Source organism: Pseudophryne corroboree, chromosome 8 (genome assembly GCF_028390025.1).
Source record: "Pseudophryne corroboree isolate aPseCor3 chromosome 8, aPseCor3.hap2, whole genome shotgun sequence".
Taxonomy (NCBI): domain Eukaryota; kingdom Metazoa; phylum Chordata; class Amphibia; order Anura; family Myobatrachidae; genus Pseudophryne; species Pseudophryne corroboree.
This window is the reverse complement of record NC_086451.1, coordinates 80279398-80336239: the sequence shown is the minus strand read 5'-3', so window position 1 is coordinate 80336239 and position 56842 is coordinate 80279398. Positions and strand designations below refer to the sequence as shown.

At 46.0% G+C, this 56842-nt stretch overlaps 1 protein-coding gene across 1 annotated transcript; it reads left to right on the top strand.

Moving 5' to 3' along the window:
* The first annotated feature begins 23112 nt into the window (after positions 1-23112).
* Positions 23113-53369, top strand: LOC134949755 (bile salt-activated lipase-like). The gene is made up of 11 exons (XM_063938499.1): positions 23113-23175; positions 27630-27783; positions 30403-30525; positions 41107-41304; positions 42708-42838; positions 44698-44805; positions 47337-47454; positions 48161-48347; positions 50916-51119; positions 52688-52885; positions 53153-53369. Exons 1-11 carry the CDS (start codon positions 23113-23115, stop codon positions 53325-53327), a joined length of 1659 nt encoding a protein of 552 aa, XP_063794569.1. The 3' UTR covers positions 53328-53369.
* The last annotated feature ends 3473 nt before the right edge of the window (positions 53370-56842 follow it).

Here is a 56842-nt window from a genome sequence, read left to right as displayed (position 1 = left end):
CCTAACAGAGCCAGAAGATAGAAGGTGGTGAGTACAGCGCCGGCGTCCCGGTTAACGGGTCGCCGGCGGGTATGGTGGCACAAGGGTGGGAGCGCTGCTCTGACAGGCTGCGCTCCAGGAAGGCTCATCAACACTTAGTGTAGGCGCATGGAGGGGAGTCCTGGGCCAGCGCGGTCACCCTAAACTGGTCACAGATGCTAGCAGGGGCTAATCCCGCTGTTAGCATTGAAACCTCTGGCCAGTATAATCAAATTTGTGCGGGAAGTCGCACGCCATTACAGGGGGAGGGGCTTCTCCTCAGAGTGTATCCAGCATTCACCAGCGCCGATTTCCTCCCTGCAGACATACAAGAAGACGCTGACAGGGAGTGCTGACCCTCCAGATAACTCCAGTTACTACGGTACCAGGGTGTTATAGACAGGGGGGGGAGTGCATTGTTGGTAATTATCAACCTATTAAGGTTGGTTACTCAGCGCTGGGCTTTTATCATAAAAACTGCTCACAAGGGCGCTGTGTGGCTGGCTCCTTAGACTCTGTGACTCTCTGAAGGTACTCTGGGGGAAACTGTATCTGACATTTTCGTGTGTGTGTATATCCCACATTACCATGTCTAAGGACTCTGTGTCCTGTGCTGCAGAGTGTTTATCTTCTCCTGAGGAGTCTATTCCATGTACTCAGGACTGCAATATACTGTCTCAACCTTCTGAATCCGAACCCCCATGGGTGGATTCTTTAAGGGGAATGATATCCCAGATTTCTACAAGGATGTCACATACTGAGAAAGAGACGCAGTTTTTCAGGAAATCTGTGGAGGGGTTACAATATTTGGCCCCCACTACTTCATCAAAAACCCCACCTACATACCCACAAAAGCGTACACTTGCCAAGATAATGCAAGCTGACACTGATACCGACTGATACTGATTGAAGCCATTAGGGATGTTTTACACATTTCTGAGAACGTACCTGAACAGGTGGCGGAATCTTATTTTACAGAAAGTAAGAAATCCTTGCTTACCTTTCTGGCTTCCAAGGAGTTAAACTCTTTGTTTGAAAAATCCTTGGAAAACCCAGAGAAAAAATTCCAGATCCCAAAAAGGGTTCTCATTGCTTTTCCTTTTCCTGAAGAGGATAGGAAAAAGTGGGAAATCCCACCTATAGTTGACGCATCTGTATCTAGGTTGTCAAAAAAGGTGGTTTTATCTGTTCCTGGTTCAACCGCTTTAAAAGAATCGGCTGACTGTAAGATTGAGATTACACTGAAATCACTATACACAGCTAATGGCGTCACTTTACGGCCCACTATTGCTTGTTCGTGGATTTCTAAAGCCATAGTAAAGTGGTCAGGCACATTGCTAGAGGACTTGGATACTATTGATAGAAGTGACATTGATTTGTTCTTACGTCACTTACAGGATTCTGCAGGGTTCATGGTGGAGGCCATGAAAGACCTTGGCATGCTGAATGCAAGGGCTACTCCTCTGGCGGTCTCGGCACGCAGAGGACTCTGGCTACTCCAATGGACTGCAGATGCGGAATCCAAGAGAAGTGTGGAGAACCTACCCTTCACAGGTCAGGCTTTGTTTGGGGATGCATGGATCTCCACGGCAACTGCGGGTAAGTCAACCTTTCTTCCCTCAGCAGCACCAACGGCTAGGAAATCTTATCCTTCGCCTACACTGCAGTCCTTTCGGACCGCAAAATTTAAGAAATCCAAACCCCCTTCTACCTTCTTTAGAGGAGGTCGGGGAAAGTCCAGAAAACCTGCACCATCAGGTTCCCAGGAACAGAAACCAGGTTCTGCTTCCTCAAAATCTTCAGCATGACGGTGGACCCCCCAGCCTGGAGGTCGGGCAGGTGGGAACGAGACTAAAAGCTTTCAGTCACGTTTGGGGCGTCATCATGCCTAGACCCCTGGGTAAAGGATATTGTGTCCCAGGGATACAGACTGGAGTTTCAAGAACTCCCACCTCATAGATTCTTCAAATCAGGCTTACCGGTTTCGCTGACAGACAGCGCTATTCTACAGGAAGCCATTCAAAAATTGGTTCAAACAAATGTCATTGTTCCCGTTCCACTCCACCTACAACACAAGGGTTATTACTTAAACCTGTTTGTGGTACCGAAGCCGGACGGTTCGGTAAGGCCAATATTAAACCTAAAGTAATTGAACCCCTACTTGAGGGAATTCAAATTCAAGATGGAGTCTCTGAGAGCGGTGATGTCAGGTCTGGAGGAGGGGGAATTCCTGGTATCCCTGGATATCAAGGATGCATACCTTCACATTCCGATCTGGCCGCCTCACTAGGCTTATCTCAGATTTGCGCTGCTGTATTGTCACTATCAGTTCCAGGCACTGCCTATTGGCCTCTCCACAGCACTGAGAGTGTTCACCAAGGTCATGGCAGAGATGATGCTACTCCGCAGGCAAGAAGTGAACATAATTCCATATCTGGACGATCTGCTGATAAAGGCATCTTCAAGGGAGAGGTTGTTGCAGAGTATTGCTCTCTCAACTCTACTCCAGGATCATGGGTGGATCCTGAACCTTCCAAAGTCACGTTTGGAGCCGACAAGGAGGCTGCCCTTCCTAGGGTTGATACTTGACACGGAAGTGCAGAAGGTGTTTCTGCCGGTTTCTGCAAGGTCCTTCCAACTGGATCTCCTAGACAAATGGTCAGGATCACATCTTCACATGCACCAGCGGATACGCCTGTCGCCGAAAGCCAGAATTTCACTCCTCTGGTGGCTGCAAACTTCTCACCTACTCGAGGGCCGCAGATTCGGGATTCAAAATTGGATCCTTGTACCCACGGATGCAAGTCTCAGAGGTTGGGGAGCTGTCACCCAAGGGGAAAGCTTCCAAGGAAAGTAGTCAAGTCTGGAATCCATCCTTCCGATAAACATTCTGGAACTACGGGCCATATACAACGGCCTTCTACAAGCGGCTCATCTTCTGCAAGATCAGGCCATTCAGGTTCAGTTGGACAATGTAACGGCAGTGTCCTACATAAACTGACAGGGCAGAATGAAGAGCAGAGCGGCAATGCCAGAGGTAACCAGAATCCTCCTCTGGGCAGAAAGGCACGCGGTGGCGCTGTCAGCAATTTCCATTTGCGTACTTCCTCAGCAGACACGATCTCCATCCAGGAGAATGGGGCCTCCACCCGGAGGTATTCGCAGAGGTAACAAGCCGATGGGGTGTACCTCAGATAGACATGATAGCCTCTCGCCTCAACAAGAAGCTTCAGAGGTACTGTTCCAGGTCAAGGGACCCGCAAGCAGTGGCGGTGGACGCCCTGGTAACTCAGTGGGTGTTCCAGCCAGTGTATTTGTTCCCTCCACTTCCACTCATCCCAAGGATTCTCAAACTAATAAAAAGAACAAGAGTTCAGGTGATCCTCCTTGCTCCGGACTGGCCAAGAAGGGCTTGGAATTACTGCTGGAGGATTCGAGGCCTCTTCCTCTTCGCGAGGACCTTCTCCAACAGGGGCCATTCGCCTATCAAGACTTACCGCGACTACGTTTGACAGCATGGAGGTTGAACGCCAGATCTTAGCTCGGAAAGGCATTCTGAAAAAGATAATTCCTACCCTGATACAGGTTAGGAAGGGAGTAACGTAAAAACGTTACCATCGGATTTGGAAAAAGTATGTGTCTTGGTGTGAATCTAAGAAGTTTCCTACGGTGAAGTTTCAACTTGGACGGTTTCACCTCTTTCTGCAAGCAGGTGTGGATGTTGGCTTACGCTTGGGCTCCATCAACGTCCAGATTTCGGCCTTGTCCATTTTCTTTCAGAAACAATTGGTGGCTCTTCCTGAGGTTCAGACGTTCTTGAAAGGGGTTCTGCATATTCAACCACCCTTTGTGCCTCCTACGGCACCTTGGGATCTTAATGTGGTGCTGCAGTTCCTGCAATCGGATTGGTTCGAGCCTTTACAGGACGTGAAGTTTTTTACTTGGAAGGCGGTCACTCTGTTGGCATTGGCGTCTGCTCGACGTGTGTCGGAATTGGGGGCATTGTCATGCAAGAAGCTCTACTTGATTTTCCATGAGGATAGAGCTGAGCTCGTAACGCGTCGGCTTTTCATATCAACCAACCTATTGTGGTGTCAGTGGCTACTGACTCCTCAATTACCTCAAAGTCCTTGGATGTTGTAAGGGCTTTGAAAATCTATGTGATGAGAACTGCTCGTCACAAGAAGTCGAATGATCTGTTTGTCCTTTATGATCCCAACAAGGTTGGGTGTTCTGCTTCTAAGCAGACATTTTCTCGCAGGATTAGGTTCACTATCCAGCACGCTCATTCTACGGCAGGCTTGCCGTGTCCAAAATCTGTTAAGGCACACTCTACTCATAAAGTGGGTTCTTCCTGGGCAGCCGTCCGGGGTGTCTCGGCTTTACCGCTTTGCCGAGCAGCTACTTGGTCAGGGTCGAACACGTTTGCTAAGTTCTACAAGTTCGATACTTTGGCCTCTGAGGACCTAAAGTTTGGTCAGTCTGTTCTGCAGGAATCTCCGCACTCTCCCTCCCGTACTGGGAGTTTTGGTCCATCCCCATGGTACTAATGTGGACCCCAGCATCCTCTAGGATGTAAGAGAAAATAGGATTTTAATTACCTACCAGTAAATCCTTTTCTCGTAGTCTGTAGAGGATGCTGGGCGCCCGCCCAGTGCTTCATATTCCTGCATTGTTACTTGGTTCAGTTTGTTAGTTAAGCCATTGCTGAATCGTTGGTTAGCTTGGCTTTCCTTTTGTTGTACGTGTGAGCTGGTGTGAGTCTCACCACTATCTGTGTATTACCTTCTCTTGAAGTATATCCGTCTCATCGAGCAATGTTTCTAGACTGAGTCTGGTAGGAGGGGCATAGAGTGAGGAGCCAGCCCACACTATTAATCTCTTAAAGTGCCCATGGCTCCTAGTGGACCCATCCTACACCCATGGTACTAATGTGGACCCCAGCATCTTCTACGGACTACGAGAAAAGTATTTACTGGTAGGTATTTAAAATCCTATTTTTGTACATTTTGTAAGTTAAAAATAAAGTACAGTTCTTGTAGAATTTATATAATAAAAATTGTTTTACATTTTACAGATTAGTCTTTTATAGACTTTATTTTACCTCTTTATATTCTAACCCAGGTGTTCTCAAACACTGTCCTGAAGACACACCAACAGTCCAGGTTTTAGGTATATCCATGGCTCAGCACAGATGGTTAAATCAAATTGATTAAGGTACTAATTAAGCCACCTGTGGCCAAGCATAGATAAACTTAAAACCTTGACCGTTGAGGTGCCTTGAGGTCCGCATTTGAGAACCTCTGTTCTCGTTAATAAAAAAAAAAAAAAGGTAAGTGTTAAATCATTTTGGTTTTTTTAAAAGAGGATTCCTCCAGCACGGCTCTTCTTTTATATCTCGGAACCCAGTCTCTAGTTAGATTCCAACTTCATTAGAATTCCACAGTCAGCGACACCTGGAGATTACAGCTCTCCAGAATCATGTCAGACCTGAATGTAGGACGTATTCTGCTTATAGAGGAAAGTAGAAAACTGTTACTAATTTCTATGAATGACAGTGGGACTTACAGCACATATATGCACATAGGGCATAATTCATGTTTGTACACTCTTGCCTAGGCAGATGTGATTTTTTTATTTTAGGCTGTGGAACTGCTAATGTTAGCAAGTGAAATGAAAAGAGACGCCCATCGGATCCATCGCAATTCATTAATACAGACGAGGAACATTGAGGTTAAGGGTTAGTCTATGGCGACACAGCAGTAGCAACGCAGGTACCAGGTGTTTGCACGTATGAACTTGCAGCCGTCAGTAGATACACACCCTGAAAACGGCCATGACACGCCTGCGTTATCAGAATCCGCTTTATTGGCCAGGTATACTTGCGTATACTAGAAATTTGTCTTTGGTTTGCTATACAACAGCCAAGTAGGTAACAGATAAGCAGGTGGGGGGGGGGGGGCAAGTAAAGTCACACAGATAGGTATACCGTAGGGACACAAGTTAGTTACATGTACATCTAGTCAGTCAATGTTCAGGAGTTCAGCAGGCGGACCGCTTGGTGAAAGAAACTTTTGAGGCTTCTGGTGGACCTGGCGAGGACAGCCCTGTAACGCCTGCCTGAAGGAAGCAAGTTAAACATGCTGAGGCCGGGGTGTAGCTGGTCTTTTACTATCTTCATTGCCCGCTTTTTAGCTCTGGACAGGTACAGGTCCTGGACTGAGGGAAGGTCGGCCCCGATGATCTTCTCTGCGGTTCTGACCACCTTTTGGAGCCTGCATCTGTCCCTCGCGCTGGCGGAGCTGTACCATACGAGTATCGAGGAGCACAGTACCGTGTAGTAGAAGAGGAGCAGAAGCTTCTGTGGGATGTTGAACTTCCTTAGTTGCCTAAGGAAGAACAACCTCTGCTGCGCTTTCCCAACAGTGGCGTCAGCGTTGGACCCCCATTTAAGGTCCCGGGAGATTGTGGTCCCTAGAAACTTGAAGGAGTCCACTAGCGATACTACACTGTCAGCAATCGTTAGCGGAGGTGCTCTAGATGACTTCTTCCTGAAGTCCACCATCATCTCGACAGTTTTGAGGGGGTTGAGCTCAAGGTTGTTGTGGATGCACCACTGGGCCAGCCGGTCTACTTCCCGTCTATAGGCCGATTCGTCCCCGTCCTTGATGAGGCCGATGACGGTGGTGTCATCGGCGAATTTGATGATCTTTACTGATTGCGCCTCTGAGGTACAGTCATTTGTGTACAGGGAGAAGAGCAGGGGTGAGAGGACACAGCCCTGAGGGGCCCCTGTACTAATGGACCGCGCTTGAGCGGTGAATTCCCCCGCTTTTACCACCTGTGTCCTGTCTGTCAGGAAGTCTACTATCCAGGAACAGGTAGCTTCTGGGACCCCTAGGCAAAGTAATTTGGGGTGGAGGATGCTGGGGACGATTGTATTGAAGGCCGAGCTGAAATCGACAAACAGGACCCTCGCGTAGGTACCGGGTATGTCTAAGTGCTGTAGAATGTAGTGTAGGCCCAGGTTGACTGCATCCTCAACACACCAATTCGATCGATAGGCGAACTGCAGGGGGTCCAGTTGGGGGCCAGTCACAGTTTTCAGGTGATTCAAAACCAGACGCTCGAACGTTTTCATGACCACAGACGTCAGTGCTATCGGCCTGTAGTCGTTCAGGTTCGTGATAGAGGGTTTCTTGGGGACCGGGACGATAGTAGACCTTTTGAGGCAGGAAGGAACTTTCTGTAGCTCCAGCGATTTGTTGAAGATCTTGGTGAATATGGGCGCGAGCTGACCCGCACATGCTCTTAGAGCAGATGGTGACACTCCGTCAGGACCCAGAGCTTTCCTGGGTTTGGCCCTTTTGAACAATGCCTCCACCTCTTCTTGGGCGACTTGCAGTGCCTGGGGTTGGCCTTCGGTGTTCGGGGCATCGTAGAGGTGATTGTTTGGGTTGCAGGGGACTTCTTTTGCGAACCTGCAATAAAAGTGGTTCAGTTCGTCTGCTAGGTCTTGGTGCATGGTGGTGGACTTTCCAACCACTCCCCGTTATCACCTCCAAATGGTCACTTCCTGTCAATCACGTCTCCATGAAATCCTCACTGCAGATTGCAGCGGCACCTTGACACATGCGCATTGCGATTGCAGCACATGCACAGTCTGCTGATAATCGCTCCAATGTGTGAACATCGCCCATTGCGTACAAACTTGAATTAAGCCCATAGTATAGTACGATCTATGTAACACAGTAGTCTGTTCAGATCTGATGTCTGTTTCCTAAGCTGCTCTGTGTTATCATCTGATTGTCTTCTATGCATTACAGTATAATTGCACAAACAGCATCATATTAAATAAGCAGCGGAAGAAAGAAAACAATTAATCAATGTTAGCTTTTTCAGTATAATGGATGATTCATTGGTAACACATAAAGTGGATAGCAAACAACAAGAAATAAATGTATTTTGAAATACAAACCGCAAGAAAATGCAGCAATTGCGTACGGTGTAATAGAACAAAGGCAAGTTGTTATTTCAAACGTATTTTCTCTTTTGTTAACACACTCCACCGTATTGAGGGGATACAGTCAATATACTGGCTGTCAGGATCCCGGCATTCGGGAGACTGGCGCTGGAATCCCGACAGCCGGTAAAATACCGATGGCCGGAATCCCGACAAACGCTCGGTATGTCCACACCACCAACCAACCAATCGAGAATAGTACCTGTGGCAAGCGAAGCGAGCCACCAGGCCTGAAGCGTGGCGAGCGTCTCTATACAGCGAGCGCGGTATAGCGACAGCCGTAGTCCCGTCTGCCGGGATATCATATGTATCCCATTTTGGATGTATGTTCCATATATCCACAGCCAGAGGGCGCTGGACACATATAGTATTTTTGCACGTAATGTCTCCGAGCTACAGTATTTCTAAATATAAAACCCTATGATTTTTTTCTCCTCTACTCTACTCCTGTTTTGTTGTGGCCGATGATGTTATGTATCTGTTTTTAGGTTTTTCTTTGTTCACAAGCACTGGAAAATGCCCCTGGGTAGATTTCCTTTTTTTTTTTTTCATTTTATTTCCGTCTCCAAATTAGTTTCCCAACTTCCAAAAATAACACAAAGAACAAAGATCCATCATGTGTCATTCAACGCCTCAACGTAGAGCAGATGCACAGTGTAACAACAATGTATGCTGTATAGAAGAATGTTTATCTCTGCGCTATGAATATAAAAAAAAAAGCAGCCCATTAAATAAGAACAATTATATAAGTGAGTATAGGCGCTAAAATAAGACAATACAAATATAAACATTTTGTTTCAGCTGTAAAAATAAAGTTGTTTGTAGTCAGCAAATGTTTACAACCCTTTTTCAGGTATGTGTTGGAGGAGCCGCTATGAGATAAATGTAAAGAGTAGTCCAGTGCACACTGTCCGTATCTTACCCTATCTCAGATGTTTTTATGTTGCCAGGTGGTGTGCCTAACCGCGATAGTGACGTCACCGCAAGTCCCGCATGTAGGGGGATATCCAATTATCCCCGGTAAAACATCGGGTCCGAAAAACGGACGTTTTTCTGACTTTTTTCCGATGTTTCACAGATTTATTTATTTATTTTTACAGGCCATCCAGATTGATCGCCTATGAAAAAAAAAAAAAAAAAAACCCGTTCTCCCGAAAACACACAGGTTCAGTGAAACCTGTGTATTTTGGTGTGAAACAGGACTGTTTTCGTCCGAAAACGGGGGTGTTTCCTGAGGTTTCTGCTTCGCCTGCCGGAGGCAGGTGAAACAAAATCCCAGATAACCTGCGGCACGCGCCAGCTTATCTGTGCTAATTAGCTAGCCCCCGGCGGGACAACTATCCCCGGTAAATTACCGTGGTTAATTGGATATCCCCCGTAGACTCCGTGCAGTAGCTCTGGTAAAAAAAATGGCAGCTGACAGCGCAGCCAGGAGTCAACCTGGTCCGAGCATCCTCAATACATCAGGAGGCGGCTTCACATGCTAGGCGGCCCCTAGCATGTGCAGAGATGAACGCAGATCTGGCTGCATATGCAGCCATCTGCGTTCATCTCTGAATTAACCCCTTAATCTCCTGTTCATTTGCGAGTCCTTCGTTTTGAACTGGTCAGGAATGGGATAGTATTGGCTCTGCCACATCATTGGAATGGTCGCAAACTGAGTGTCACTTAGTGGAAAGAGCAGGGTCTACCAGCAGCACAGAGTATATGAGAAGAGGAGTGATGTTTTAGTGAGGACAGGGCTGCATGTGACAGGGGCAGTGACATGATGTGAAGAGGGGAATGGAGGCAACAGTAATCCACAGACAGAGTTATATAGTGGAAGGAGCAGGGCCCCCCAACAGAACAGAGTATATTAGGAGGTGAGTTATGTGTTAGTGAGGACAGGGCTGCATGTGGCAGGCAGTGATATGAGGAAGGGAATGGAGGCAGCAAAAGCTGCATACTTTAAACAATATGAGTAAACACTTAACTCCATCAGCTGCTGACATGAGGAGACGTGCCTGTGGCTCTCTCCTGGAGTCCAGCTTTCCATCCACCCCCAGGAGTGAGGCCCCCACATTGCACCAATCGCCATTCCCTGCACCCGGCTGCACTGATTAGGGCTACCACTCCATGCACCTAGCCGGACTGATCAGGGCCTGCCACCACACATAGCTGCAACCTGGTGAAGCCCCGCACCGACCACGTTGCAGCACCGCTCCTCTGGTTCCTAACTCTCTGGCATCGTGCAGCCTCCAGGACCACCTCCTGCTTGCTACTCTGTGCTGCACATGGGATTGAGTCTATTTTCCCTTCGTGGATATGACCGGGATGTGGCATCAGATGAGGGCGGAATTTCTTTTCTGCCCTTACAGCATGTTATTGTTTTCTCATACGTCCTAGAGGATGCTGGGGTCCACTTCAGTACCATGGGGGGTATAGATGGTTCCGCAGGAGCCATAGGCACTCTAAGACTTTTCAAAGGGTGTGAACTGGTTCCTCCCTCTGCCCCTCCTCCAGACCTCAGTTTTAGAAGTGTGCCCAGGTAGACTGGATGCACTCAAGGGGAGCTCTACTGAGTTTCTCTGAAAAGACTTATGTTAGGTTTTTTATTTTCAGGGAGGACTGCTGGCAACAGTCTCCCTGCTTCGTGGGACTGAGGGGGCAGAAGTAGGAACCAACTTCCTGAATAGTTTCATGGCTCTGCTTCTGGCTGACAGGACACCATTAGCCCCTGAAGGGTACTGAACGCTAACTGTGCTTAGATGCTCACTCCCACAGCACGCCGTCACCCCCCTTGCAGAGCCAGAAGTCAGAAGACAGGTGAGTGTTAGAAGAGAGATCTTCAATCAAGGTGACGGCTAAAGGTACCTCGCGGCTGGCGGGAGCGCAGCGCGCCATACTGCCCACACAACACAGGCACTGCAGGGCGCTGGGGGGGAAGCGCCCTGGGCAGCATGAAACCTTATAAAACTGGAAGAAAAGGCATAAGATGCCGAGGCACAGCCCTACCCCCGCCAGTATAAATATAGTTATCAGAATCTCTGAGGAGAAACGCGCCATTGCGGGGGCGGAGCTTCCTCGTCAGCCAGCACACTGCTCAGCGCCATTTTCTCTCTCTCCTCAGGCTGCAGAGACAACGCTGGTCCTCCACTACTGAATACAAGTATCAGGGTGCAAAAGAGGGGGGCCACGGTGAAATTGGTGCTTTATATTGTGTATTTACATTATAAAAAAGCGCTGCATGTCAGTGGGCATTTTATGTTTCACAGGCATTGTGTTACTGGCGCTGGGTTTGTGAACTGGCTGCTCCTATCTGTGTCCTTCTGACAGATTTTACTGTGGGTCTGTCCCCTATAAGTCCCGGAGTGTCTGTGGTGTGTTTGTGCACTTGTGTGACATGTGTGAGGCAGGGAGTTCTTCCCCTGAGGGAGCCATTTTAGGGACACAGAGTTGTAATGTGGTGGTGCTGCCGGCACACCACGAGCTTGAATGGGTGAAAGAAATACGTGATAGTGTGAATCATATCAGTAGGAGATTAGATAAGTCTGAGTCTCATGCAGAAAGCTGGAGAAAATCAGTGGAAGATGTGATTTTTCAGGGTTCTGTTTTCCCATCCGCAGGCGACCCCTCTGGGTCACACACGAGACTGTTTGCAAACATTGTACATACTGATACCGACACGGACTCTGATTCCTGTGTCGACGATAGTGATTCCAGGGTGATATATCCCAAATTGGCCAAAAGCGTAGAATATATGATTGTTGCTATAAAGGAGGTCTTAGAAGTTACGGAAGCCCCTACTGTACCTCAGGAGAAGGCTTATTTCTATAAGGAAAAGAAATGTAAGGTAACTTTCCCTCCTTCCCACGAGCTAAATACTCTTTTTGAGGGAGTTTGGGTGAATCCTGAAAAGAAATTTCATATTCCCAAAAGGATTCAGATTGCTTATCCTTTCCCATTAGAGGACAGGAAAAGATGGGAGTCACCCTCGGTGTTAGATAGTGCACTGTCAAGGTTAACAAAAAAGGTGATTCTCCCTGCACCTGGGACGGCTTCACTAAAGTTGGAGACTACGTTAAAATCTATTTATGTGGCCAATGGTACATTGCTCAGGCCCACCATTGCTTGCGCATGGGTGAGTAGGGCTATCGAAAAATGGTCAGATAACCTGTCATCGGAAATTGACACGGTTGATAGAGACGAGATACTCCTAACGTTAGGTCATATCAAAGACGCTGCCGCATACATGCTGGAAGCTATGAAGGATATTGGACTATTGGGTTCAAAAGCCGCTACCATGGCAGTATCGGCTCGGAGGGCGTTGTGGATTCGCCAGTGGAATGCTAATGCAGATTCCAAAAGAAATATGGAGGCTCTCCCATATAAAGGTGAGGCCTTGTTTGGTGATGGGCTGGATGCGTTAGTCTCGGCGGCTACCGCAGGTAAGTCGACTTTCTTGCCTTATGCTCCTGAACCGGCGAAAAAGACACATCACTCTCACATGCAGTCCTTTCAGCCCAACAAATACAAAAAGGCCATAGGTTCCCCCTTCTTTGCAGGTAGGGGAAAAGGAAAGAAATCTGCAGTGTCTCCCGGATCGCAGGAGCAGAAGTCCACCCCTGCTTCTGCCAAATCCGCAGCATGACGCTGGGGCTCCCTTGCGGGAGTCCGCTCGGGTGGGAGCACATCTGAATCTTTTCGGTCAAATCTGGATTCAATCTGGCCTGGACCCATGGGTCTTACAAATAGTGTCCCATGGGTACAAACTGGAGTTTCAAGACGTCCCCTGATGCCGATTTTTCAAATCGACCTTGCCAGCTTCTCTTCCAGAAAGAGAGGCAGTAACAACGGCAATTCAAAAATTATGTCAGGATCAGGTCATTGTCCTGGTACCCTTGTCACAGCAAGGAGAAGGTTTTTATTCAAGCCTCTTCGTAGTTCCGAAGCCGGATGGCTCGGTCAGACCGATTTTTAAACCTGAAAAATCTGAATCTCTACCTGAAAAGGTTCAAGTTCAAGATGGAATCCCTGAGGGCAGTGATTTCCAGTCTGGAGGAGGGGACTTCATGGTGTCAGTAGACATAAAGGATGCTTACTTGCATGTTCCCATTTATCCTCCTCACCAAGCTTATCTGAGATTTGCAGTACTGGATTGCCATTACCAGTTCCAGACGTTGCCGTTCGGACTCTCCACGGCACCGAGGTCATTCACCAAGGTGATGGCGGAGATGATGGTCCTCCTTCATCAAAAAGGAGTCAACATAATTCCTTATCTGGACGATCTCCTGATAAAAGCGAGATCCAAGGAACAGTTGGTGCAGAGCATCACACTCTCCCTGTCAATACTCCAACAACACGGTTGGATCATGAATTTTCCAAAGTCGCAGTTGGAACCGACGACAAGATTGTCCTTTTTAGGGATGATTCTGGACACAGAAGTACGGAGAGTATTTCTTCCAGTGGAAAAGGCTCTGGAAATCCAGAAAATGGTCAAACAAATATTGAAACCAACAAGCGTGTCGATCCATCCATGCATTCGGTTGTTGGGGAAAATGGTAGCGGCCTACGAGGCCATACAGTTTGGCCGATTTCATGCCAGAGTATTCCAGTGGGACCTGTTGGACAAGTGGTCCGGATCCCACCTACACATGCACCAGAAAATAATCCTGTCCCCCAAAGCCAGGATTTCGCTCCTGTGGTGGCTACACAGTTCTCGCCTACTAGAGGGACGCAGGTTTGGGATTCACGACTGGGTCCTAATAACCACGGATGCAAGTCTCCGAGGCTGGGGAGCTGTCACACAGGGGCAAAGCTTCCAATGAAAATGGTCAAGTCAGGAAGCCTGCCTTCACATAAACATTCTGGAATTGAGAGCCATTTACAGCGGCCTTCTACAAGCGGTACATCTTCAAGATCATCCCGTGCAGATTCAGTCGGACAATGTAACAGCAGTCGCGTACATAAACAGGCAAGGCGGAACGAAAAGCAGAGCGGCAATGGCAGAGGTGACAAGGATTCTCCTCTGGGCAGAAAGACATGTAAGAGCTCTGTCAGCAATTTTCATTCTGGGAGTGGACAACTGGGAAGCAGACTTCCTCAGCAGACACAATCTCCATCCAGGAGAGTGGGGCCCCCACCAAGAAGTCTTCGCAGAGGTGACAAGTCTTTGGGGAGTTCCTCAAGTAGACATGATGGCATCTCGTCTAAACAAGAAACTTCAGAGATATTGTTAAAGGTCGAGAGACCCTCAAGCAATAGCGGTGGATGCACTGGTGACCCAGTGGGTGTTTCGGTTGGTATATGTTTTCCTTCCACTTCCACTGATTCCAAAAGTTCTCAAAATAATAAGAAGAACAAGATTTTGCGCAATCTTCATTGCCCCAGACTGGCTAAGGAGGGCTTGGTATCCAGATCTTCAGGAGTTGCTCATAGAAGATCCTCAGCCTCTTCCTCCTCGAGAGGACCTACTACAGCAGGGGCCGTGTGTGTATCAATACTTACCGCGGCTACGTTTGACGGCATGGCTGTTGAGTGCCGGATCCTAGCCCGGAAGGATATACCCAAGGAAGTCATCCCCACTCTTATTCAGGCCAGGAAAGGAGTAACGTCTAAACATTACCACTGTATTTGAAGAAAATATGTGTCTTGGTGGGAATCCAAGAAGGCTCCTACGGAAGAGTTTCAGTTGAGACGTTTTCTCCATTTTCTGCAGGCTGGTGTGGATGCAGGCCTTAGATTGGGGTCAATCAAGGTCCAGATTTTGGCCTTATCAGTTTTCTTTCAAAAACAATTGGCCTCCTTTCCAGAAGTTCAGACATTTTTGAAAGGGGTTCTGCACATCCAGCCTCCATTTGTGCCTCCAGTGGCACCATGGGACCTTAATGTGGTGTTGCAGTTCCTTCAATCAGATTGGTTTGACCTCTGCAGGAGATAGAATTTAAGTTTCTCACTTGGAAAGTGGTGATGCTTTTGGCCTTGGCATCCGCAAGGCGGGTGTCTGAGTTGGGGGCCTTGTCTCACAAGAGCCCTTACCTGATCTTCCATGAAGATAGGGCAGAGTTAAGAACTCTTCAACAATTTCTTCCTAAGGTGGTTTCGTCCTTCCACATAAACCAACCTATTGTGGTGCCAGTAGCTACTGACACTTTCACTGAGTCAAAGTCTCTAGATGTGGTTTGAGCTTTGAAGATTTATGTCGTAAGAACAGCTCGGTTACGGAAAACAGAGGCTCGGTTTGTCCTGTATGCTCTCAGCAAGATTGGGTGTCCTGCTTCTAAGCAGACTATTGCGCGCTGGATCTGAGCGACAATTCAGCACGCTCATTCTACGGCAGGCTTGCCGGTACCGAAGTCGGTGAAGGCCCATTCTACTAGGAAAGTGGGCTCATCCTGGGTGGCTGCCCGGGGCGTCTTGGCTTTACAACTTTGCCGAGCAGCTACTTGGTCAGGGTCAAACACATTTGCAAAATTTTATAAGTTTGACACTTTGGCTGATGAGGACCTCAAGTTTGGTCAATCTGTGCTGCAGGGTCATCAGCACTCTCCCGCCCGTACTGGAGCTTTGGTATAACCCCATGGTACTGAAGTGGACCCCAGCATCCTCTAGGACGTATGCGAAAATAGGATTTTAATACCTACCGGTAAATCCTTTTCTCCTAGTCTGTAGAGGAAGCTGGGCACCCGACCCAGTGCGTACTTTTCCTGCAGTTTGTTCATTATAGTTACACAAGTTGTGTTACATTTGTTTTCAGCATGTTGTTGCAAATGGCTCATGCCTGTTGGCTTGTATTATGTTGAATGCCATGTTGTGCGGCATGGTTGCGGTGTGAGCTGGTATGAATCTCACCATTAGTATAACAGTAAGTCCTTTCCTCGAAATGTCTGTCTCCCTGGGCACAGTTCCTATAACTGACGTCTGGAGGAGGGGCACAGAGGGAGGAGCCAGTTCACACCCTTTGAAAAGTCTTAGAGTGCCCATGGCTCCTGCGGAACCATCTATACCCCCCATGGTACTGAAGTGGACCCCAGTATCCTCTATGGACTAGGCAAAAAGGATTTACCGGTAGGTATTAAAATCCTGTTTTCTTCAGTCTCCGTTTGTGATAGAACATTTTGTTTTATTTATGCTGAATTTGTACCCTTACTGGCTCGCTTTGCTCGCTACTATTCGGTTCCTGTTTCTCGCTTCGCTCGCAGCGGGTTACTATTCCAAATAGTTAGTGACACTGACCTAGTGCATTATGGGAAAGGTCCTCTCTACTAAGGGAATCTAGACACTATCCTCTATGTGGTGCCCCTCCATGCGGAGCTATCTTGGTGTGTACCCCTTCATCTGCTACCACACCCTGTTACCTGGCTGTGCACCAGGTGCCACCATTCCAACTGCTCCTTTCAGCCTGGGACCTGGCGGCGCTCCTGTACCCAGCCTTTCCGCCTCCAAATAAGCCCAGGCTCCAGCAATGCAGCAGCACAGTGCACTCCCTGGTCAAGTCCCAGTTCAGCCTGCTGCTGTCTGCTCAGATCGCCGACAAGGGTTCATCGCCAGCAGGAGAGGAAAATGCATTGGGACCTCGCCTCCACGTGCATCAGCCACCGGTCCCCCTGCACCTGGAGGAAGGGAATCCGCATAGTTCACACACACACATACACTGCCTGCAGCCTCCCCACGGGCCATTCCACCTACTCTATCACTGGCTGTCCCCTCCAGCTTTCGGCCGAGGGCAACAGCAATTACATCTGTCATATTGGCACCACCATCACTCTCGACCTGGACCAGACATTTCTGCCCTGGACTGCTGCCAACACCCTCAGCCATGAAGTTGACTTAACCCCAGAGTCTACCTGGCCACCAAAATGTCTCACCCACTCTTCCTGCAACAGGAGCCTCCACTGACACCCTGGACCACCCTCGGCACTGGTAAATTGTGAACTTTCTACATAGGACGTACTTTCAGCCGGCCTCCATCATGCCAGGCCACCATGCCCTAGCCTTCTGTGTCACTGCTCTCTCCATCAGTCAGCATGGGGTTCCACCACGGATTGTGCCCAAACTGCATCACTTTGCTGTACTGTTCCCTGCTTTTGCCATGTACTTATGCCCCACTGTATACTATGCCCTTGTGCTATACCTCCACTAAAGTGCATTCTCTGTGTAGGATGTAGCCCGATGTACTTCATGTAGATCTGTTCATACAGGGTTTATCATATCGTCACACACGTGTCAGTTTTCCCCTTGAATACTTTGTGTTCCTTGTATGGCTTATTTCCCACAGTATAACCTTCATAATGCGCCCAACATGGCTGCCTCACCTGGTATGCCCGTGCATGGGGTGAATAATACATGGATCTGACGGTTATGGTGAATCCTTACTCCAAGTGTTAGGACGCTGCAACCGCCTATTGTGTGTCATCTCTTCTAAGAGTAACCTATTACACCCAGGGGATAATTCAGACCTGATCGCTGCTGTGCGTTTACGCACAGCGGGCGATCAGGTCTGAACTGCACATGTGCCGGCGCCACAGTGCACTGGCACATGCCAAAGATGCGATCGGCATCTCTGCCCAGCGATCACGGGGCAGGAGGGGGCAGTCCGGCGGCGTTGGGTCGCCGTTTTGGGGGCATGGTCCGGGCAACGCAGGCGTGTGCAGATTGTGGGGGGGTGGGCTGCGGCGTCTGCGTGACGTCACACACAGCTGCTGCGACCCAGAGAGCGACGGGTAGCAACATTTTGCACGGCTGTGATCAGGTCTGAATTAGGCCCCCAGAGTCCTAAGAGGGCTGCCTCATCTGGTACCTTTCGTAGGTGGAATATATAACCCGTGGAAGTTATTACCTAAAATTACTGCATCAACCCTGCAATACGCTTGCTGTGCGTTCTAGGTTTCTGTTGGTTTTAATTATTTCTGTGTGGTTTTCTATTTTATGTAATACCAAATCATTGTACAGAGTACCATGTTTCTGATCTCTATAAAGTGACTTTGAGAAAAGTGCTATATAATAATAATAATAATAATAATTATTATTATTATTATTAACTCACATCTTATATCAATAACTCCAAATCTGGCTATAATATTCTGCCTACGTCCTGTTCACTCTGGGCCTGATTCGCTTGCACAGAGAATTAGATACACACCCATGACAATCACACGAGTCGGTGGTTACGTGCCATCACATTGTCTCCACCCAGTACCCTCCCTGAAGTGCCCGATTTCACAGAAGACCTATTCGGCCAAGTTCCGTCCAGTACAGAATATGACATAGATGTGCAAAATGCGTAACTTCACATGTGCGCATGTGCTATGTAAGAACGCGCTGAGAGATTGGTCTGACTTAGAATCCGGCCTTCAGAACCTGTCCCCAGTTGGAATCCGCACATAACTGTCATCTTCACCTCATACGGCTTTATGAAATGCTCCTTAAGCTGATATTGCCAGCAAACATGACCTGGCCAGGGAGAGAGACTTGGGTGTGTAGATGGCAGAAATTGGTGGATAGATTTACAAGAACAGGTAGGCAAATGTTTGGCAGAACCTGTATATAACATCTAATATTTCCTGTACCCTGTGCCCTCCAGGCTTCATAGATCTAATCCTACATCTTCATCTGCGTGTTGGTGGGATTGTAATCCTAGTGGTCTTTCTCTATACGGACACCCTGCTGGGATGTTATCCTAAATGCGCTATTTTAATTCCAGACCCAAAACAGGTTTTCCATATCTTTAATGCAGCCAAGGTAGCACATTGCTGGAAAAATCCTACACTCCCCCCAAGCTGTTACTGAGAAAACTTGGTGTGTTGCCAGTTAGGAGAAGATTACATACTACCTACGTGACAAGAGGCACAAGTTCTACGGGATCTGCTCACCATAGCCATAACATCCAACACACCTACCAAAGCGAAGCTGGGTACACAATAGACAGATAAATATTGTTCGCACTACTGACAAACAATATATCTGTAGTGCATTGGCGGGTGTTTACACCCGATATGTCTGTAAACGATGTCGTTCACAGGCACGTCAGGGTGGCCCTGCAGCAAAGCTGATACCTACACATTTGATGGATACTGTATATGTCTGGTGTGTATGAATGGCATGGCGACCGCCTGTACACTGGCTGCAGGGACTGACATCAAAGCTGGACAGGCAAATTGAAATGCCCGCCCAGCTGTGACGTCTGGCCCAAATATCAAGCGGCCGATTGATAAGTGTGTATAGCTACATAATCGGCTGCTATGTCGGAGGGTGTGAAAACATGTCACCCAGGTTACACACCCACACCTCCTAAGTCTTTGTTTGCATATTCAGGGTCGGACTGGCCCACAGGGGTACAGGGGAAACCACCGGTGGGCCCCACTGCCTGGGGGGGCCCTCCTCTTCCTCTAGTGATCAGGTTCCAGACTGTGTTCTTGAATTATACATATGTTACCTTATACTGCACAGGACTATGATGTATTCTCTACAGTGCATTGTCAATATCTTGTACATTATCATGCACGCACTAGCAGTATTTATATATTTGTCAAGGGGCCCATCCCATGCACTCACTAATGGTTAGGCAAACCAATGTAGCAGCTGGCCACACCCCCACTGGAGACTGACCCCTAAACATGGGCCCCTACCACTGCATTCCCCGGTGGGCCCTTCATGCCCCGGTCTGACACTGTGCATATTCCTTTGAAGACACCGGTGCTGCATACAAATTGGCTGCAGAAGCGGGCACATTATGCGGCTGTAAATAAATGTGAATCTCTGCTTGTAGTTAGAGTGGCCACATCTATGCGCCAGCACCGCCCTATCCATCTGCTATTTAAAGTAGCTGCCATCGCTGTCTGCGCGTAGTAGCAGCAGCCCTAACCTTCATGCGGGAGACTCTACTTACGCAGCCTTGAATAGACTGCAGTTTCGACTACACACCCTAATTCTATTTCACCCCCCAGTCAGCTGCAGATAGAGATGTGGCTGAGATGTGGACAACTGAATGGCTCCTAGATCCTCAACCTTGTGTGTATACTATTCAGACACATGCTTGTTGCAAAAAAAATAATCTGTTGAGTTCTAAATCAAGATAAGAGCAAAATGTATGTATTGCTATTTGTTATTGGTAGATAGGACATCGTAACCTTCTAACCATGTTCCCTTTATCCTTACTGCAATAATTGCATCACACAGATGGGTTGTTAAGCAGTCCCTCACATACAGGCAATGTGACCTTGTGACTGCTAAGAGGAGAGAACAACAGTAAGAGGAAGCGGACACCTGATCTAACACAAGTAATAAAAAAAGCTAATATATCCTATATGGAAATATCAATAGTAATGGAACAATTTTTGTTCAGTTTACCAGTTATTCCAATTGAATGGTCATAAACATTCCTGTACGTCCATATGTCCTTTCTCCGATGCCTGCCTCCATTTTGGGAGTGATTTGTTATGCTTAGTGGTTTGCATGTTTAAGTTATAATTCTTTATATTCATTTGGTCCACAGGGATAGAACAACCAGTAGCCAATAAGATCATTTGAAAGTTTACAGCATAGCCAATCAGACCAGCAGAATGCTCACAGCAAAACATATAAAAAAATAAAAAAAAAAAATATATATATATATATATATATATATATATATTCCCCCAGCACACTGCAAAGGAGGAGCAATGGGATTTGAATACTACATAATAATAGAAATACAGAGATCTCAGTTTGCATATATTTGCAAACATATGTTTAAGCCACCAGGCTGTATCAAGGCGTCTCTGTTCTGGCGGTCCCTAACGCTATATAATAATAGCACCCACTCTGGGTAATATAATTGAATATTGTTATGCTACACAGGGCCGGTTCTTGCCCTTGTGGCACCCTGGGCAAAAATATAGGGGTGTGGCTTCATATGGGGGCGTGGTCAGTTACGCCCCCATTTTTCCCCCTTGAAGCGCCGCTGAAAGAAAAAAAAAAATTTATACTTACGATCCCCGCTCCTGATTCCAGACCGCTGCAGACCTCCGCCGGCGCCGCTCTTCTCCTCTCCCCGGATCTATGGGAAAGACGTCAGTCATGACGTCTCTCTTATAGCACAGCATAGACACTAGAGGTCAATTATGACCCCTAGCGTCTGTGCCACAATGCTGTGCGGTGCGCAATGACGTCATCACGCACCGCACAGCAAAGGTCCTCTCCACGAAGGGAAACTAGATGCGTAGCATCTGGTTCCCTTCGCAGCGGGGGGCACAGTGGCAGATCTTGCCATGGTGCGGCGCCCTCCGGATGGCGCCGGTGCCCTCCGGAAGGCGGCACCCCGGGCAAAAGTCCTGCTTGCCCGTGGCAAGATCCGCTACTGATGCTACATGATAATAGCACATAATGAATATATTAAATTGAGAGCCAACTCACCTGGAGGCACCCCAAGATCCTCCAAATGGCACTAAAATGATGGGACCTGCATTTGGAAGGTGTGCTGGCCCTTCTAGTGACATTTGTTTTTCTTGTTAAGACTAATGCATCCCTTTCATGCACTTGTGAAGAACCATTAAATTGATTAAGCAACTACCATTTTATATGACTATTTCCAGAGATGACTGAGCGGATCATTTCGTGAATCAGTATGTTGTCCACTTGTAGGACTGTGAGGAAAGGGCTGCAAGTAATGCCATTATGTGAGGAGGGGAATGGAGGCAGCATTGAGATTTGCGGCATTATTCTCTGCATCCTGCCCGCTTAATAGGAAGCAGCTTTATTAGATCCCTTTATTATTTATTAACAGTTATGTGGGTAGTGCTTAAATATTATGCAGCTCTTTACAGAGAATATTCATTTGCATCTGTCCCTGCCCTAGTGCACCTTACAATGTATATTCCCAAAGGCATGTATACACTAGGGCACACAAACATACAGAAAATACAAACTACACACAGACTGGTCCTTCGTTAGAACTGGACACTTGACCCCAGTGGTGTTCGGCAAGAAAGCTAACCATTGCACCACCAATTATTAGATTCAGTGTACAGCATACCTGCCTACTCTCCCGAATCCTGCGCGAGACAACAGATTTTTCAGGTAGTCCCTAAAAGTCTTGAAGAGTGGGCACCCGTCCTTCCTGGTGAAATGGGGAGATTAATACAGGGAATCCCGGGGTCCTCCATGAGGGGGCGGGGCCTAGTAATGTGTTTCTATGAAAATGCATCATTTCTCCTACAGGGTCCACAGGGTATCTACATTGGGATATAGTGGTGCGACAGCAGATTTGCACCAAACGGTCAAAGCTTTTCAGCCTCCCAGCATGCAATGGGCCCGCCTCCTGGCTCAGGCAAATCAATTTTCTGTTTTGGAACGGCAGGACCCGGACCATGGTGTAAGGGCTGCTGGTTTTTAGCAGCCATAAGCTTTTTTATTTTATTTTTATAGTCTTACTATTTTTTCTGAGTGATCTTTCTAAACAGCGTCTTATAAGTACCTTAGAAAGAGTCGCTCCTACAACTCCCCAGCCTTATGCAAATCCAAATATGCACCAATCGTGACAATTTTCCCACAAGAGGGCGGGACCTAATAATGCAATTAGCCTGGCTCTTCCCCTGTTGCCGGCCACCTGCATCTCCTCTCTGGGCTTCTCCAGTAGAGGAAACAAGTAAGCTAGAGAAGTACGATTAACAGTGAGGACCTGAATCAGAGTTGTACGAAAACCCAACGATTTATTTAAAATAGATTTTTTAATGTTAGTAAATGTGCATTTTAGCCCAACATCAATTTAGATTATTTTAAATTGGTCAAAAACTACCTTTATTAAATATTCTGCTAATAGCCAATTGAAACCACTGTTCTCCTTTAAGTGTTCAATAGGAAGACAACGCCAGTCTGGGGGTCTGCCAGCTGAGATAGGGCAGGATACTCGCCATACCGTGTCCAGATAAATGGGTGAGCGCAGCTGTTCTGGATCACACAGGTAATTGCTGCCTTCTTGGCACTGCCTAATTTTGGCAAATACTATCAAAGAACTTATCAGTTTCTGAAGGGTGGTTCAGGTGTACCAGCATATATATGACAAGTGCTGGGAGCTGAGCTGCACAGAGCTGGGGAAAACGCAGAGGGGAGACACTATGGCTCACCTGGCCATTTTCGGAGCTCTTGCCAGCCTTGTGTTGGCTGCCCATGCTGCAACGGTAAGGCCAAGGGGCTTAATGTCATATTTGGGAGAAAGCAATTTTTAAGGGGTATGGGACTCAGGGTCGACACCCATTGGTCAACAGTGGCTAGGACTACACTAGAAATAGGTCGATACGGCCATTCGGTCGTCATGAACAAGGTCGACATGAAAAAAGGTCGACTTGAGTTTTTAATGTTTTTTTGGTGTTGTTTTCTCCGTTAAGTGACCGGGAACCCCAATTAGTGCACCGCGTCCCATTGCATGGCTCGCTTCACTCGCCATGCTGCCGTCAAGGTGCCTCGCTGCGCTCAGCACAGGTTACCGTTCCCAATCGTAGTCCACGTGGATCGTTAAGCATGAAAAAGTCCCCCCCCCCCAAAAAAAAAAAAAAAATTGTGAAAAACTCATGTCGACCTTTTTCATGTCGACCTTGTTCATGTCGACCTAATGGCAGTGTCGACCTAGCCACTGTCGACCAATGGGTGTCGACCCAGAGTCCGGATACCATTTTTAAGCACAGTGCACTAATCAGTGTATTCCCTGTTGTAGGATATCAAAGTTAAAATAGTATACTAAAGACAGAATCATGTGTGATGGGCATCAAAGTCTATGGTTTTGAGTTCCTAACCCTGGTTTTCCTCCATGCTAACTTCCCTATTTTCCAGTAGTGAGTGAGAGTGTCCTGGTCAGGACCACTTCTCTGGCTCTGTATACTGCATGCAACGCCTACAATTTGTTCTTGTTCATAATGTAATAATTTGATGGCTTAACCATCGATGGTTGCTTATTGTGCATGCAGCTGTGCTTAGCGTGCATGTGCTGTGGGCCTGGAAGTTTACACACGCAGCCATTGGATGAGCCATCAGAAACAAACATGAGATTGTGGCAACTATCGCAGTCCCGGCATCTAATGGACAAGGCATTTCCACCGAAATGTTGATGGTTGCTAACCAGTGGTTTCTGATGGCCAACCCTATTTGTGCTTGCAGCTGAAGCTAATATGCCCTACCAGAGAGTGTGTATGGTGATATTAGGGCTATACCAGTGGTTCCCAAACTTTTTGAATCACGGCGCCCTAGAGTATTAGAATTTTTTTCACAGCACCCCTAGACCAAATGTTTCTTCATTTAATTATTTTTTTTTTTTTTTTATCTCAATAAGTAAATTATGTTATATGTCATCCTTAGGTTCAATTATAAGATACAGAACAAGATTTGCTTCTATTTGTCCACATATTTAATGATTGGCAGCCATCAGCGCTGGTTTTGCCTATTACATTGACCATAAATAATTTGAATTGGTCCTGGACCACCAATCCAAGGCACCCCTGCAAGTGTCCTGCGGCACCCCAGGGAGCCACGGCACACAGTTTGAGAACCACTGGGCTATACGGTATTCAGTGGCAATGTCTGTGTACAGGGCCGGTTCTTGGGCGCTGTGCGTGCCGGGCGACAATAGGGGGCATGGCTTCGTACAGGGGGCGTGGTCATTTACACCCCCTGTACAGACTGAAATGATGTGCGGTGCGCGATGACATCATCGCGCACCGCACAGTAAAGGACCTCTCCACGAAGGGAAACTAGACGCGTACGCGTCTAGTTTCCCTTCACAGCGGCAGTGGGGGGCAGGCGGCCAGCGGGGGGCACAGCAGCAGCGGATCTTGCCCTGGTGCGGCGCCCTCCGGATGGCGCCCTGCGCCCTCCGGAAGGCGGCGCCCCGGGCAAAAGTCCTGTTTGCCTGTGGCAAGATCCGCTACTGTCTGTGTACATCAGTAAAGTGTCTCTTAAAACAGTATTCGTAGCTGTTTACATTTTAAATTGTATTATATATATTTCAGTGAACATAAATGAACTAGTGCTCATCCCTATGGATTGTGTTTAGCATTTGTCTGTGAGCAATGTTAGATCTTAATGCTGCTGTTCCTACTAACATGGACCTCTCACCTGGTACAGCATTTGATTCAGAGGTAGTCACTTATGGCAGGCTGCTGCGTTTTTTATATTCAGAGGATCTGAGAAGATATACAAATGGTACATCCGCTGTGCTTTGTGTAGAGACACCCACTGTTGGCCTCTCAAATCCGTCCGCTTGCGTACAACGATGCAGCATCGGATGAGCTTCAGTCACTCCATCAGACCTCCGAGCGCTCCTGTGGTGTCCGTCACAACTAAGCTGCCGGGGCCAGTGAAACAGCATCAGAAGATGCAGTCGCTGGCGGGGACACTCTCCCAAAAAGGGTTGCGGCATACCTGTATTTTATTTGCCACTCCCACAATACCTCTCAGACACAGTCATTGTCTGTCAATCACTCTGCATTCTTATCCACACTATAATGGACGTCACAACACCGTTGCGGCAAATAAGCAGAGCAACCCTGACACATGCTCAGTAGAAAAACATCGTCCAACTGCACAAACATTGGCATAGTGTGACCCTCTTAATCCATACTTGCCTACCTGACCCTCTCCATGAGGGAGAAAATGCTCTGTTCCTGGACTTTCCTGGTAATGTATGATTGCCATCCACTGTGGTGAGCTAGTTAATTGATAAGAAAGGTGTTTCACCACAGGGGATGGCAATCATACATTACCAGCATGTTTGGCATGTCTTGTCTGGGAATACTGGGACAGACCTGCCTGGCAGGGCACACACCACATAAACATGTGAATAAGATGCTCTCTCCCAGGTGAATTGGTTTTTACATTGGGAGAGGACCTTTTCTCAAAATGTACACTGCAGAGCTTTGCAGTATTAACACAAAATTCCTAATACACAGGTAAAGCTTTGTGCAACCACTAGCACTGAAAACACAGGAGCATAATAGAGAAAACAAAATATAGCTGTTTGGACTCACCCGCGTGGAGGTGGGTCATGCGCTGTTTTGGAACTAAGGGGGTGATTTATCTAAATTTCTAAAAAGAACCAGTGGATGTGTTGCCTATAGCAACCATTCCTATTCTAGCTATTGTGATAGCTAGAATCTAATTGGTTGCTACTGGCCACAACTTCACTGGTACTCTTTAGAACAGGGATCATGGACCGTCGGCCTTCCAGCTGATGTTGAACTACACATACCAGTACGCCCTGCAACAGTTTTACAATGGCCAAATAGCAAAACTGTAGCAAGGCATGCTGGTATGTGTAGTTCCACAACAGCTGGAGGGCCAAAGGTTCCCCATCCCTGCTTTATAAGGTTTGATAAATCTCCCCCTTTAAGCACATTCAGCGCTAAACAGTGCACATGTGGGGCACAAACATGCTCAAGAGAGAATGGGGGCCCTGAGAGGATGGGTCGTCATCACAGGGATTCCCCCATCCAATTTAGCCTTGACAAGCCTATTATGGATTCTCACGTACCTTGAGTGTTTTGGGTAGATAAACTTCCATTGTAAATTTGTAAGAGATTAATATTGGGCGTCACCCTATTATAAACAACATATGTAATAAACAGTATACATACATATAAAATTAAGCATATAAGTACATAGTGTTAACAGCTGTGCTTGGCCTGAGTGGTGGAGAGAAGGTGGTTGTCCAAGTGGTGTCCTGGCAACATTATAGTAAAATATATTGAGAGGTGGTAATGACTCAATACATTCATAGTTAGCCTCTCAGCATGCTGCAGTATAAAACGTAATACTTAATTTCTAGCCCCGTTCATTTTAAAAAGTTCCAGTCTGAGCAATGTATTTTTAGGCATCAGTGATAAAAATGTTCATTTCACAGTGATACATAGAATAGCAAGTTGCTCAATCAATGTATTGGTCTATCACGGGTGCATGTAAGGGAGGGGCTAATCTAGACAAGAAAAACAGAGGCACACTGCATAGGAATAGTAAATGAGATTCTCATCCTATATAATAATGGTAATGCAGAGATCTCAGTTACATATATTTGAAAACATATGGTAAGCCACCAAGCCATATCACGGTATCTCTATTTTGGTGGTCCTACACTTTGGGTCATACCATTTATGTATTTTCTGATGCTACATGATAACAACACATACATTTATATTTTTCTAAATTGAGAGCTAACTCACCTGGAGGTCCCCCAGGATCCTCCAACATAGCACTACAAGGAATAGCATGTCTCCCAGCTACTGATCCTGTACCTTCCTCTTAGCATTGTGCATTTCATGTTGCTCAATCAATTTATTGATCCATCACAGTTGCATTTTTATTTTCACCCTATCCTTTCTGTTAACATCATCCAAAGATTATTGCTAATGCTATTTCTGCCATGAAAGAGCTAAAGCAAAGCTATCACCATTGTGTCTCGGAAAGCTTACTGCTGGTAGGGTTATTTCCAACCCTAGCTCTGTTCATAGACTTGGAGATGAGATACAAAGCTATGTTGCTGGTCAAATCGTCTTTTTGTTAAGTATACTCCATTATGCCACCAAATTTACAGTTATTTTAAATTTGTTTACATTGATTTTATGGTGACATTTTGAGCTTGCCTTCACAGCTGGGTGTGGTGCACACAGAAGGGGGATTTGTGGAAGGAACCAGTAAGAAAATCGGGATAATTTCCCCCGATTACATTGACATTTTCAAGGGAATTCCATTTGGTGCTCCTACAAAAGTTCTAGAAAAACCTGAAAAACACCCAGGCTGGTCCGGTAAGTTAGGTGTTTTCAATGTACTTCACTTTTGTATTATAGTTTATACTATATAGCGGTTATTAGAATATTCTCTGTATTGTATAGTGGTTACTAGAATATTCTCTATAGTGTATAGCAATCACTAGAATATTCTCTGTATTGTATAGCAGTTACTAAAATGGCCCCTGCGTTGTATAGCAGTCACTATAATATTCTTTGTATTGTATAGTGGTCACTAAAATGCCCTCTGTATTGTATAGCAGTCACTAGAATATTTTCTGTATTGTATAGCAGTCTATAGAATCCTCTCTGTATTCTATAGCAGTGACTAGAATGCCCTCTGTATTATATAAGTCACTAAAACATTTTCTGCATTGTATAACAGTCACAATAAATGTTCTCTGTCTTCTATAGCAGTCACTAGAATGTTCTCTCTATTGTATAGTGGTCACTAAAATGCCCTCTGTATTGTATAGCAGTCACTAGAATATTCTCTGTATTGTATAGTGGTCACTAAAATGCCCTCTGTATTGTAAATCAGTAGCTAGAATATTCTCTGTATTGTATAAAAGTCACTAAAATATTATTTGTATTGTATAACAGTCACTAGAATGTTCTCTGTATTTTATAGCAGTCAATAGAATGCTCTCTATATTCTATGGCAGTCACTAGAATGTTTTCTATATTGTATATTTCCCATTTTCTATAAACTATTTAAATCACATCAACATCAACCAGACCAGGTCTGGACTGATTTGACTATCCCATTGTTTCCTTTGCAGTGCATTGGTTAAAAAGTCACGTGCTTATGTTTGCCTACCAGGCTAAAAGTTTTCATACATCCCTTACTTCTAATTCACCTAAAGAGGGAGCTTCTGAAGGCCAAACCACCCCTTCTAGACATGAATAGTCCCTGTAAGACGCATCATGCTATCTTACCTCTTCGAAAAAAACAAACACAAGAAGTATCAATCATGAGAAAGGAATACATACTATTTACCGACAGCCGGGATCCCGGCTGTCATGATCCCGACAGCGGGATCCCGGCCACCAGTATGCCAGTAGCGGGGCGAGTGCTAGAAAGCCCCTTGCAGGTTTGCTGCACTCGCCACGCTGCAGGCACGGTGGCTCACAGTCAGGGCTGTTTCTAGACAATTTGGCTCCCAGTGCGAGATTTCAAAATGCGCCCCCCCCCCCCCCCCATTGCTAAAAAAAAAAAACTGCGTCCCCCTCCCCCCATATAGCTATAAAAAGAAAATGCATGCGCGCGCTCCCGACAAGGGTGTGTGGCCTGATTAAAATGGGTGTGGTCTCATTAAAGTGGACATGGCCTCATCTGATATCATCACGCCCACCACAGGGAAAAAAAAAAAAAAAAAAAAAAAGTCCCCATTTTACACATTACAGCAGGCAAGTGTCCCAATTTAAACACAGTGCGGCAGGCAGGCGTCCCCATTTTACACAGCGCGGCAGGCAAGTGTCCCCATTTTACACAGTACGGCAGGCAGGTGCCCCCATTTTACACAGTACGCAGGCAGGTGCCCCCATTTTACACAGTACGCAGGCAGGTGCCCCCATTTTACACAGTACGCAGGCAGGTGCCCCCATTTTACACAGTACGCAGGCAGGTGCCCCCATTTTACACAGTACGGCAGGCAGGTGCCCCCATTTTACACAGTACGCAGGCAGGTGCCCCCATTTTACACAGTGCGGCAGGCATCCCCATTTTACACAGTACGGCAGGCAGGTGCCTCCATTTTACACAGTACGCAGGCAGGTGCCCCCATTTTACACAGTACGCAGCCAGGTGCCCCCATTTTACACAGTACGCAGCCAGGTGCCCCCATTTTACACAGTACGGCAGGCAGGTGCCCCCATTTTACACAGTACGCAGGCAGGTGCCCCCATTTTACACAGTACGCAGGCAGGTGCCCCCATTTTACACAGTACGCAGGCAGGTGCCCCCATTTTACATAGTGCAGCAGGCAGGTGTCCCCATTTTTCACAGTGCGGCAGGCAGGTGTCCCCCTTTTACATAGTGCGGCAGGCAGGTATCCCCATTTCATATAGTGCGGCAGACAGGTATCCCCATTTTTCACAGTGCGGCAGGCAGGTGTCAAGTGGGGGGGGGAGGAAGAGGGAGAGAGAGAGATAGAGATTATACTTACATGTTCCCGCTCTTCAGGTCCGGCCGCCTCACGTCCGCCGGCCGCCTCCTCCTTCCACGCTTATCTTCTCTCCTCCCTCTTCCCGAGCGCTCCTGCTCGGGGGGCGGAGTTTCGCGGAATGACGCGTTTGCGTCGTGACGTCACGACGCAAACGCGTCATTCCGCGAAACTCCGCCCCCCGAGCAGGAGCGCTCGGGAAGAGGGAGGAGAGGAGAAAAAGACCCACGAAGTGCCGCGGCGGGCGCCGCGTGCGGTTGCACGGCTCGCCCGCCGCTAGAAACGGCACTGCTCACAGTGACAGAGTGTTAAATTTAGAGGATAATGACTGTGTGTATTTACATTTTTAAGGAAAAGCTTCAGTTGTTTCACTTTTTTCCTTTCTGGTTGTCAGAAGTCTGTGGGTAATGGATGTACAAATAAGAGGTGCAAATAATTTTAAATCTAAGGTTTCTGTAATTCTTTCACATAGGTACTCTGAAGACCAAAGAATACAAACCACGCTGTATGCAAGCTAACTTAATGCAGAATGGTGTACGTGGAGAATTGGACTGTCTTTACCTGAATATTTGGGTTCCTCAGTCCCGCTCAGCAGGTCAGTAAAGATTATGCATGTTTGGAAATCTCAAAATTTGTATCCATAGGGGTCTATTCAATTGAAGTTGGAATTGCCGTCAAGTCGGAAAGACATCAGTTTCCGACTTTTTTTTGGTTGAATCAGGATTCGACCTATTCAATGGAGCTGCCTTTTTTCCGACTTGTCAGCAATTCGTGGATCAGCGGAATAGCTACGGATCCACGTGTTTTGTCGGATTAGCGGCAAATTCCGACAGGTTTTTACCCCGTTTCCGACAATGCTGATCCGACTTTAAAAAAAGTCAGATCAGCATTGTTGAAAATAAGCAAAACCTGTCGGAAATGCCCGCTCCATTGGAGAGGATCCGACAGGCATTGAATAGACCCCATACAGTACGTACAAAGGGCCTAATTCTGAGTTGATCGCATCAGCAAATTTGTTAGCAGTTGGGCAAAACCATGTGCACTGCAGGGGGGGGGCAGATATAACATGTGCAGAGAGAGTTAGATTTGGGTGGGGTGTATTCAAACTGAAATCTAAATTGCACTGTAAAAATAAAGCAGCCAGTATTTACCCTGCACAGAAACAAAATAACCCTCCCAAATCTAACTCTCTCTGCAAATGTTATATCTGCCCCCCCTGCAGTGCACATGGTTTTGCCCAACTGCCAACAAATTTGCTGCTGCGATCAACTCAGAATTACCCTCAAAGCCAGAAGATAATTTAATATGTGAAACTTGTTATTACACTGCATCTGCATTAACAATTTAAATTTATTCAAGTACCCTCTTCCCACACCCCTAACCCTAACCCTTCCTACCCGCAGCCTAACCCTAACCTCCCCCCGTAGGTGCCTAATTCTAACCACCCCCCGGAGGTGCCTAAACCTAACCCCCCCATCCCTGCTGCCTAAACCTAACCCTCTCACCCCATAGCCTAACTCTAACCCTCCAAGGGGGTGCCTAACCCTTACCCTCCGTTCCTGCAGCCTAACCCTAACCTCCCGGGACGCAGCCTAACCCTAACTCATAAAATTCCTTAAGTTGCATTTTAACATTGTCTACATGAGTTGGGTGCAACCCTATGGTCAGAATCCCGACGATCAGAATGCCGGCAGCGGGATCCCAATGGTGGAAATGCGGGCACATTTTGGCAAGTACCGTATATACTCGAGTATAAGTCGACCCGAATATAAGCCGAGATACCTAATTTTACCACAAAAAACTGGGAAAAATTACTGACTCGAGTATAAGCCTAGGGTGGGAAATGTACGGTGCCAGGGGTTTTCATGCTCAGGGTGTCATGCTCGTTGCCAGGGGTTTCATGCGGTAGGTGTTATGCTTGTTGCCAGGGGGTAATGCTTGTTGCTAGGGTTGTGCCCCCAGTGCCACATATACCCCCAGTAACAGATATCCCCCCACAGTGCCAGATAAAAACATGCCGCCGTTGCTTTGCCCCCAGTAGTTATGCCCCTTCTTTGCCCCCAGTAGTTGTGCCCCCTCTTTCATTGCCCCCAGTAGTTATGCCCTCTTTCTTTGCCCCCAGTAGTTGTGCCCCCTTTCATTGCCCCCAGTAGTTGTGCCCCCTTTCATTGCCCCCAGTAGTTGTGCCCCCTTTCATTGCCCCCAGTAGTTGTGCCTCCTTCTTTCTTTGCCCCCTGTTGCAGTGCCCCCTTCTTTCTTTGCCCCCTGTTGCAGTGCCCCCTTCTTTCTTTGCCCCCTGTTGCAGTGCCCCCTTCTTTCTTTGCCCCCTGTTGCAGTGCCCCCGTCGCCGCTTACAAACACACACAAAAACAATACTTACCACTGCCCCGCTCCTGCTTCCCGACCGCATCTTCTGCTGCTGCGCTGCTCCGCTCCGTCCGTCCGCTCGCTCCGTCCGGCCGCCCGCTCCGTCCGGCCGCCGCTCTGTCCGGCCGCCCGCTCCCCGGCACCCGATCATCTCTATGGGAGAGACGTCATGACGTCTCTCCCATAGCAACGCGCACAGACACTAGAGGTCAATAATGACCTCTAGTGTCTGTCCTGGAGCCGGCTGCAGCGGACGCCCACACAGCCCACGGCGTCTGCTGCAGCCATTGACTCGAGTATAAGCCGAGGGGGGCTTTTTCAGCATAGAAAAATGTGCTGAAAAAGTCGGCTTATACTCGAGTATATACGGTATTTTAAGGCTAGCTCTAACCCCAACCATAACCCACCCCTGCCGCAGACTAACCCTTACCATCTCCTCAGGGCCATCTTAACATAGAGGTACATGGGGCAACTGCCTAGGTTCCCACAATTATAGGGGCCTCTGAGCAAGGGTGGGTGGTGGTCACACAATCATAACGGGGAGGCAGCATTCTCTACCTGCCTCCCAGCCTGTAACATACTGTATGTGTAATAATAAACCACATGATGGTGATTCACGAATAGAATCCCAACGGTCAAAATGCCGACAGTGGCATCCCAATCTTCAAAATCCCAATGGATTATCTTGACCCTGATCGTAACCCTAACCATAACCCACCCAGCCAAATCCTAACCGTCCACTCCCACAGCTAAACCCTATCCCCCCACAGCCTAACCTTAATCTTTACCCTATCCTAATCCTAACCCTAACGTGAACAACAACCTTAACCCCTATACTTAGCATTGGAAATCTAACCGTTGGGATGCCGCTTTTGGCATTCAGACCGTCGGGAACCTGAGCGCCGGGATATTAACTACATATCGACTTCTGTACACTCCAGACAATGTCTAAAACTCAATGAAACTACATTGTAGGTTGCAGTTTGTTATATTTAAAATGCTATTTTAACACAAGAAAACATTACATTTGTTAACCGAGCTGCTAATATTGATTGGCAGGAGGGCAAATCTTGTTGTCATTTCTGTAGAAACTATCCAAGCACCCTTGTTCACCCATGTCCCTGTTCTACCACGCAACTCACCCTCTAATAGAGTAATAATGTATAATTCAAGTGCACAGTCTGGAACCTAACATTAGAGGAGGGGATGGGGCCCTCGGATAGTATGACCAACCGGGGATTTCCCCTATGCCTCTGTGGACCAATCCAACTCTAGTTAAGCAGTAGGGAACATAGGGCCTAATTCAGAGTTGATTGCAGCAGAAAATTTGGTGGCAAAACCATGGGGGTCATTCCGACCTGATCGCACGCTGCCGTTTTTCGCACCGCAGCGATCAGGTCACTACTGCGCATGCGTATGCACCGCAATGCATAGGCACGTCACACGGGTTCAAAGCGGATCGTTGCTGGGCGATGGATTTAACGAAGAATCCATTTGCACAGCCGATCGCAAGAAAATTGACAGGAAGAGGGCGTTTATGGGTGTCAACTGACCGTTTTCTGGGAGTGGTTGGAAAAATGCAGGCGTGTCCAGGCGTTTGCAGGGCGGGTGTCTGACGTCAATTCCGGGACCGGACAGGCTGAAGGGATTGTAGCGGCTGAGTAAGTTCAGACCTACTCAGAAACTGAAAGAAAAAAATACTCCGCGCTTTATGTACACTGTATCAAACTATATCAAACTATAGTGTGCAGTCTGTCATGTAGAATAATTGACTCAGTAGAACCTCAAAGATACGTCTAAATCAATTTATATTCAATAATCTTTAAAAGTGACAAAATTTAAACGAACAAGCAGCATATAGTTTGCAAAAATAGCTATTAAGTATTAACCACAATCGGTATAGCACACAATATATTAAGGCTAATTTGTTATATTTAATACATAAAATCAACACACACTGGCGTCCCAGTGATTATTAAAATGTCCCGCAAGGAATAATCACAGCCTTATAATGAAGAGCTTCTACAGATATTGATGTATAATTACCCATTGACCATGTCAATGTCGACTAATACTGGTCGACCTAATGAGTGTCGACCTTAACATTGTCGACCATCTGACCGGATACCCTCAATTAGGCCCTGAGCCCACGTTCCACTAAATACTTTTGTACTATATATAAATAGGCACCAGCGAATGCTTGCAGTAGTTACACATGAGTCAGCATTTCTCAGGACAATAAGTTACCTTAAAGTTATTGCTCTCATTGGGTGTCTTCAGCACACATCTTGAATATCCCTCCTTGGCAGGCTTCTATTCGTGGTTCCTATCCTAGTATGAAAAAGTTAAAAAAATGAAAGAAAAAAAAAACGAAAAAACTAATTTCGATCTTTTGTCATGTCGACCTACAACATGTCAACCTAGAGTCCCCATCGACCTAGAAACCATGTCGACCTACTTACTGTCGACCAATAGTGGTTGACCTAGACAGTGTCGTCCTACTTACTGTCGACCTAAAGACCGGATCCCGTTGTCTAGCGCACATAAATATCAGTAATTCAATATTTCCTCAGTTACTACTGTATTAGCTAGATAGTAGCTTGTATTTTAGTTGCAATTAAGTCCAGTTCACTCTGCATTCGGTCAGTTTTACCCCAGTCTCCTCTGGGAGCCAAAATAAATAAATAAATAAATAAATAAATAACAATCTAAAAGCTCTCCAAATTGGCACCAAGTGACCACTTCTGTGACGGCCCATTTCGGCAAGTCTGGTGCTAGGAACCAACACGTGGTCCTGGCATTGGACGCCCACCTCTGCTGCACTTCCAGTGCTCGGATCGGGAACTTGATCCCAGCGCTATCCAACTGGGGACTCAGCTCCCCCACACCCTGCTGCTCTTCCGGTGCTGGGAACAGACATGCTGTCCCAGCAACGGTCTCTGATGTCCCGCATTGGGCCACATCTCCACATAGCTACAGCTGTCTGTACTTAGTTGCTGTGGCCAGGTAAGGTAGTAGGGAGTTCCACCCCGTCCCAACCCACTTTAACCCCTGGGTGGATCGGAAGTAGCCTAAGACAATCAGAAGCCCGATTTCCAAATCAGGAATGTTGGCAAGAATGCCCTTTGCCAAAGAAGTTCATTTAAATAAGGTAATGTCATTATAGCATGTAAATATCTATAGGATAATGCACAGGTTCTCAAACTCGGTCCTCAGGACCCCACACGGTGCATGTTTTGCAGGTCTCCTCACAGAATCACAAGTGACATAATTAGCTCCACCTGTGGACCTTTTAAAATGTGTCAGTGAGTAATTAATGCACCTGTGCACCTGCTGGGTTACCTGCAAAACATGCACTGTGTGGGGTCCTGAGGACCGAGTTTGAGAACCACTGGGATAATGCATGTTTGGCAGAAATTAAGCATAACTAAATTGGACACTAATGGTAAAGCAGACATGACTGAAGGACCCAGTGAGCTTCATTTTAACCCTGCCCTATAACCATTCATTACAATTAGATACTGTAGCTTTATGCTCCAACCTGACATGTTAGATGTTGCAAAAAACCAGTGAACACTTGTTAAATATTTGCGTTGCCTACTGATCCCTATCTGTCTCCTCAGTTAGGTACAGCCAGTAACTGTGAGAAACAGCCACTGCACCCCAACTGTCACTGGGGGGATGCGGTCAACATCCCGCTGGACGGGATCCCGGCGGTCGAAATACCGACGCCGGAATCCCGACCGCCACAATCCCGACATATTCTCCCTCCGTGGGTGTCCACGACACCTATAGCGGGAGAATATAATAGTGCCCGCAGCGTGGCGAGCGAAGCGAGCCCGCAAGGGGCTGCGTTCCGCTCGCCACCCCTGTCGGGATTGTGTGGACGGGATTCCGGCGTCGGTATTTCGACCGCCGGGATCCCGTCCAGCGGGATTACGTACTGATCCCTCACTGGGGTAAGAAACAGCGTTATGGGGGAGAATTGGTATCAGTGCACATTTTGTGCACTGATACATTATGGGGGTCATTCCGAGTTGATCATAGCTGTGCTAAATTTAGCACAGCTACAATCATTCACACTGACATGTGGGGGGACGCCCAGCACAGGGCTAGTCCGTCCCGCATATCAGTGCCACCCCCCCGCAGAAGTGCAAAGGCATCGCACAGTGGCGATGCCTTTGCACTTCAAGAATAGCTCCCAACCAGCGCAGCTTTAGCGTGCTGGCCGGGAGCTACTTGTCGCTCCCCAACCCACATCGGCTGCGTGTGACGTCATGCAGCCGCCGCGGCCCGCCCCCCCCCCCCCAAAGGTCCGGCCACGCCTGCATTGGCTGGACTGCGCCCCCTAAACGGCGATTTAACACCGCCGTCCAGCCCCCTCCCGCCCAGCGACCGCCTCAGAGCACTGCGGTGCCGGCGCATGCACAGTTCGGACACGATCGTTGCGCTGCGAGAAACTGCAGTGAGCGATCGGGTCGGAATGACCCCCTATGTGCACTGATACTGCTTCTCCCCATGTGTTACCGCGGCGGTGTGTGCTCAGTGAGCGCCCCAGTCTATATAAATCCGTGCCGCTGTTATACATCTCGCCCACTGGGGTTCATTTCGAGTTGATCGCTAGCTGCCGTTGTTCGCAGCGCAGCGATCAGACTAAAAATTGGCACTTCTGCGCATGCGTATGCTGCTCAATGCGCACGCGCAACGTACTTTCACAAAAGCTGATGCAGTTTCACACAAGGTCTAGCGATGCTTTTCAGTCCCACTGCTAGCCGCAGAGTGACTGACAGGAAGTGGGTGTTTCTGGGAGGTAACTGACCGTTTTCGGGGAGTGTGTGGAAAAACGCAGGCGTGACAGATACAAACACAGGCGTGCCTAGGGAAACGCGGGCGTGGCTGGCCGAACGCAGGGCGTGTTTGTGACGTCAAAACAGGAACTAAATAGTCTGCAGTGATCGCAAGCTAGGAGTAGGTCTGGAGCTACTCTGAAACTACACAATTTTTTATGTAGCGGCGCTGCGATCCTTTCGTTCACACTTCTGCTAAGCTAAAATACACTCCCAGAGGGCGGCGGTCTAGCGTTTGCACGGCTGCTAAAAGCAGCTAGCGAGCGAAAAACTCGTAATGAGGGCCACTGTTCGTTATGTCATTTGAATTCTGTGATGTAATTAAGAGGTACAGACGCGTCTTTTTCTACATTCATTTTTAAACATCTTTTTTTTTGGCAGTTGAAATACCATTGGAATTATTAACATCAAAATCACAGCATAAATGCAAGTGTCCCAACTAACACTATTCAAATCATCATCTTGATTTTTAACATGCTAAGAATAAAAATTGGGAGATATATTTAGCTGCAGTTTTGCAGAAGATCTAGCCAGAAAACTGTCAGAAAAATAGAGGCGCTGCGTTTCCTGTGGTTAAATAATACGTGATTAACCAGTGTGGGCTTAATAGAGGTCTAAAATAGCAAAATGTTTTTTTTATAAAGACAACGTTGTAAGAAGAAAAAAAAAAGCTTAGCTTATTTACTCAAAGTTTTTGACCTAAAATATATTTTCTAAGGTCTTATCATATTTGTAAATAAATATTATTTTTTTACTGTAAATACAGAATAGTGTTATCATAAATAGCCTCACAACAAGACTTATGGCCCCCATCCACTAGTGCGATATGGCCACTTTTCATCCGATTCCGAGCTTCGGATTGATGGATCGGATGAAAAGTGACACATCGCATGTCATTTTCCTCCTACTTCGATCTTCAATCCGAGGCACGTTCCTGTGCTCCTCGGATCGGAGTCACAGGTCGCCATGGCTGCCATGATTATTTATCGCAATCGGAGGTAAAAAGATGCACATCGGAGTGCATTTGTACACCTGCGATCCTATTGCAGGTGATAACTCGGAGGAGTTACTTGACTGGTACCTGGACACACCCATCCACACGCCCAGCAGCAGCAGCATGCGATACATTGGATGCGATATATCAGATTTAAAAAAAACACTCAAGTTGCAAATCGTAATCACAGGACTCCTGGGAAGCTGCCGGGAAGGTCGGGGGAGAAATCGGATCTGACTTTCAGTTCAGGTAAGTCTCACTAGTGGATAGGAGCCTTTACGGGGGCATCCTATTAGAGGAGATAAAACATTGGGTGTGAAAAACATCATTTTTTTCGCACTTTTTTTCCAATGTTTCACCAATGTTTTTTTACAGGCTATCCAAATAGGATTTCCCATAAAAACCAGCTTTCCTCCAGAAAACACACAGGTTCAGGGAAACCTGTGGGTTTCATCGTGAGAAACAGTCCAGTTTTCCCTTCAAAACTGGGCTGCTTCCAAGGATTTTGTTTTGCCTGAGGCAGGTGAAACAAAATCCCCTAGAAGCCGCGGCGACCCGTCAGTGTCCCATGCCCGCCTCAGCAGCAGCAGGCTGGGACAGCAGTGAGGGTGCCCGGTAACCGGGGCAGCACTGTGACTCGCATCCCTCCTCTTTCACTGCCCCAGGTGGCGGTCACATGACAGGGAAGTGGTCATGTGATCCGGGAGCTGGAGGTGCAGCGCTACCCTGTTTACACCGAACTGTCAGGAGCTGGCACCCAGTGCAGTAACAAAACCCTCGATAAGCCGCAGCTCGTGCCGGCTTATCAGGACTAATAGGATAGCACCGGGCAATGGGGGTAATTCCAAGTTGATCGCAGCAGGAAATTTTTTAGCAGTTGGGCAAAACCATGTGCACTGCAGGGGGGGCAGATATAACATTTGCAGAGAGAGTTAGATTTGGGTGGGTTATTTTGTTTCTGTGCAGGGTAAATACTGGCTGCTTTATTTTTACACTGCAATTTAGATTGCAGATTGAACTCACCACACCCAATCTATCACTCTCTGCACATGTTATATCTGCCCCCCCCCCCCCCCTGCAGTGCACATGGTTTTGCCCAACTGCTAAAAAATTCCCTGCTGCGATCAACTTGGAATTACCTCCAATATCATTACCCGCGGGTAATTGGATATCCCCCTTAGTAGGATAAACCTAAAATCCTTTTCTAGTACTGCCTTTTACTATACCTTGGTCAGTGCAGTCTCAGAGGTGTGAAGAGCAGTGTTGGACTGGGCCATGAAGGGCCCACCGGGGAATGCAGTGGTAGTGGCCAGGGCCATCTTAACAAGTAAGTACACTGGGCACAATTCTAGGGGCTGCTGAGCAGGATTGGTGGTGGTCATACAATCATAGCGGCAAAGACAGCATTCTCTACTTGCCTCCAGACCTGCAGCCAGTGAACGACTGTCAGGATACTGATTATTGGATGGCTGAAGTTATCCACCAATCAGAGTGATAAAAGCCTTTCACTGTATGTAAGCATGTGGATAGATGGTGCAGGACCGCAGGAGGGGTATGTTATCATTTTTGTTACTGGTTCCTGTGAATGGGTGTGTAGGGTGCATTGCTTTGCGCAGACCACACTGTTAAGATGGCCCTGTGTCCTCTCCCAACCCCCTACAGCCTAACCCCAACCACCCCCTTCAGCAGCCTCACTTTAACCTTCCCATCCCACAGCCTAACCCTAAACCTAATATCCTTAGGGGTCTATTCATGAAGCAGTGAAAAGAGTGGAGAAATGAGCCTGTGGAGAAGTTGCCCATGGCAACCAATCAGCTGCTCCGTACAATTGTATTGTATGCAAATTATAAATGTTACTTCAATGCTGATTGGTTGCCGTGGGCAACTTCTCCGCTGGCTCGCTTCTCCACACTTTTCACTGCTTCATGAATAGACCCCTTATTGTTTGAAGTTGTTGGTAAATTGACCTGTCGGGATCGCTCTGCCGGTATTGTGATCGTCGGGATTTTGACCATCAGGATGCTGACTAAACCCATCTACATACTGTTCCGGGAACCTGGCTTCAACATATGAAGTGTCAACACGATAATTGTCGAATTGCCATATGTATTCCGGTTGAAGTATTGTGTCTTTGTGTTTAGTTTTGTCATGAACACATAGTAGGTTGCACTCCCACGCGATGCATGAATTCGGTTTGCTTTCTGCTGTGCTGGGCTTGTTTGTGCTCTCCATACACTCTGGGCACAGTCACATCCAAGCCTTTGGCCAAATTCATGAATTAACGTATCTGTCCCAGAAGTGTGATTTACCATCTCAGTTCACCCACATTCTTCCCACAGTTATGCAGACCTTCCCCTTGTAGAAGTTCTGTATTCCTGGCTTGTAATGAACAACAGGGCCGGACAATAATGGCTGCAGGCCAACGAGCATGACTGGAAGGTTAGATGAAGTGTCCCCGCACTGCAAGTGTGTAGTGTTTACAGATCTGACTGGTCAAGAGCAAGTCCAATCAAATGTCCTATACACTACGTACATCCTATGAGGTTCAGTCCAGACCATCGTTCAGCCATCTCTCTCCTCTACCTGCAGTCAGTGGAGGGACATTATAAATGGGGTGTTGTTAAAGCTTTATTCTATCTACATAGTTACACCTTGGGCTGCCCCAAACCACTGGTGGTTCATCTTCAAGCTCATCAGCAGGTGCATTATCTTATGCAAAAGACATCAAAAACAGGCAGATGAGTTTTTCGTGGCCAAGTCCCACTGTGAAGGACTTCAGCTCTTTGTACAATGCACTTAATCCGTATACTTACCTTGTCATCGAAATGACCAGTGGAGGAAGGTTCTACAGCTAATACAATTACCTTACACATGTGGCCCCATTCCTTTTAAATCTAGTCCAGTTTATAAAAATAGCTCTTTAATAATCATTCTGTGTACTAATGGTGCCCTTATCCTATGTGTTTAGTGTCAACAAAGTTACCCGTCATGGTCTGGATTTACGGTGGTGGATTTCTACTTGGCGGCGGTCAGGGAGCCAATTTCTTGGACAATTATCTGTATGATGGAGAAGAGCTGGCTCTCCGTGGCAACGTCATTGTGGTGACCTTCAACTACCGAGTGGGACCGTTGGGATTCCTCAGCACTGGAGACGCCAACGCCCCTGGTAATGTTCCTCGTTAATTAAAGGTTGTCGTTATTGAATACGCTTTTTTTATTTTGAAAGCTGCTGTGTTTCATTAGTTGTGTTATTGCAACAAAACCAACATACTCTCTTGTTGGGGAGTTGCTTTGTCCAAATGTCAATGCTAAGTATTCATTGTGCATGCATGCTTTACAACAGCCACTGGGGGCACCGTCTTCTTTGAGTCTAGAGCCAAACAAGGGCAGTGACAAAAGAACCATAAATAAGCATACGTGTTTGTAATTAAAAGTTAATATACTATAAAGAAATTGATAAGTAATCTAGCATGTTTTTACAGACCAAAGTATGCTGTACGCTTACTCAAGCTAATGTAAATTAAAAATGGTATTGTTAAAATGAACCTAAATAAATAAATACAATTTAGTTCTGTGTTTAGAATTCTTCCATGTTCAGGCAATTCTCATCTATTATAAGTCATCGGCGGGAATTTCTGAAAACTCATACACACACACACAGTACTGTAACCCGTAGCAATCAATTAGATTCTAATGAAGTTGACTAGTTCAATTTAGAAAATGTAATTTATTGCCCGATTAGCAGAACATTTGTTATAACAACTTCTGCCTGGTCTCCTGTATTGGCAAATGTTCCTGTTGGAGTCTATTGAGCTCTGACTCTATAGTTGTAAGGGCTAAATACCAAACTAACACCAGAGAATATTGCTTTTTTGGCTCCTAGTCTGTTATCATGACCTAGCAGCAGTATCTACCATCTCTCTAAGTCATATACATGGTCGATAGCATGTGCATTAAATGTATTATTTATTTATTACCAGTTACAGTATTTATATAGCGCACACATATTCCGCAGCGCTTTTACAGAGAATATTTGCCCCAGTGCATCAGTCCCTGCCCCAGTGGAGCTTACAATCTAGATTCCCTACCACGTGTACACACAGACACATACACGCTAGGGTTAATTTTGTTGGTAGCCAATTAACCTACCAGTATATTTTTGGATTGTGGATGGAAACCGGAGAACCCGGAGGAAACCCACGCAAGTACGGGGAGAATATACAAACTCCGCACAGTTAGAGCCATGGTGGGAATCGAACCCATGACCTCAGTGCTGTGAGGCAGTAAATGCTAACCATTACACCATCTGTACTGCCCGGGGAAAGTAACTCTAAAGAATGCAGGTTCCTTTTACCAAACAGTTACAACACTCACTAATAGCACGGCAATCGCTGGAGGATAATTTTACAATTGCTGTTGTGGTCACACAATGTTCTTTTTGCTCCCTTCAAGTTCCACCACCTTTACTATATTTGTTCACCTTCTCCTTCACATAATACTACTGATCTCTTATTTTATTATATATTTATTTTGCAACATGCCTCAAACATGAATTTTTTTTGTGACCAGGGAACTATGGCCTGTGGGATCAGCACATGGCCATTGCGTGGGTGAAGAGGAACATTGCTGCCTTTGGAGGGGACCCTGAAAACATCACCATCTTCGGCGAGTCAGCTGGAGCTGCCAGTGTCTCATTGCAGGTATGCAAGAAGAGCTGATTTGACATAACTAGTGACCAAGGTGTCCCTGCAATGCGTACTGTATATTGGGGGTTATTCCGAACCGTTCGGACGTAGCGGTTCTTCGCTGTGGTGCGAACGGGTCAGAAATGCGCGGTGGACGCATTGCGCACGATCGTTGCTGGGCAACGCCACCGCCAGCGACAAATGTGATCGCAGCGGCGATTGCAAGAAGATGGACAGGCGGGAGGCGTTCTGGGGCGGATAGTCACCGTTTTCGGGGAGTGGTAAGAAAAAACGCAGGTGTGTCTAGGTGAACGGAGGGTGGATGTCTGACGTCAAAGCCAGGACCTGCATCGCTGGATCTGTTGCACAGGGTAAGTAGGTCTAGAGCTAGTCTTGTTTTTTGTGAAACTTTTTTAGCATATCAGGGCTGTACAAGCATTCGCAGCCCTGCTATGCTAAAATACACTCCCCCATAGGCGGAGATTAGTTGATCGCACCAGCAGCAAAAAGTTGCTTGGTGCAATCAACTCGGAATGAAGGCCCTTGCTTAGGGATGAGCACCTGTCTTGAAGGTAAACATCAGCATTTTTATAGGGAAAAATCCCAACCATGTCTATAGGACAAATTAACTACATCTTTTAAATAAGTTTTTATGACCTACCTATAGATTATAAAGCTAAAAAGTGATAAAAAAAATGATGTAATCACGTTGGAATGTAATGACTATTGGCCTGAACTCTGACCCTTCCCACCAGTGTCACTTTCAGAGAGTTTCGGCATAACATACATCTTTATTTACTACATTGTGGGTTTTTAGAAATGGGGATGTTGCCCATAGCAACCAATCAGATTCTACTTATCATTAATCTAGCACATTCTAGGATATAATAGCTAGAATATGATTATTTGCTACGGGCAACATCTCTACTTCTAAAAACCCACACTTTAGTAAATATACCCCTTTCCAAACACATCCGTTATTTCTTATACTTACTCATCACATACGCACCTCATGATGACAACACAGACATTCCTTATAATCACCTAATGACAACATTACAACAGTATCCACAACCAAAAACGTATGACAGTATACAAAAAAGGAAAAAAGCACACATGCCACATACAGAAAGAAAAACACTGTGTAACTAATGTTGAAAATAGATAAGGTAATTCTAAAGATAATCTATATAATAAAATAAAGTGCTGATAAGAAAATAGACAAATCGGGGAGGGAAGAGAATGTTGGAGTATAAGGGCAAGAAAGTGGAGGAAAAATAGTGTGTGTGTGTGTGTGTTGACAGCCGGGATCTCGTACTGATCCCGGGGGGGAGGCAGTCAATTGACCGCCTGTCGGGATCCCGGCGGTCAGGATACCAACGCCGGAATCACGACACCAGCTGAAATACCGGCGGTCGGAGTTCTGACCGCCGGCTGGTTACCCCTCTTGGGTGGTGTTCCGCGCCACCACCCCGAGGGATATAGAAACCTGTGGCAACCAAAGGTCGCCACTGGGCCCGAAGCACGGCGAGCACAGCGCGCCCGTGAGGGGAAACACTGCAGGCTTTTGGGCTCCCAGCGTTAGTCTCCTGACAGCCGGGATCCCGACCGCCGGAATCTCGTACTGATCCCTTTGGGGGGAGGCGGGACTGAATAGGTGCACCTGCTGCTGGTTAACAGTGAATATTGTCACATCTATGTAGGCATTTCCTTAAATTCTTTGGGAGTATTTCTTGCCTGGGGCATTTGCGCCATCTGCAATGATCTCCCAACCTCTCTCCCGATTATATTTGGTTTTGTCTCTGTGCTTGAAATGCCTACATACTATACATTGAGTTGAAACCTGCTGTGCTTGTCCTTTCTCTATGTTTCAGACACTGACTCCTTACAATGTTGGACTGATCAAGCGAGCGATCAGTCAGAGTGGAGTGGGGCTATGCCCTTGGGCAATCCAGCAGGATCCCTTGCGCTGGGCTAAACAGGTAATACCTACAGTATAAGTCAATGCTTTTCTGCAGTGTTGGATCTTCTTTTTAGCTTCTCAAACGTATAAGACACCTCCTCCCAACTCCTTAGTGGGGTTCTGCAAGTTGAGCAATAATCTGGAAGAGTCCAGTGATGCTCTCCTGACTCCTGGTTATGGAGGTGGGCTTTTCTACAGGCAGGCAGAGCATAGTCAGTGGTCTTCTGTCTTATCCATGTATGTGCAGGGACTCATCTAGAGCTGGACGCATGGCACTAAAGGTGCTTTACTGTATTCTACATTAACTAATAATGTAATGATTTGTCATATACAAAAGAGAGAAAAGACTGTTGACTTTTATAAATGAAACAAGTCTTATTTTACATTTTCTTCTGTTTTATATATATATATATATATATATATATATATATATAGATAGCAAACACGGTGTGGCGGCACTCACTCAGGACTTGAATGAAATAACGACTCCACAGACAAGCTGTTGATTGCTTGTCTGTGGAGTCGTTATTTAATTCAAGTCCTGAGTGAGTGCCGCCACACCGTGTTTGCTACATAGACCATTGGGTCACTGGAGGGCACCCGGGCATACTAGTGAGAGGTATTGAGTGCCGAGCCATTCTTCTTTATATATATATATATATATATATATATATATATATATATACACACGTTTACATCAGATGATGAAAGTTTAACATGTTATGCAATGTTTATATTACTACACTGCAAACTATTGTTCTCTGTTACCAGACTTTTTAGACACTTCAGTAGCGTAATTTGATAGAGAAAGTCTAAAGAGTATACAGGACAAAAAGCCTTCTTCATGATCTAGCACAGTGGTAGGCAACCTGTGGGACTCCAGCTGATGTTGAATTACACCTACCAGTATGCCTTGACACAGTTTTAGCAAGGCATGCTGGGAGACATTGGTGTAGCTATAGTGGGTGCAGAGAGTTCCGTTGCTATGGGGCACAGAGGCTTAGGCGGCCCCGGACCCAGGTCATAGAGTTGTCGGTTAAGGGCAAGGAATTAGCTGCTAAGCAATTGAATCCAGCCTGTTGCCCGGCCTGAAGGATTCATTAGCGCTTATATAGGTGGAGTTCTCTGCCTCTCAGTAATACCCCACACTGAGATGATCCCACAATCCTGTTTCCCCGTTCACAGATACAGCTGTGCTAATTAGTGTTCCCAACACTATATGAGAGTAGGCTCCTCCTTGATTACAGGCTTTATGAAGTGAGATGGGGGGTGAGTATTAAGATTCAGGATTAGGACTGTCCCAGAAAGGGACATGGTGCTAAAATTCAGAAGACATCCACATAAACTGGAATTTCCTGCATTAGGAAGGTAGGAGCTGACTGGTCCCCCCACCCTCCTCCCTATCTTTACACTCACTGTAATATGCAATTTTCTCAGCCCTGAAAGCTCTGCAGAGGTGGGGCTGTCATGTAAGATTCATGAGCTGTCAATAGGGATGGAGCACTTGAGTCGCAAATAAAGTGAAAAATTAAAGGTGAAAAAAATAAGTAGGACACCACTATGGGGCATAACATTAACTAGGGCACTACTACAGGGCATAACATTAACTAGGGCACTACTATAGGGCATAACATTAACTAGGGCACTACTATGGGGCATAACATTAACTAGGACACTACTATGGGGCATAACATTAACTAGGCCACTACTATGGGGCATAACATTAACTAGAGCAGTATTGTGGGGCATAACATTAACTAGAGCACAACTGTGGGGCATAACATTAACTAGAACACTATTGTGGTGCATAACATTAAGTAGAACACTATTGTGGTGCATAACATTAAGTAGGTCACTACTATGGGGCATAACATTAACTAGGGCACTACTATGGGGCATAACATTAACTAGGGCACTACTATGGGGCATAACATTAACTAGGGCACTACTATGGGGCATAACATTAACTAGGGCACTACTATGGGGCATAACATTAACTAGGGCACTACTATGGGGCATAACATTAACTAGGGCACTACTATGGGGCATAACACTAATAAGGGCACTACTATGAAGCATAACATTAACTAGGGCATATGGGGAATAACATTAAATAGAGCACAACTGTGGGGCATAACATTAACTAGGACACTACTATGGGGCATAATATTAACATGAGCATCACTGTGGGGCATAACATTATCTAGGGCACTACGCTGGGTTATAAAATGAACAACCGCTGCGGAGAGAGGTGTGGTTGGTACCCTTTCAAAATGTTGTTATGGGGCACATAATGTTCTGGCTACGCCCCTGCTGGGAGGTGTAGTTCATCAGCTGCTGTAGTGCCACAGGTTGACTATCCCTGATCTAGAGAACCATTTATATATGTGTTTGTGAATGTTATTTATTAATACTCTTTTATATAAAGCATGTGTTTAGTGGTCTTCCAGCATAAAAGAATGACGTTTTCCATACTGTGCAATCTATAATGTAATATGCCTCTTTGACAGTACAGGAATACTTTCTATAAATGTTTTCTCTTGATTGCAGATTGCAGGTAAAGTTGGCTGCCCTGTGCATGACACAGCAGAGTTGGCTAACTGTCTACGAAGTACGGATCCGAGCGCCATCACTCTGGCCTATCAATTGTCATTGGTCAACCTAAGCTGTGAGTGTCAGACCTGATTAACTGTTAGGTAGTCTATGCGGGCGCTCAGGGCCCGTTGGGTCATAGTTGGCCTCCTAGCTATTTAAATGACTAAAAAATAAAAAAATAAAAAATTACTAGGTAGTGAGGAGTGGCTGAGCAGCATCTAAAATGCATGTTGTATGACAGTAGCTCCAGCTGAGGTTCATGCACATACATGATACATGGATGGAGGGGGGGAAGGGGTGTCACACTGCATAGCACTAGTAACAGTAGTGTATACATACACATGCAGCAGAAGGATATGGACAAGGGTGTAGCTACCATAGGTGCAGGCAGTGCAGCTGCTATGGGGCCCAGAGCTGAGAGGGGCCCACCTTCCCTGTCATAGTTACATGTGTTATATACATTTTTCGCTATTGGGTGGTACGTAGGGGTCCTTTCAAACTTTTTACTTGGGGCCTGCAATATAACTAGGTATGCCCCTGGACCTGCTCATTGTAGTGTGGTATAACATGAACTGGAGGGCATTTTAATGTTATATAATATGAACTGGGGCACTGTAATGAGGCACAATATGAACAGAAAACACTATATATCATAATGTGAATTGGGGGTACTGTGGGTACTGTGTGGCAAAATGTGTACTGCCAGCTCTGAAATGTGGTATAGGTTGAACTTAAGTGTGGTGTAAACATTGGGGGCCATTTATTTTCTCTTCCTGCAGATCCTCTGGTGCACTACTTGGCTTACTCACCGGTCATAGATGGAGACTTCCTCCCAGACGAGCCCAGGAAACTTTTTGGCAATGCTGCTAATGTGGACTACATAGCGGGTATCAACAACATGGACGGGCATCTATTTGCTGGCGTTGATTTACCAAGCTTAAACAGGCCTCTCGTTAAGATTTCTGTGTGAGTGTCTCGTCATGTAAATAACTGTTCAACAATGAATGGGAGATGGAGATGTATCAAGCCTTGGAAAGAGATAAAGTGGAAAAGTTGCCCAAAGCAACCAATCAGCTACTAACTAACATTTCTGGGACTGTGCTAGAGCTGGGAGTTTTTTTGTTTGTTTTTGTTTTGGGGAGGGGGGGTCACAGAACCGGGAGTAGATCAGGACAGTGTGGTGAAACTAGCAGAGAGAAGATGGGAGGGGTTGGAAGTAGCATAGCAGAAAGAGGGGGCATGGTAGGGTAGAGCGGAAGCAGAGCAGTGAAGGGACCGGGATTTATATGGGGTTGTATGCTTTGCAGCCTAATTTGGAGGGCACCAGGCAAGCTTTCTTATGGAGTGCATCTGAGTGCCGGACTATTGCTTTACATATATATATATATATATATATATATATATACACACATCTTTTTATATATATATATATATATATATATATAGTGTTCGTGGACGGCGGCACTCAAGACTATGGGGGTCATTCCGAGTTGTTCGCTCGCAAGCGGATTTTAGCAGATTTGCTCACGCTAAGCCGCCGCCTACTGGGAGTGAATCTTAGCATCTTAAAATTGCGAACGATGTATTCGCAATATTGCGATTACACACCTCGTAGCAGTTTCTGAGTAGCTTCAGACTTACTCGGCATCTGCGATCAGTTCAGTGCTTGTCGTTCCTGGTTTGACGTCACAAACACACCCAGCGTTCGCCCAGACACTCCTCCGTTTCTCCGGCCACTCCTGCGTTTTTTCCGGAAACGGTAGCGTTTTTTCCCACACGCCCATAAAACGGCCTGTTTCCGCCCAGTAACACCCATTTCCTGTCAATTACATTACGATCGCCAGAACGATGAAAAAGCCGTGAGTAAAATTACTAAGTGCATAGCAAATTTACTTGGCGCAGTCGCAGTGCGAACATTGCGCATGCGCATTAAGCGGAAAATCGCTGCGATGCGAAGATTTTTACCGAGCGAACAACTCGGAATGACCCCCTATATGCGTAGAAAAAATCACATACACATAGCCATGTCTATTTCATGACTATGTGTCTGTGATTTTTTCTAGGTATATAGTCCTGAGTGCCGCCATCCACGAACACTATATATATATATATATATATATATAATGGTGTAGGAGCTATGCACAGGTGGCTGAACAACTGACCATCATTTATCTGTGCTGACAGTCACACACAAGTTCCAGGCCACATTACCTGACTCGGCAATGCCACCTTACATCCACTGATGTCTTTCCAGAAACATCTGGTGGAGCATGGGCGCCGCCATTATGGCCACTGACATCTGACTGCCTAAATCCCCAATCAGATGCTATTCTCTGATCATCTGACCCTTTCAGCCTCATTGCCAGAACAACTTTTCTCCTAAGACCTGGCTGCTGGCTAAGTGTGTCTGCACCTGTTCTAGACTGTCTCAGATTGTCTGCTGCTGTCGTTGACTCTGTTTCCATTCCAGTCTGTGCACTACTGCCAGCAAGTGCCAGCATCAGCTGCAGGCTGTGTGCTACTCCCAGCAATTTCCAACATCCGCTCTAGGCTGTGCGCTACTCACAGCAAGTGTCAGCATCCACTCCAGGCTGTGCTCTACTCACAGCAAGTGTCAGGGTTAATTCCAGGTGGTGCACTATTCACAGCAAACACAATATCAAGTTTCTGACTGAGCGCTATGTACATAAAATGCCAGCATTTGCCCTTAGCGGTACATTATACAATACATGCTATTACAGCTATTACAAGCTTCCATCTATACAGCTAAATAAATTATTACTTCTGGATACGTAATATTCTTAATGCATCTAAGTTTAGCCCTGCTTCCAGTGAGAGCCAGTCACCAATTGCTAGATGGTGCACTGTGTTCAGCTAATGCTGTTTGTCATCTAACAGACTGTACCATCTATTCTAGCCAAGTGTCAGGCCAACCATACTGTCTCAAGCTGTATATGGTCCTTGCTAAAACTTATATACCTTCCTCCCGATGTTTCAGTTCCTGCTGTATTTTTCAGCCTGATCCAGTCTATACAATCAATCAGTTGTCTTAGCACTCCAGGCCACAAGTGGGCGCACCAGCCTGCTCCGCATTCTGCCTCTCTCCACTACTACTATCTGCATGAGGAGAAGATTTATCACGTTGTCAAGCTTCATTCAATCTCCCAAAACTGAAGAGAGTACTGGAATACCTGATCTAGGTCAACAAACAGTAGTGACCTGACATATTGACTACTCACAGAAATTTTATTAGGACTTTTCTGAAGTTGATGGTTTCATTGTTTACATATTTTGTTTAATATGTTTAAAACAGAATTCATATGTGTTGTATGTCACTCACCGCTTATTATCTCTTTGGTGTGGATGGTAAGCATGTATAAGTAGAGATGTCCTTTAAATCTTGGTTCAGAAGGTAGGGCAGAAAGTATGTACATCAAACACAAAGGGGATTGATCTGGTTATTGCTCTGTCTTAATTAGGGAAGTAACTGTAGAGATTATTGCAGACTATGATCTAATGGTGACTGTCTAACAGGGAAGAAGTGCGCAAAGTGGTGGAAGGCCTGACACTTCCTAAAGGTGCAGATGGATTGGATATCGCTTTTAACCTTTATACTGAAAACTGGGGCACAGATCTCAACCAAGAGGTCATGAAGAAGACAATCGTGGATTTAGAGACAGATTATTTATTTCTAGTGGCTACACAAGAGTCTCTTGCCCTTCACTATCAGCATGCCAAGTAAGTCATAATATCCTACAATGCTTTAGTACAGTGCATATACTGGTGTAGTAGGTTGTTTTTTTTTCATTTACCAGGGCTGCATCTCCTTTATATAATCCCATGAAGGCAGTTCAGGGAGCAATATAAGGAAAATGGTCCTCTTCCTTGGCCAGTTGTTCATCTCTTAGCCCTCAAAGAAACCTGATCTCTCTCTCTCTCTCTCTCTCTCTCTCTGATACTGCTTTCCTTGCTTCATTGTCATATGGAGCACTCACTATCAGCCACATTCCTTGGCCCGGCAATCACCAAGGCAGCCGAGTAGGTGACCTACTGTCTCCTTCACCTACAGTGTCCTCCCCAAACCCTCCCTTCTCCTTGTCCTCCTTCCAATTCTGTATGACTCTTCTCTCATCTGCACCACAGCATTGCTGTCATCTGTCACCACCAGTCCCTGCCTCCCAATATATCTTTGCCATCTAGCTTCTCACTTCCTTTCCCCCAATCTACCCACTTCTAGTCTCTGTGATTTTCACATCCACACTGACATTCCAACTGGCACTACTGCCTCAACACGCCTCACAATCATTTCCTCCTATGTCCTGCCCACATGGATTTAATCTCCCACCCATCGTGATGGTCATTAGTACCTAGTGTTTTTCCATGTTTGTGACATCTCTATCTGACTTTGTACACCTCAGATTGATCCATTCTCCTATTACACCACTCTCTCTCTCACTAAGTAAACCTACTTCAGAGCTCAGATGCCTAATTTCTACACTGTCAAAAGCCACCGTCACCTCTTTGCTACCGTCAGCTCACTTCTCTGCCCTTCCTCACCACTCATGACTTCCCCTCTTCAAAGGCAAAATCAACATAATCTCCCACAATCTAATCTTTACTGCCACCAAACGCTTCCAAGGCTTCTCCCATGCAACTGCCTACATGTGGAATTCCATTTCCCATCCAGACTCTCCCCCTACCTTCATTCCTTCAACCATTTTCTCAAAACCCTCCTCTTCACCACTTCACCCTGTCATAGACCACTCCTTCAGACTCTAAGCTCTCATATGCAGGGCCCTCTTTACCTTATGGGGCAGATGTATCGAACCTTCTAAAGAGGAAAGTGGGTAATATACCTATAAAAACCAATTAACTTCTAGCTATAATTTATCTATAAGTAGATAGCTAGAAGCTAGTAGGTTGCTATTGCTAGCTTCTACCCATTTTCGGTTTAATACAACTCCCCCTAATATATGTTGTTTCTGCACATTCCCAGCCAACCACATATGTACCCCACGTTATGTTTCATGTTAATTGTAACTCTAGTATTACCTGACTATGAGGTAGTTGTAAATTAAACATGTTTTTTTACTATCACTTATTTGCTTATTTATGTTGAATTAGTATTCATGCTGTTTGTATGCTTACTCTCTGGCGCTGCAGGAAAAAAATAATATTTTATCCCATTTTACTGTTCATTTCACAAAACTAAAAATTAGGCATGTTCCTTATTATGTACTAGGAGAACACATAGCCAATTTCCCAAGAAATTATATAATATATTTTTATTTTCTTAATCAACCCAGGAATGCCAAGACTTACAGCTACCTGTTTTCTCATGCAACACGTATGCCTATATACCCCAGCTGGGTGGGGGCTGACCACGCGGACGACTTGCAGTACATGTTTGGTAAACCATTCAGAAACACTCTGGTTTACAGACCCCAGGACAGGGATGTCTCAGCCGCTATGATGGCTTATTGGACCAACTTCGCTGCCACCGGGTAAGAATGAAGCTTTGTTTAAAAACATAGGTGTAGACGTATCAAGCAGTAAAAAAAAAGAGTGGAGAAGTTGCCCATAGCAACCAATCAGCTTTGAAGTAGCATTTATAATTTTTTGGTCGGAATCAGCAAACGGAGTATTTCCAACGTGTTGGATTTCCCCAATTCCCTGATCCACCGACCCAGCAGTCGGCAGAACTGCCCAAATACCTGTTAGATGTATGGGCCCCTAAATGTTGTTTGTTCTTTTTGTTTGTTTTTACACAGAGATCCCAGCAAAGGACATTCTAAAGTTCCCACACCTTGGTTAGCATATACCACTCAGAACGGGCAGTACCTGGAGATAAACAACAAGATCAATCATAAGTCCATGAAGCAGGATCTGCGTTCCCCTTACGTCAGATTTTGGGCCAGCACCTACCGCAATCTTCCCAACCTGTAACCAGGACATATTAACAAGGATTAAAATTTTGATTTGAACAAATTCTCTTGTCGTTCTATTTGTTGCCTTTTTGGTCTACTGTTATTATGCAGTGAGCAGTTAGAACCCATTGATGGCAGACATACAAATAGTTTTCCATCAACGATGGTAGGCGTGGGCTTGATGTTTTGTTCCCCTCACACTTGCACTGCAGCAAAGAGCTACTGGGCTGTCACTCAATCATTGCATAGTTTCATACCATCTATGCTTTTGTCCTCCTTGTCCATTGAAGGCAGTCACCGATAGATGGCCATCTCTAGCAGTAAGAGCTGATAGGACCTCTTGGGGCCCAAGGTAACATTGTAGTTTAGGGACCACTACTTCCACTCTGTCAGTAACCCCCCCCCCCCCCCCCCACACACACACACACACACACACACACACACACACACACAAAAAAAGGACTCTAGGGTGCCAGGTTAATGATCGGACTTTGATAATGGCCATTTACATTGACTGAGCCACTTGACAACCAGTTTATCCCACAGAAAAGTGGAATGAAGGGTCCCCTAGGAATTCTAGTAAAATATATGCAAATTTCCCCTTCCTAGTCTGACTGTACATGCAAAATTACAGGGGTTTACTGCATGGATACAGCCAGCTGCAAGTGATGTAGAGGTATGAAACAAATTGAACACAGCTTACTAGTTCTCATTAATGCAAAATATGGATCAATTACTTCAAATTCTGTTGTATGAGATTTGGAATGTGAACAGACTTCACACTGACAGGAAAGGCTCTGTCTCACCTGCCTCACCCTATCGCATGTTACTGCTATTACAGTACTAGCGTTGTGGTTAGTTGGGGAGGGGACACTAACATGTAAGATAGAGCTAAATTCCATTGGTTAGGTACGTTGTTTATTAGAGCATATCTAATTAGTGTATTTTGGTGAAGAGTCTTGCTCTTTAGTGAGCCAAGCATATGTATCCTAGCATAAAGCCACCTGCCTAGTGTCAGGGGATAGATAATTCCGTTAGTCAGTTTATAATAGATAATAATGTTGGGTATGGGCTGAGGAGTTGAGGGCTGGAACTATGCAGATTGTGGCCTATGTCCGGCCCACTGAAGATGGTAGTTGTGAAGCATTGTACATGTTAGTTACACGCTAATATATGCAGTGTTATATATGGAAAATATATAGTTTTGTTCTATTTTACACACATCTGAGATGCTGAAAGTTGCTGCTGTATAGATTGGTTTTGGCGTAGTAGTTACAGATACCATTACCACAGAGCAGGGGTCGACTGGGATGGAAAACCAGCCAGGAAAATTTGGTAGCACAGCCATACTCACTGTTACACTGGAGGGGAGAGGGGTTGAGGCGGTTCACCAGCTGGTGACTGTCTCTTGGTGCAGGTGCTGGAGAAGCGGTTTATGCGGGTCAGGCGTCGTAGGCCTCAGAAGCTAAGAGGAAAACATCTGTCTCCCACTGTGTCACTTATCCAGAGTAACAAGATGGCGCTGCACATGTGTAGTAATAGTAGTGGTGGGCATCTTTTTAAAGGAATGAAGCATCATCCACGGAGGAGCCATCTAGTCGACTGTGTAATAGTGCTCTCACATTCTACCAATTGTAACTTGTGATTGTAAGGCAGCTTCACTTCAGCTATATAAATACACAAAATATAAATGCGTTATATTCTTACATAAGTGCACTATGGGCCACATGCAATGGCCTTCATGATTTAGAAAGTACAGAGATTTTGAAGATTTAGCCCAGAGAAATAAAACTGCAATTTTTAGTTTAGTCTTTAAATCTCGCAGCTTAATGGCCAAAATCTTTCTGCTTTACAAATCCTGCAAGCTATTACATCTGGCCCCATGTCACTATTTGTAATGGACATTGCAGTATTTATTATATAAGAAGGATAAAAATGAATAGGTTGCCAACATTCAATGCATTACTATAACTATGTAATCTATTGCATAAGGGTCACACGTTGTTACGGTGATGTCTATATGTCACAGTCAAGAGGACAGTGCCACTCCAACTGCGAACAAATTAGCAGTATCTGACTAGGACATGCTTAGAGAACCGTGGCAATGCGGCTGCTTTTTTGTAGCCACCTCCTGTTACCTCCCCCAAACGGTCGCTACCTGTCACTCATTTTGCAAATAAATCCTCACTGCATCTGCCATCGCGCATGTGCGCACTCCAGCTGTGGCGCATGCGCTCTGGCCACAATATACTCCACTGCATCCGACATCAGGTCCACCTTTGAATCAGATACATCTTCTGGCCCTGCCTTAAAATTGCTCGTAAATGTATTTGCGCAACGTAAGGATGCATCTTGGTTCATGCACCTTGTATGCTCCTAACTAGCGACCGTATTTAGAGATTTACATATCTTGCACTTGCAGGCTCTTGCAATTGGAAGGATGTATCAGACGTACGTTTCACATTTGAGGTGCATCATACTTTACGTTACATGGATCATGAAGTACATTAGTTGCAAGATAAGTAAATTTATAATCTACATCAAGTTTTCCAGATGATAAATAGGGCCGCAGAAGCATCTTTGTTTAAACGTAATTAGGGCATTTTACGATCAGCTGAAAGTCAAACCCTCATTAGCCTACATTAATCTACTGATAAGTGCATACCTGCTTAGTTGGATTCTGGTGAAGCCACCACTAACATATAAATTAACAAAATAGCCTAAAGTTCAGTATTAAGGGGAAACTGCATTGATATTAGATAAATATGAGGTACTATTTATGCCCTTTGAAATAGGCGTGTGCCGCGCATTTTATTAGGGGGTGCACCATCGGAGGGGTGTGTCTAGTACCACCCATGGGGCGTGTCTAGCACTGCCTATTGCCATTCCTTTCTATTCCATATGCGCCTTACCTATATGGTGGTTTCTCACAATAGGGAACCTCTGAAGAAATGTATCCTTCCTGGGCAGACAGTGTCTTCATTCGGTAATCACTATTCATGTAGGATATCACATGGTCCAGAAAATGCCTGTGTGTGCAGGAATATAACCAATATCATCATCATACAACAGAGATTCAACCAGACTCGTGTCACCTCCTGCCCTCTGTGTCTCTCAGCCACACCACCATCCCCCATTGTAAAACAAAAATAAAATGAACCCACACTGGATATAGGGGCTAATTTAGAGATAGATGCAGCTGCCGCATTCGTCTGGTCTGTGCACGCTCACTGGCCGCAGTCCGCATGCGCCACCCTTCTCCTTGCGGATGCATCCTGGAAGATAGTATAGTATGCCTACCTTTGACTCTCTATGCCCCCTGATCTGTAGATTTCCATCTACTAATAACCTGTTTGATGGTATATCTGTGTGTTACTGGCATATATTTCAGAAAAGTGGGCAAACCATTTTTACAGTGTACATGTTGTCAGGTAGCTGGGTCAGGCTGCACTGTAATACAGTAGATTGAATCCTTAAATATACGTAAAAACAGACACTGAAAGCCGATGATTCTACAGCGAGACTGTAGCATAT

Bases quoted from the DNA above. Each gene is read 5' to 3' on its own strand.
- LOC134949755 (XM_063938499.1), top strand. From the start codon at position 23,113: ATGGCTCACCTGGCCATTTTCGGAGCTCTTGCCAGCCTTGTGTTGGCT. The intron at 23,176-27,629 runs GTAAGGCCAAGG...TTGCCTTCACAG, and splicing joins TGGCTGCCCATGCTGCAACG to CTGGGTGTGGTGCACACAGA. The intron at 42,839-44,697 runs GTATGCAAGAAG...TCTATGTTTCAG, and splicing joins CTGCCAGTGTCTCATTGCAG to ACACTGACTCCTTACAATGT.